Raw genomic sequence first — 72,089 nt, 5'->3', positions numbered from 1 at the left:
CACATTATCTTTCTCAGTCATGTGAGAATGAAGTCTGACATTCTCAGTAAAACATGTACATCCAACAAGGGCAGAGACTGTCAGTTGATTCCTTTGTGTTCTACTGCAGCTTCCCAGAGTGTTCCAAAGAACAACTAGAGCGCTAACAGTCCTACTTATGATAAACGTATGGCACACCTGAAGCCATCTTGCTTGGATTAAAGTGGTAAGTCTTAAAACATTTAATTTAAAAAGGAACAAAATGAGGGGGTTCATTTTTCCATAACAAGTATGATTAGTGCTGCAGAAAGAAAAACTCGGGCACATTTTGACTTCTGAAATTCTCTTTTATTTCATTAAAAAATTCTGACATGCAGACTGAAACATGCACTTTCAATACCAGCAGCAGTTTTCCCTGGTGAGCAGTAGCTTTACTACAGTGATCTAATGAGCAAAAAGAGTGATAACATTCTGAATTTATGGCAAATGTGTGACACATCTGAATGCCTTCTTGATGGAATCAAAGTGAAAAACTGAAAGTATTTCCTACTGAGGAGACTGCAGTACATGAGGAAACTTCATAACAAATAAATCTCCCAAGATGGTCACCCGAGACAAAAGAGCCCAAATGTAGCCCAAAATCCCCCAGATGTAGCCCAAATATAGCCCAATGACAGAAGTGTACAAAACACTTATTATTTTGTGTTTTTGCAGTGTTATATAGTGCAGACTTGTCAGGTATTGGAGTGCTTTACATGAGCATTGGTTACATCACACAAGAACAAATTCATTTTGGTTGTAGACATGGGGAGACTAAGTGATTTTACCAGAATCACAGAATGTCGAGCTGAAGCAGAAACTCCAACCTGGTTCCCCAGTTGCAAAGTCTGCAGTTCTGGAAGTAACACCACATCCTCTCCCCTAAGTGCAACATTTAATCAAGTGGTCAACTGGATAAAAAAACATAAAGATAACAAATAATTGTTGTGCTTTGTCGCTATTTGAAAACTCAGAAAATATGTCCCTATTTTAGTCTTTTAGAGCACTAACCATAATTTTGATGCCAATAAGACCCTCTCATATCTATAATTTCTAAAGGAAATGCTCTAGGTATTACAGTTTTGATTACATCAAGATGACGTCAGGCGTTCCACACTTTTGTAATAAATATAGAATGTTAGCAATCTAGTTGTTCATTAGGATACTGTTGAGAGGCAGAGGCCAGGGGCACGGACTCTGAAAATTGAAGGCAGGTAGGAGGGTGCAAAGGCAACAATTTAACCACACTGAGCAGGCAGTAAGGGCCGTGGCAGCACAACAGACTATGGAGGGCAGTGGAAAGGGGGGCAGGTGCAACAAACCAACAATACAGGACTTGCAAGAGAGGCTGTGGCAATGTAATTGACCATTGTGGGCAGAAGGAAGAGGCAATGGTAGTACAACCATACATGCCAACAGACCCGATTCAGCCAGGAAACGTCCAATGTTTTTAAGCTCAAATGGGCTTTATTTGATCTGTCTCCTGTCTACAATCTCCTCTTTTTCAATGTAACTCAAAGGGGAAAATCAATACCCCAGTTTTTTTTTCAAAATCTCCCTCTTACCAAGTTCAAAATGTTCGCAAGTATGGTACATTGGATCATGGAAGGAAATGGGGTAGGGACATGGACTTGGGAAACAGAGGACAGAAGGGACATGGAGAGGTGCACCAAACTGACCCTGCAGGGCAGGCATCAGGGTTTGCAGCAGCACAATACACCACACAGGGCATGCGGGACGGGAGTGCAGCACAACAATCCATAGAAAGCAAGAGGGAGGGGACAGGACCATGCACATGGACAACAGAGAACAGAGGGGCAAGAGGCAATGGTAGCTAGCTGACCATAATGGACAGACAGGAGAGAAAGCTGCAGCATAACAGACCATAAAGGGCAGGAGGGACGGATCAGGGGCATTACAATGGAACAGACAAGCCAGGAGGGAGGGAGTAGGGGTCTGCACATGTAAACAGAGGGCTGGGGGCAAGGGGGCAGGGCAGAAGCAGCAAGATAGCCATGGAGGTCAGGCAGGATGGGCACTAGAAGCAAGACACACCATGAAGAGCAAAAGTGAGACTGTGATGGCATACACACAGACCATGCAGGGAAGGTGGGAGGGGGTCAGGAGTAGGCCTGGGCGGTAAATTCCGTTCCGCTCGCAGAATTTGCGTAATTTCGGTAATTTCGCGTAAAGCGGATAACGCGAAATTGCCCAAAATTCTGCTTTCCGGAGCTTCGCGAAATTTTTTCTTGTTCGCGTTCTCATAATGCGTGTTCGCAAGATATTTCTCCCCGAGCACGCAAACAGCAACTGTGAACAGTAAAAAAGCATCGCGAACAAGCAATTCCGCGTGTTTGCGGAATTTCTGCATGTATGCGGAGATTTTTACCGTTTCGCGGAGATTTGCGTAACGAGATTACGCCTTTCCGCTCACCCCTAGTCAGGGGCAGCTAACTGACCACACAGGGAAGGTGGGAGGGGCCATGGCAGCAAAGAAGACCATGCATGGCATGGGAGGGTTAGTGGCAGCACAATGGCTATGATGGGCAAGAAGGAGGGTGCAGGGGCATGCACAAAGGACGATGAAGGATAGAAGGGAGGGTCAGGACCTGTGCACAGACAAGAAAGTTCAGGGGAAGGGGCCTCACAACAGACCGCATGGGGCAGGCAGGAGGAGCAGTTGCAGCACAACAGACCAGGGAGGGCAGAAGGGTGTGGCAGTACAATGGACCATGTAGGACAGGAGGAAGAGGATAGGGGCATGGCATGTGGACAGGCAGGGTGGAGGTGGCAGGGACAGGTTACAGTCATCTGACAATGCTAAGCAGGTGGGAGGGGAGTGGCAGCTCAACAGAACACTCAGAGTAGATAGGAGTGGCAAGTCCATGGAACATGGTGGGCAAAAAGGATGGAGCAGGGGCATGCACAAAGACATCGGAGGGCAGGGGGAAGGAGAATAGGGGCAGCAAGCTAAGCACAGAGTTTAAGCAGGAGGTCAATGATGGGGCATAGAATTGGGCAATGGAGGGCAGGAGGAGGGGACTGTTACATCATACTAAATTGAGGGCAGTGGCAGCACATCAGACCATGCATGGCAGGAGGGAGGAGGCTAGTCCATGGATTCACACAACAGAGGATAGGGAGGAGGGGGATGGGGCAGCAAGCTAACTGTTCAGAGAAGGTGGGTATTAGGAACATTATTGTTTTTAAAACGTGTGTCTGTGCGAACTACTTAAAATATGAACAAGTATGCAGCATAATCTCACTTTTATTCAGGAAGAAGAGGACGTTTGTGACTGTGACTCCGGGCTCACTTGGCAGAAACACCCCCTGACCCTCGACCCCCTATCGCAAAATGTAATGACGGTGAAAAGGGTAGGTGAACACAGTGTTATATAGAATATAGTCCTGAGAGCACGATTGAAAATGAAAACTAGATATAGTGTATGGTATAAACTATGCACCAAAAAGTGCGATATAAGATGAACCGGGGGTGAAATATAATATGCAATACATTGTGCGCAATGACAGATTCATTGGAGAGCGCGAGATAGCACAGGCACTAGCGCGTGCTATGCGATGTGCGCCTTGGAGTGTAATATGCACAGGGCAGTGTTGTGTAACATAACTAGTCTCTAAAGTTGTAATATAAAATATGTGCTGGGGAGTGTAACGTTGCATATGCACTGTGACAAAGATATGGATCCCAGATTGTAATATGTATGGCATAGCACTGTGCGTTATAACATAGGCATCGAGGAAGGCACACTAGATGGTGCAATATAACCCGTGCGAAGACAAGTGTGGCATGACATATTCACGGGGTGGTGTTACAGTGCACATGGGCTAGAGAGTGTCATAGCTTATGCACTAGCTGGTGGAATACAACACAGAGATGTGTGGCACTCGGCAGGCAATGGTGGGTGTAACACAGCATTGGGCTCTGCCAGGAGCGCGCTGTGACTCTCAAGTGATGTTCGTCCCCTTTCCAGAGAGTAAAATAAAATGTATTACACATGTGGATGTGTGTTTTATTAACCGTGAGGGGGGTTTCTTACATAGTTTTGGTCGAATTTTTGTCGAATCTCCTTTGAATGGCTTGGTGTGCATGTGTATTAAATGTGCCCGTCAATAGCTACCCATGTTTGTATAAATAAACGACAAGGGTGTCTACCTGGATTAGGCACGGTAGGGCATCAGACATGTCAGAGCTTCACTAGTGGTGTAAATACATTCCACGTGGATTCATTGTATGCATAGTCGCCTTTTAATGAATATCACTCAAATCGTCATGGTGATAGGTACGTACGGTTTGTCCAGCATGTCCTAGGTGTGTCTATAAATATATTTTTTTAAAAAATAATTAAAAAACAGTGGCCGGCCCTGGGGATTGGGGTCAAAAAAATATAATTAGGAGACAGGCCCTGGGGGATGGGGTCATCAGGGCCAATAAATTAGAATAAGAAGGGGAACCACACAGCCCCCCTTCTTAAAAAGTTAAAATAAATAAAAGACTGGAATCGTGCCGGAGGCCACGCCCCCTCCTTGCAGCACTCTGCAAAGGCGCCCCCTGGCGAGTTGTAAGTTGGGGAATTAATTCCTCTTCAATACTGAGGGTCCCTGAGGGCCAACTAGCCTAACAGGCATCTCCAGTATGCACCAGGGAGCTGCGCTGCAGAGAGGTGTTCTGAGGCCAAGTCCCTTTTTACACCTCTCTGCAACGCAGCTCTGTGGTGCTTACTGGAGGTACCTAGTGGTCTAGTTTGACCCTAGGGACCCTTAGGATTCAAGGGGATTTAATCTCTCAACTTAGAACAGCCACAGGGCGTGTTTACACAGTGGTGAAGGGAGGGGACGGGGCCTGAGGTGACGTGTGCAAACACGCACTATGGCACGTTATAAATTGGGGATATAGTTTTCCTTCAATACTGAGGGCCCCTGGGGGCTAACTAGCCCACCAAGTGGTTCCAGTAAGCGCCACTGAGCTGCATTGCAGAGAGGTGGTCCAGTCTGTGCCACTTTTTACACCTCTCTGCAATGCAGCTCTGTGGCACTTACTGGAGGTACCTAGTGGGCTAGTTGGACCCTAGGGACCCTCAGGATTCAAATGAACTTAATCTCCCAACTAAAAACGGACACAGGGCCTGTTTACACAGTGGTGAAGGGAGGGGACGGGGCCTGAGTTAACGTGTGCAAAAACGCCCTGTGGCCTGTTTTAAGAGGTAGTTTTAATCCCCCTGCCCTATTATATACTAGGGGCTTACAGAGGAGGTCATGCTAATCACAGGGGGGCCCCAACGCATAATGTTCCCTAGTGTATGTAGGTGTTTTCACTGTATTCTAAGTGTCTTTTAACATAGCACTGGCTCTAGGACTGGTTAGTCAGACTCAGTTACCACCAGTATCCGTCTGAAAAATTTGAGGGTACAGGATGATTTTGCAACAAGGATTCTTTCTGCTCTTCTTTTTGTTCTTTCTGCACGTTATCCTTCTTCCTGCACTTTTCTTCGTCTTTGAGGACTTCTGTTGCTTCTTTCTGCACTTCTTTTTTTTCTTTCCGTGCATTTTTTCTTCTTTCTTCACATGTCCTATCTCTGTAGGCATAGTTAGAAATTAGCATTTAAAAAACCTTTGAAATTCACAGAAAAAACCATAGGTTTCAGGCACGCTATAGTTAGGAGTTAGCATTTAAAAAACCTCAGAAATTCACTGAAAAAACCATGGGCCCGATTCACAGAACAAACTTAAGACAAAATCCTAAACTTAGTACCATTTTGGTATTCACAGAATGCACTTACTACTTCTGGTATTCACAGAATGAACTTACTACTTTTGCGATTCACAGAATAAACTTACTACTTTTGCTATTCACAGAATGGATTTACGACTCCTAACTTTACGTCCGCACTCGGGCCGGAAATTCCGGCCCGGAGGCGGGGCTTCCGGGCCGGAGGCGGACCTTCCGGGCCGGAGGCGGAGCTTCCGGCCAGGTGCGGAGATTTAGCCATGGCCAAAATCTCCACCTCTGGGCCGGAAGCTCCGCCTCCGGCCCAGAAGCCCCGCCTCCGGGCCGGAAGCTCCGCCTCCAGGCCGGAATTTCCGGCCAGAGTGCGGACGTAAAGTTAGGAGTCGTAAATCCATTCTGTGAATAGCAAAAGTAGTAAGTTTATTCTGTGAATCGCAAAAGTAGTAAGTTCATTCTGTGAATACCAGAAGTAGTAAGTGCATTCTGTGAATACCAAAATGGTACTACGTTTAGGATTTTGTCTTAAGTTTGTTCTGTGAATCGGGCCCCATAGGTTTCAGGGGTGTTATAGTAAGCTGGACTTTTCACTTGTACAAAACCATTGAAATTCCCCGGTTATAGTTAGTTCAGCTAACTATAACTCACGCGCCCGCAATGCACTGCTGATGACGTCACATATTACATCACTCATGACATGGTCAGTGACATCACTCATGACATCACTGATGACATCTCAAATGACATCACTCATGACATCACTGATGACATCATCCTTGTGATAGAGTGGCAGACCTCCTCTCACCCTAATATAACCTTTGATACACACATTCATAAATAGAGACTAAAATTTTCAAAACAATGGACATACCAATACCAGTTACAACAACCTCTTCAGTAATTCTAAGATTCACATACACATCCACTCATTCACCAACAGTCCTATACAGTCACTCATACATGTACTCACTCATCATATGTACTCATACACCTATACATCCTGTTACACAATGCCACTCATCCATAGAGTTACTCACACACATAGTCACTCATGCTAATAAAGAATCAAACATACATTTACTTGCATATACAGTTATACACACACCACCACACTTACTTCTACGGAAACTTACACATAATTAGTCTTTTAAACAATCACTTATAGAAACACATACTTATTCATACAAGAACTCTTTCAATCTCTCACTCTCACATATACTCACTTATATACACCAATAGTCACATATACTAGTTTACAACATATGTAGTTACTCATAAAGACACTATTGAGACAGTCATTCACTCACTAACACACCCATACACACACTCATCCACCCATACAGTCCTGCACACATGCTGTCTTCAACACATACAAACAGTGAGTCACTCATTCATGCACCTAAACACTACGTAATACCCCCCACCGAACCATGCAGACATTCAGACTGATACTCAAAAAACAACTAATAACCTATATAGACACCCATGTAGCTACTCACCAACCCATGCAGCCACGTATACACATTGTTAGAAACTGATACAGATATTTACATATTTAAACATTACTCACTAAGCCATGTATTCACTATGATACACTTAATCAGTCAGTTACACAATCAATTTTTCAAAAACAAATCATCCATTTAGACACTTATATACCCATTTATTCTTCTATCGACCTTGAGATATACATATATAAAACATATTTAATTTTCAGAAAAACAGACATTCACTGAATGATGTCATCAGTGATGTCATCAGTGATGTCATTTGAGATGTCATGAGTGATGTCATGAGTGATGTCACTGACCATGTCATGAGTGATGTAATATGTGACGTCATCAGCAGTGCATTGCGGGCGCGCGAGTTATAGTTAGCTGAACTAACTATAACGGGGGAATTTCAATGGTTTTGTACAACTGAAAAGTCCAGCTAACTATAACACCCCTGAAACCTATGGCTTTTTCAGTGAATATATATATACACACACACACACATACATATTTATATATATGTATTCACTGAAAAAACCATGGGTTTCACACACGTTATAGTTAGGAATTAGCATTTAAAAAACCTTAGAAATTCAGTGAAAAAACCATAGGTTTCACACACGTTATAGTTAGGAATTAGCATTTAAAAAACCTTAGAAATTCAGTGAAAAAACCATAGGTTTCACACATGTTATAGTTAGCTGGACATTTTACTCGTAAAAAACCAATGAAATTGCCCCGTTATAGTTAGTTCAGCTAACTATAACTCGCGCGCCCGCAATGCACTGCTGATGACGTCACATATTACATCACTCATGACATGGTCAGTGACATCACTCATGACATCACTGATGACATCTCAAATGACATCACTGATGACATCACTGATGACATCATCCTTGTGATAGAGTGGCAGACCTCCTCTTCCCCTAATATAACCTTAGACACACACATTCAAAAATAGAGACTAAAATTTACAAAACAATGGACATACCAATAACAGTTACAACAACCTCTTCAGTAATTCTAAGATCCACATACACATCCACTCATTCACCAACAGTCCAATACAGTCACTCATACATGTACTCACTCATCATATGTACTCATACACCTATACATCCTGTTACACAATGCCACTCATCCATAGAGCAACTCACACACATAGTCACTCATGCTAATAAAGAATCAAACATACATTTACTTGCATATACAGTTATACACACACCACCACACTTACTTCTACGGAAACTTACACATACTTAGTCTTTTAAACAATCACTTATAGAAACACATACTTATTCATACAGGAATTCTTTCAATCTCTCACATATAATCACATATATACACCAATAGTCACATATACTAGTTTTAAACATATGTAGTTACTCATAAAGACACTATTGAGACAGTCATTCACTCACTAACACACCCATACACACACTCATCCACCCATGCAGTCCTGCACACATGCTCTGTTCAACACATACATGCACCTATGCACTACGTAATACCCCCCACCGAACCATGCAGACACTCAGACTGATACTCAAAAAACCAACTAATAACCTATATAGACACCCATGTAGCTACTGACCAACCCATGCAGCCACTTATACACAAAGTGAGAGACTGATACAGATATTTACATATTTAAACATAACTCACTAAGCCATGTATTCACTAAGATACACTTAATCAGTCAGTTATACAATCAATTTTTCAAAAAAAAATCATCCATTTAGACACTTATATACCCATTTATTCTTCCATCGTCCTTGAGATATACATATATAAAACATATTTAATTTTCAGAAAAATACACATTCACTGGATGATGTCATCAGTGATGTCATTTGAGATGTCATCAGTGATGTCATGAGTGATGTCACTGACCATGTCATGAGTGATGTAATATGTGATGTCATCAGCAGTGCATTGCGGGCGCGCGAGTTATAGTTAGCTGAACTAACTATAACGGGGCAATTTCATTGGTTTTTTACGAGTAAAATGTCCAGCTAACTATAACATGTGTGAAACCTATGGTTTTTTCACTGAATTTCTAAGGTTTTTTAAATGCTAATTCCTAACTATAACGTGTGTGAAACCTATGGTTTTTTCACTGAATTTCTAAGGTTTTTTAAATGCTAATTCCTAACTATAACGTGTGTGAAACCCATGGTTTTTTCAGTGAATTTGCAAGGTTTTTTAAATGCTAATTCCTAACTATAACGTGTGTGAAACCTATGGTTTTTTCAGTTTATTTTTTTCGTTTTTTTAAATGCTAAGTTACTTTACGCCATTCGTGGCGTGCGCGCCCACTTAACGCCACCAAAAGCACAGGGGGTGGGGTCAATGTGGATAGTGGTTTTTTATTTCGATTTTATATTTTTATTATAATTTAATGCAATTTTTTTTTATTTCATTTTTTGTAAGCCTTTTTTTAATAATTTATGTACTATATCCTGCATTATCGAAAGGTTTTTTTTAATGCATTTTTTTCCGTGCGCGTACGGTAAGCTGACGCTACGCGCTTGTAAAATACGCGTACGGTAAGCTGACGCTACGCGCTCTGGACGTAATTATTGCAGCGCGCCTACGTGATACGTGCGTGCCGTACGCGTATACCCGGAAGCAACGTCGCGGTTACGCAGGGGCGTGTAATGCGCATGCGCGATACGTGATACGTGCGTGCCGTACGCGTACACCCGGAAGCAACGTCGCGGTTACGCAGGGGCGTGTAATGCGCATGCGCGAAAGTGACGTAAGCGCTGCGTAAGCGCACCGTAAGCGTCACGTGCGCGCACGGTAGGCCATGTGACTTACAAAGAACACTTTTTATTGGTTGAAATTACTTTCACTTCCAGAAACTTCCCACACCACACCCATTACCCTCTTTACTGCTTGAAAGAACACTTTTCATTGGTTGATACTACTTTCAGTTCCAGATTCTTCCCACACCACACCCATTCCCCTCATTTCTGCTTGTGATTCTCTAGGAGCAGGAGCTGGATTGACATTGGGATACAATGGCAGAACAGCAGAGCTCTTCTGAGAGTGAGGCCAGCAGCACCACCATGATCCAGAGAAGGAGGAAACAAAAGACTTCTTTTGTATGGGAGTATTTCACTTTTCCAGAGGGGGAGAAAAAGGTCAATGCTCCAAAGGTCACTTGCATACTTTGTGATCGTGTTTTATCAAGAGGAAATCCAAGTAGGAAATATTCCTTTGGAAATCACTCTATGATGAGACACCTTCAGGACAGACACCCAAGGACCTTTGCTCGACATACTGGAGAAAACTCTTCAGTAAGTCACCAGAGCCCAGCCTCAGATGCTCAGCCGAGTACATCATCGGCAGCTCAGCTGAGCCCTTCCTCTGTTGTTGGAGCATCACCTTCTTCTTTTCCTTTGGACATCAACCCTCGATTTGCGAGTGTTGAAATGAGGTGTACAAAATGTGGTGGTCTTATTGCTTTTGGGGAGGTCAGTCTTCCCCTTATTAACAATAAGATAGACCAGCATGTTTGTAGACGCTCATAATACTCCCATTCTTTCTTTCCTCCATCCCTGTATGAACCCAACGGCTCTTATAGGAGCCAACCTTACCTCACAATTTTTTTTATTTTTTTTTAAGCTTCCCTTTTCGCAAAATTTTTTTTTCCGTGCGTGCACGGTACGCGTAATTCCGCAGGTCGCCGTGCGCGTACGCTACGCGCATACGGCGATTTTTCGAAAAATAATTTTTTTTTATTTTTGCCCTTGAGGGTCCTTCTGGGACCCCCTGACCAAGGCTAGGGGGTCAGGAACTGTCGAGCCTGCCCCCTTTTCACATTATCCACCTTTTTTTTTCACCCCCCTGACAGTTCGAGAGAGAAAATGGCGGCCGCCGCTTCCTGGTTTCGACCGATTCGAATGTTTACTAAGATCTAACAGCCAATCAGAATCGCGCTCGCGCACGCCACCGTACGCGTACCGTAAGCTTACCGTAAGCTTACCGTAAGCGCACGGTAAGCGCACCGTAAGCTTCCACAGATATATATATTGATTTAAAGGCTATTTTCTCAGGATCTACTGAACAGATTTACACCAAACCTACAAAAGGCACTTCCTTGACCTGAGGACTACCTCTCTGCCAAATTTCTAGTAATTCTGTTCAGCCGTTCGGGCTGTAGGTCGTTCTAAAGGTCCTATGGAAAAATGCATGGGAAAAACGCGTTTTGGGACCCCCCTTTTATCTCAGCCCCCGCTTGACGAACCCCCCCGAGACTTTCAGGGTAGGAGCGGAGCGTAGCGCCCCACCTATTTTGAGAAATTCGCGAGGATTCGTCGACCGGCGCCAAAGTTATTCAAAATAGAATGTTGAGGTTTTCCTATGGAAACGTGGTCCTAACTATAACTACCTACTGGCGACCGCCAGTAGGTAATATACATTTTTTTTCACAAAAAAGCAGTGGTTTCAGCGACGTTATAGTTAGGATTTAGCATTTAGTTTAGCATTCAGTTAATTTCTAAGGTTTTTTAAATTATTATTATTATTATTATTATTATTTGGAGTTGTATACCGCGCACGGTTACCCTTGGGCATCCCAGCGCTGTCAATAGATCGGAGCAGCGCCCAGCGCATATCATCTCAAACCGGGAACAGGTGGGTTTTTAAAAGTTTACGGAAACGCAGAGTATTGGTTTCTGCCCGGAGTCTGAGTGGCAGGGAATTCCAGGCGGAGGCCGTATTCACTGAGAACCGTCTCCCACCAGTGCGGGCTCGTCTTACTCTCCTAAGACGAGCCCGCACTGGTGGGAGACGGTTCTCAGTGAATACGGCCTCCGCCTGGAATTCCCTGCCACTCAGACTCCGGGCAGAAACCAATACTCTGCGTTTCCGTAAACTTTTAAAAACCCACCTGTTCCCGGTTTGAGATGATATGCGCTGGGCACTGCTCCGATCTATTGACAGCGCTGGGATGCCCAAGGGTAACCGTGCGCGGTATACAACTCCAAATAATACAGGTTTCAGGGACATTATAGTTAAGCTGACATTTCACTCATACAAAACCTGAGAAATTCAGCAGTTATAGTTAGCTGAGCTAACTATAACTTGAGACCCCACAATGCACTGCTGCTGATGTCAAATATTACATCACTCATGACATAGTCAGTAACATCACTATTGACATCTCAAATGACATCACTGATGACACCACTGATGAGATCATCCTGTGACTGAGTGTTTCTAAAAAGTTTAAGAATGTTATATATACACGCCAAGGTATATTGAAGAATGAGTGGGTGTATAGATGTCTGAATGGATAATTTAGTGGGTGCATTACTGACTGTATAGTTGAGTGATTAAACGTGTCTTAGTGAATGCATGGGTGAATGACTAAGCTGTGTGAATGTCTATATCAGTCTGTCAGTTGTTGTGTAAGTGGCTGTATGGGTTGGTGAGTAGGTACATGAGTGTCTATATGGGTTTTTGATTAGTTGCCTGAGTACCTGTACGAGTGCCTTAGTGTCTGTGTGGGTGGGTGAGGGTATGTTTGACTCCCTGCATGCATGTGTGAGTGGGTGAATCCCTGGGTGTATGAGTTCATAAGTGCATTTGCGAGACACTGTATGGGTGAGTGAGTGTGCGTATGGCTATGTTGGTGAGTGAATGGATGACTCAGTGGTATATATGTGAGTAGCTACATATATGAAAGGCAGTATATGTGAGCTTTGTAGTATATCAGTGACTATATGTGAGAGTGAGTCATTTTGAGAGTGGCTGTATGGATGAGTGTGTGCTTGTGTCAGTGATTGTAGAAGAGAGTAAGTATGTATTAGTATCTGTATGAATAAGTGAGGTGGTGTGTCCATAACTGTATCGGTGAGTTAATGGCAGTGTTATCGATTCTTTGGGTTACTGACCAGGTGTGTGAGTAATGGGTAGGTGGCGGTGTGTGAGTGTCTGTATAGGTGTATGAGTGCATATATCAGTGGCTGTAATGATGAGTGACTGCATGTATGAGTGACTGTATGCGTTAATGAGTGGATGTGTGTGTAGACCTATGAATCAGTGAGTGGGTATATACTAACTGGTATTGGTGTGTCTATGGTTTCGATAATGGTAGTCTGTATTTTAGACTGGGTGTATGAAAGGCTATATTAGGGTGTGAGGAGGTACATCAGAAATTAAGGGGATGATGTCATGAGTGATGTCATTTGAGATGTCATCAGTGAAGTCATCAGTGATGTCACTGACCATGTCATGAGTGATGTAATTTGTGACAGTAGCAGCAGTACATTGCGGGGCACGAGTTATAGTTAGCTCAGCTAACTTTAACGGCTGAATTTCTCTGTTTTTTTACGAGTGAAATCTCAGCCTAACTATCATGTCCATGAAACCTGTGGTTTTTTCAGTGAATTTCTAAGGTTTTTTTAAATGCTAATTCCTAACTATAACATCCCTGAAAGTGCTGTTTTTTTCAGTGAAATTCTAAGGTTTTTTAAATGCTAATTTCTAACTATGCCTACATAGGTAGTACATGTGCAGAAAGAAGAAGAAAGGCACAGAAAGAAGCAAGAGAAGTGCAGAAAGACAAAAGAGAGGTGTGGTAAAAGGAAGAAAAGTGCAGAAAAAGCCAACAGTGGTGCAGAAAGAGGCCTACTTCGACTGTACCTTTCCACAGACTCATACAAATTAGCCTACTCACTAATCCTTCTCCCAAGATGTCTTAAACCACACTTTTCTCTTGAAGGTTCACTATTCATCGACTGCTCAGAATGTTAGCCCCACCAAATGTAAAACAACAGTCCTAACCAACTCACTGTTGTAAGTCACACCAAGTTTGTGAAGGTGTGCATCCATGTGTCTGTGCTTTTACCTAGTGTGGTAAATATTTCTCCTTTACCGGGACTGAATTTGATACAGGAACATAATAAAATAGCTCAATGAAATGAGAGGCAGAATCCGTGATATTAGAGTTTCAGAATGGGCTTTATTCCAATAAGCGATTATAATCGGATGCTTCAAGTTCCATCACCACGGGAGTTCAGGAAGTGAAGTACATACTTTATTGACAAGCAGTAACTTTTATAATACATACATCATAATGAAGTGAATACAGTAGGCGTAACAATTGATAAGGACATTGACGTTTTGGTGTGCGTAGCCGAAAATGGGTGTAATAATGAGTAAAAAGGAACATGATTGGCTATGATGTAATACATAGGTGGATCTATAAGATAATACTTGGCATTGATGCGCGCGCAGCAGTCTGACGTATAATTGACGTATAACTAGGGGGTGACGAGGACTTGACATTTAGCTCTACGTGTGGAGACAAGAAGTCTGGGGGGTCAAGTCAACCTAATCCCAAATCATATCTACATCCTATGTTTAAAGAACTATGTTATCCACAAAAGAAGGACTCTCGGACAGAATCTATTCTATACTGACTGTGCGTGCGTGTACAAGCGTCTAGGTGTCTACACTGAATGCGAGGGGGTAGGAATATTCCATGGTAACAGGGCTATGAATTACTTGCATGAGGACAGAGAAGATGGGCCTTTTTGCTTGGTAACTGGAAGAATGTTTACTTAAGCTACTAGGCAGGAATGCATCGGCTGAGGGGGAAGCAGATAATTCGAAGGTGAAATACAGTTCTTGGCAGAGAATAGGCTGATGTCAGGCTTCGTGAGCCGCGCAGAGAATGAGACAAAGTTCATGGTCACGGATGCAGGCTTGAACTGGAGCTTTCAGAGACAGAAGGCAAAAGGAGTTCGATGACAGAATCAGGGCCTTTTTGCCTGAACTGTAAAATGGCATAAGTGAACCATATAAAGCCGGTAGCCTTTCATATTTAGGAATGGAATATCCAGCCCATTTATGGCGGATCTGACAGAGGACATGTTGACGATGGACGCACATGTGTTTGCGTCATTATTACTGGAACTGGAGGGAGCATACATGTACTTGCGACATGCACATAGAACCGTTGGGGTCCAAGATAGGGGACATAACTGACCAGAAAAATCCATATTTCCACATTCCCTCCTTGTCCCCTTCTTGCCCTTCACGAGATATCAATCTTCATCAATCCATTTATCTGTTCATATAGCATCATTTGTTCTTCTTTCTTCTTCCGGGATCTTGAATGAAAATCTTGATGTGGAATGCACGATGTGGCACACAGACCACAAATTGCTGGTCCACATTGCAGACATAGACAGCAACTGAATAGTATGAGAAGGCTTATACCTAGGAAGGATAGAACTCTCCATCCCCAGGCTGATACCGTATTCCAAAACCAACTGGACCAAGTCCAAGTGCCTGGGTTCTGGTGTATCTGGCTTACTATCTTATGAAGGCGAGTGATGGCTTTATATACGGATGGCGAATTTTCTGGTATGAATACGCAGCAACTTGATCCGATGACCCTACAAGCTCCGCCCCTATCAGCCAGGATGACGTCAAGGACAAGACGATTTTGAAGCACAACAATCCGCATAGCAGACTGTTCTTCTGTTAAATTGCCTAAGGCGGAAATAGTTTCATTCACTACTGCTTCAAGGGTTCTAGTTAATCTACGTATTAGCTTACTATTAGTAACAGTACCTATATAGGGAAAGATGCCTTTATTGAAATCTACATACTTGTCCCATGCCGTCTCAGTGTAATCGACAATGGGGAGATCTCTCCGTTCTCTATTGTGTACTAAATGAATATTTCTGTAATAATCAGGAGGAGCTAGGAAAACAGGTGGCAAAAGGAATGCTATGTAGCAGGTACCATCCCAATCTAGAGGTAGACGCATATATGCAGTCTGACCACATATAAAGTAGGAGTGGCGAGAAGTTCTGAATGAAGATTTGCCTTGATCACTGAATTCTACTGTAGTAGTGCATTTACTATGGCCCATATGTATAGAACCAACCTTTCTTACACACAATTCACCCTTTGCTGGGAATACTGACATGGTGGGTAAGACTAGCTCAACTTCGGATACGACATTTAGAATCATGAGATTAGGTGTAAAATTACCTAATCCATATACTTCATTTTCTAGATCAGTTCCTGTTCTTTTGGGGCGACCCTCCTTGTCAGGGTAGCAGACTTTGAGTAAAACTAGGTTCAGGTTTCCCCATATCCAATGGTCTTGGTAAACTGCTGTGTCTGAGTCTATGGAATTAATTAAACTGAACCATGCTCCACAGGAGCCATTATGTGTAAATGGGTGCGGAAAGAATGGCAGGACTCCTTCATAATTCTGATAGGGAGGGAGTCGGCCACACACCCAACAATTGGTGGCGTTACTAGTCTGATGGGAATGGTGTAACATACTAATGAAAGTGTTATTGCGCAGCGCAAGTCTATAAGACAATTCATGCGGAGGTAAGTCACTAAAAGAATGTTCAGCAGCAACATTATAAACATGTCTAGAAATAGGGTAATATATGTGCAACAACATACTTGTAATAGTTATTAAAAGACTCAATAAAAACAAGATTAATAATGTCACTATGCAGTGGCTACGCAGTGATTTACAATACGCCTGTCGTTTCAACATTTTTCCGGTATTTCCTCTACTTAGGTCCAGGGGATACATGTCAGAGACAATTCAACCGCTTCACCTTGGAGAGGACTTAAACAATCAAATTGCTCGACTTGGTGGGCCTAAGCTTTAGTTTGTAAAGTTCGTTTTCCGTTTTTTCCACCAAAGGAAGTTTTGAATCAGTCTGTGAGGGAGTGCAGGGCACAGTGTCTATATCTGAAGGTAGTCCATGAAATTTTTTTATGTGACTTGAATGAATCCAACCCTTGCGGCCCTCGATCTTCACGGCTGTTCTTGTGGTCAACAGGACCAACTTGGGTGCTTTCCACCTGGGCTCCAGTTGATTTTTTCTGTCGAAATTTCTCACAAAGACAAGATTACCCGGAACAACGTCATGGGGTTTCGCCTCAGTGTTGTCGGGAAAGGCTGCAGCTACCTGTGAACGAGAAGATTGTAGTGCAGACATCAAGGAAGCCAAGTAATCTGCCAGCATATTACAGTCAATATCAGTTATTTTGCGTGGTATAGGCGTCCCCCACATATTCGGTGGTCTACCGAAGATCACCTCATACGGGGATAGCCCTGTTCTAGAGTGTGCTACCATTCTCATGTAAAAGAGTGCAACTGGTAATGCTACTATCCAGTCGACACCTTTCTCTCTGCATATTTTGGACAGTCTGATTTTCAGTGTCTGGTTATGTCTTTCTACGAGACCTGCTGCCTCGGGATGTCGGACACAGTGGAATTTCCACTGATAACCTAACAGAAGTGAAACGTGTTTCATTAATTCGGATGAGAACGGCTGGCCGTTATCTGAGTAGACAACACGTGGTAAACCGTATCGTGGGAAGAATTCTCGAACCAACTGTTTGGCAGTAGTCGGGGCAGTGTAATCTGAAACTGGGTACGCCTCTGTCCAACGGGACAGAGCGCAGACAACCACGAGAACATATTTGAATCCTCAACATCGTTCCATCTGGATATAATCCATCTGTAGGACTTCAAAAGGGTGATCAGGAGGCTGAAATCCACCCTGTTCTACGGGAACACTTTTTCCCGGGTTGAACTGGCAACAGATCATACAGGTACGGACCTTTTGTTTGGCTGCTGCTCGTAAATGCTTATTAAACCAAATGTGTTGAATGCTATCTAGCATAGCTTTTTCTCCTAGATGTGCTGGACTATGTATAGTGTTGATTACGACTTGGACCATTGAATCAGGGAGGAACCACACAGACCTTTCCTTCATCATCCATCCCTGGTCCGTTTGGATCCCTCCTAATTCAGTCCATTTCTTTATTTCGTCTGGTGTAGCATGTGTCTGTATGTCAATTACGTCAAGAGTAGGATCTTTAACTGTCATACAATGTGTCGGTGTCGGGACTATTGTCTTTGTCATATCGGGGGTTTGAATTTGAGCAGTCAGTTTAGCTGTTCTGTCGGCTAGATCATTGCCTTGGGAAATGGTATCAGTAACTTTTGTATGGGCTTTACATTTCATAATTGATATTGCAGTGGGTAGATGTATTGCATCTAATAATGCATGAATGAGGGGTCCGTGCTGAATGTGGGCACCGTGGGAAGTTAAATAACCTCTCTCTCGCCACAGCACGCCGAAGTCATGTACAACTCCGAATGCATAACGTGAATCAGTGTATATGTTGACTTTTTTATTCGTGGCTTGAATACAGGCTTGTGTCAGAGCGATGAGCTCTGCGGCTTGAGCTGACAAAGTATTTATACGATTAGTTTCAATAACTTCAGTATCGGTTGTGACTGCATAAGCGGCTACTAACTCTCCTGTACTTGTTCTCATGCATGAACCATCGACATAAAATGTTAAGTCTGGTTCTGACAATGGAACATCGGTCAAGTCTTGTCTGGGTTTTGTCGTTACAGTAATGACTTCAATACAGTCATGGATTAGTGGGTCTGTTCCGATTACTGGCAAAAGTGTGGCAGGATTCAATGTGTTACAGCGTCTTATTTCTATATGCGGCTGAAACAGTGTCAGTTCATACCCTGTAAGTCGTGCTACGGTCAAGTGTTGTGTTTGTGTTCTATTTACAAGAACCTCTACTGCGTGTGGTACTTGAACTGTCAATGGATGTCCTAACACTATGGCATCGCTTTGTCTGATTGCTAAAGCTGTCGCTGCTACTGATTTCAGGCACGCAGGCAAAGCCTGAGCTACTGGATCTAATGTACTAGAAAAATAAGCACATGGTTTGTGTGCTCTTGCTTGTTCCTGTGTGAGTACTGACAAGGCAGTACCTTCGCGTTCTGTAACAAAGAGTGTAAACTGTTTTCTGTAACATGGTGTTGCTAAAACTGGTGCTTGACATAAAGCTTTCTTTAGGCTTTCAAAAGCTTGTGTATGTTCCTGAGTCCAAGGGAGAATAGTCGATGTGGCTGCCTCCTGGGTTGTCAACTGAATGAGTGGTTTTGCTAGGAATGCATATTGCGGGATCCACTGTCTACAATATGAAGTGAGGCCTATGAAAGCCCGCACCTCCTTTTGTGTCTTAGGTGTTGGCATGTTAACTATCAACTGAATGCGGTCGGGTGTAAGCTGCCTTCCCTCCTTGTCCAGCGAGTGTCCAAGATAAACAACTCGCTGGACACAGAATTGCAGCTTAGAAGGGGAAACCCTGTGTCCTTTTTCGGCTAGAAATTGTAAAACTGTCAGTGACGCTTTTTCACATTCAGCTTCGCTTCTTGCGGTGATCAGCAGATCATCGACGTATTGAAACAGAGCCGTGTTAACTGGCATGTGGATACTGTCAAGTTCTCGTTTCAATGCTTGGCTATAGATGCTGGGGCTTTCTGTAAATCCTTGAGGTGCGCGTGAGAATTTAAAGCTACGTCCATTTAAACTAAATCCGAACAAATATTGGCTTTCCGGATCTATTGGGACGCTGAAAAAGGCATTCTTGAGATCGATTACAGTGAAGAATGTCGCTTCGGAATCAATAGCTGTCAGTAATGACGAGATATCTGGGACCACAGGGAATTGTGGCACAATACATTTGTTTAACTCGCGCAGGTCAATAACCAATCGATATACTGGCGGGGCCTTCGGATCTGTTCGTTTAAGAATCGGTATTATCGGTGAATTACATATATTGGAGTCTGTTTCCACAACTACTCCTTGGGCAATGAGCTCGTCAATGATTTGTAGTAAAGCCACTACAGCATCTGGTGGTAACTTGTATTGTCGCATTCGTGGTAGCACCACTCCTGCCTTTAGTGTGACTCGATATGGTGTAATATTCATGCAACCAACATCAGTAGGGCCTTGTGCCCATAGACGTGTAGGTAAAGTCTGTAGTCGGGGATCCATGTCTCTAGATACATAGTGACCTTTAAAATCACGTAAAAACAATCTTACTCCTTCCGGAGAACAACATATTATAGCTCCTAGGGCTTTTAACGTTTTTATTCCTAATAGATTTTCTGGACATGATTTAGTAAGCAGTAAATCTGTAGTTCGGGTCAGAGGTCCTATCGTGAGTGGCAGAGGCTGTGACACTTCATTAACAATAGGTTTGCCTGAAAAACCAAGGGAAATATTTTGTGAGCCTGAGAGGGGTGCCCCTGGAACTTCACTACGTTTTATAGTTGTTCGACTTGCCCCTGTATCGAGTAAAAATTTTCTATCTTGACCTAATAATTTACTATGTACATAAGGTCCTTCTTGATCCACAGGAATCTCGATAAGGGGTAAGTCAACTTCCCTCTCTAGGCTAGTTCATGCGTAACGCTGATACTCGGGATATTCATACTGTGCGGTCTGATACATTTGTCGTGTTGTTGTTTGTGTGGCAGCAACAGGTAATGGGGGTGCAGCTGGTACAAACTGTATTGGCTGTTGTGCGGCTGGCATTGCCTGGACATGCTGTATAGCTCCTTGTTCATTCTGGTCTTGTCTTAGTGGCCGTGATCTTTCTTGTGTTTTACCTATGGCGATATTATGTTTTAGAACTGGACAATCGTGTACGTAATGGCCTGGCTTTTTACAATAATTGCATGTCCCTTTTACAGGTCCTGCTGAATCGGAATGTGTCATACCCTTTTTATGTCCTTCGGCTGGGACCGTCTGGGAAACTAGCATTTTCATTTTTGTGTCTTTCATGCGTCTGTGTTCATGTTCTTGTTCCTCTTTAATTCTATTGTGGTGGTACTGTAACATTTGTAACATTTGTGTTGGAGTGTTACCTTGCCAGGTACTCTCGAATTTTAATACTCTATTCTTTACTGGAGGCAGAGCATTTTCTACTAATTTTGTTACAAACAGATGTGGGTATGATTCGCTACTTGCTTTTATGCCACTATTTATACCAAAACATTTTTCGAAACGGGCATAGTAATCACTAGTGTCTTCATCTTGCTTCTGTTTACAGGCTGAAATTGTACCCCAATCTTCCTTTTTCGTAGTTAATAATCGTGGCAGTACCTGTACTAGTAGTCCTGGTAATGCCTTAGTTTTGTCCCCAAGCCCCGAACCTGGACCTCGGGCCCTTTCTTCTGCTTCTAATGCTGACCATTCTATCTTTTGATCACCTACCTCCCACTCTTTTTCTTTGAGTTTCTCATAAATGCCAGCAGGCATCAACACCTTTAATATTGTCATAATGTCGGGGTAGGTATACTCTCCCATGAGTAACATGTCTTTAATTTCTCGGTGAAACCCCGCTGGGTCCTTGTCATGACTGGGTACTACTTTCTTCATTTCTAATAATTCTATTTTCGATATAGGCGTATATACAAATACGCGTTTAAACTCATTGTCCTCACCCTTTATTGGGTGCACTTCTCGTAAGGGATTCTGTCTATCTATGTGGTACGTAGTTCTTTCCTTGGCGGACAATGGAACATGTTCTGAACACACGAAAAGAATATACTGCTTTCTTGATTCTAGAATTTCTTTAATTAATTCAGTACCTGGACCTCTCCATTTATTCATAAGTAATTCAGTCAGTATGTCAGGCAAGGGACCAGGGTCCGAGTGCTGACTCCGATACAGTATAATGAGTTGTTGGATCATATAAATCCCAGCTAACCTTTGTTCATCTGGGGTAAGATTCAAAAATGCGCGTACTACTGTATCATCACTATATTTTCCGGGACTGTCCACCCAATGGACAGCTGCCCTGGCTAAATCTTGTTCATCCATAGAATCGAGGAAATGATAACCCCTTCGTTCTTGGAGTAGTTTGTCGGCGGTTTGGAACGAATGCTCGTTAGACCTTATATTAATCATAGGTATTTGAAAATTCCTGCTATTATCTGGACACGTCGGATGCATTGAGTCAGTATGATATCTGGTCTGATTCCTATTACCAGATCTTCCTCTACCTACATAGGCTATGGTGTCTGACTGTCCTGTGAGCAGTCCTGGCCCTTCTTCCTCGTTTTGTTCGAACTCGTCTGTCTCTAATCTCTCTTCGTGTAGGCGTTCTATTTCTTTACGGATCTTTCGGCACATGGCTATTATACAATTTTGTTTATCATGTCTCCCTTCTGATATATTCTGGCTCCATCTTGTAAGAATTCTCATGGCTTCCGGGTCTACCCCCGGTCGGTCTTGATTTCTGATCACACAGTTTATGAGGAAACGTAACAGTTCCCCCTGTATCTCTACTTTCTGGTATTCCATAGCTCTGTAAATACATTCTGGATCTCGCCCTGTTTGGACAAAATGATATAGATTATCTAGATGCGCAGTCATTCCTGGTAACTTTGCTAAATACACTGCGGCTCGTCTGATACGCAATGATGCTAGGGTCATTTCGTCCTCTTTTCCAGGCACCGGGTCATATCTACAATCTATAAGAAGTTCTTTAAGCGCACGGTCACTAAGGAGTTTGGATGTACGTGAATGCGCTGACTCTTGAAAAGTAAGCTTATTTATTCTGGGTGGTGTAGAAAAGACATTGGCAGCTCCTCCCGCGGCTCCATCTGGGGCGTCGGGTGTAAAAGGATTCGTTGAACGCGACACAGCAACTACAGGTGTGGACACAGCCATAGAAGTAGCTGTAGGAACGGATACAGAAACAGATGTGCTTGCCGAAACTTGTGACTCGATTTGTTGCCGTAGGGATATGGGTACTGGATCTTGGCGTTGAACCTCCCTGGTAGGTGGTCTACGTGGGGCGGAATTGGCATACTCGGGAGCTGCGTCATCTAAATAAGAGGAAAGAAAAACATCTTCTGCGGTTCTAGGATGCCCCTTAGGATGCACCTTTATTGGGAACAATGGGGTTGGCAAGTCTTTTGGCGTTTCCGGAGTAGCCTTAGGTAATCCTTCGGCCAGAAGGGGATACATACCATTCATAAGGGCATTTCTTTGTCTGTCTACTTGTTCTGATTTTACTCGGATACCTTCCTCAATTAATAGATTTTCTCGAACTTTTAGTGGAATTCTCTTTACTCTTTTCTTCCTGTCTACGTGCTTTTTCTGTTCGTCTATGTGATTCTTTACGCCATAATTCAACGGCGTCTTTCTGTGACTGTCTGACTTTCCTTTTCCATAACTCTTCCTCGACTTTCATGATGCACTCTGCATCCCAGGTCCCCGCTGTGGGCCACCTCTGACTTTCTGGTAATCCCTTGGTATAGTCTACCCATAGATCAAGAAATAATATGGCGTCTAATCCATGTTTATGATACATAAAATGCCCTGGGGTGTCCCTAGGAGGGATAGGGACGGCTTCTTCGAGAACCCCTTTTCTGGTAGTGATCTGTCTTAATTTCGAAAAGAGCGGCATATTGAGAACTGACCTGATACTTGATTTTGACCTGATACTTGAATTTGAACAGACTTAATACAATAAACACGATAATGAACAGTCATTCATACCACGATATACTTAAACACTTCAAACATTTAACATTAAACCTTTAACTGGAACAACAATGATGATCGTCTGCATGACTAATCACCAAGCTTAATTCTCGACAATAACTAGACAATAACTAGACACTTCGGAATACTTGATATACTGCTAAACAGTACAGATACACTGCTAAAACAGTGCAGACCGGATTTGTGTACCCAAACCCGTCTTGACCGGCACAACCTATGTGCACGTCAGAAAATGCCTCCCCAGTAATGGTACTCACCGGGTAGCTTCGGAAACGGAAGGCCTCAGTAACTTGAACTTGACTCGGATTTGGACTGGACTCAACTCGATTCGTCGGACACTGGGCTTGACGTCGTACTGGTGGGTCTCTGTATACCTCGGATCTTGCTCTCTCAGCTAGGCTCTGGTCGGGATACTTCGCACTTCTCACCGCCTCGTCTGGGTGTTGATTGCAGTCTCAGTCGCCCCCGCTTGACCGGAGGGAGATACAGGAAATCCTGCTGGTACGCGTTATTGTCCGTCCAGCTGTGGCAGGAGACCGGGCCTGCAACGCACCGCCGGCGCGTGAGATGAGAAAGTGTCCCTATTCGGGCGCCATCATGTGGTAAATATTTCTCCTTTACCGGGACTGAATTTGATACAGGAACATAATAAAATAGCTCAATGAAATGAGAGGCAGAATCCGTGATATTAGAGTTTCAGAATGGGCTTTATTCCAATAAGCGATTATAATCGGATGCTTCAAGTTCCATCACCACGGGAGTTCAGGAAGTGAAGTACATACTTTATTGACAAGCAGTAACTTTTATAATACATACATCATAATGAAGTGAATACAGTAGGCGTAACAATTGATAAGGACATTGACGTTTTGGTGTGCGTAGCCGAAAATGGGTGTAATAATGAGTAAAAAGGAACATGATTGGCTATGATGTAATACATAGGTGGATCTATAAGATAATACTTGGCATTGATGCGCGCGCAGCAGTCTGACGTATAATTGACGTATAACTAGGGGGTGACGAGGACTTGACATTTAGCTCTACGTGTGGAGACAAGAAGTCTGGGGGGTCAAGTCAACCTAATCCCAAATCATATCTACATCCTATGTTTAAAGAACTATGTTATCCACAAAAGAAGGACTCTCGGACAGAATCTATTCTATACTGACTGTGCGTGCGTGTACAAGCGTCTAGGTGTCTACACTGAATGCGAGGGGGTAGGAATATTCCATGGTAACAGGGCTATGAATTACTTGCATGAGGACAGAGAAGATGGGCCTTTTTGCTTGGTAACTGGAAGAATGTTTACTTAAGCTACTAGGCAGGAATGCATCGGCTGAGGGGGAAGCAGATAATTCGAAGGTGAAATACAGTTCTTGGCAGAGAATAGGCTGATGTCAGGCTTCGTGAGCCGCGCAGAGAATGAGACAAAGTTCATGGTCACGGATGCAGGCTTGAACTGGAGCTTTCAGAGACAGAAGGCAAAAGGAGTTCGATGACAGAATCAGGGCCTTTTTGCCTGAACTGTAAAATGGCATAAGTGAACCATATAAAGCCGGTAGCCTTTCATATTTAGGAATGGAATATCCAGCCCATTTATGGCGGATCTGACAGAGGACATGTTGACGATGGACGCACATGTGTTTGCGTCATTATTACTGGAACTGGAGGGAGCATACATGTACTTGCGACATGCACATAGAACCGTTGGGGTCCAAGATAGGGGACATAACTGACCAGAAAAATCCATATTTCCACACTAGTGACATGTTACATAAAAAAATAAACATACAAATACTTGAATATCTGTGTTTCAAACAGCATACTCAGGGCACATGGGTATTCAATAGTATATTTTAGGGGCTCTATAACACCTATGTATATAAGACATGCCTTCCTGTGCAATCGAATGAGAGAGCAGAACCAAGAAGATTTGACCACTTTTAGGAGAAGCTACACAATTTTTAGCTACCATTTTCAGATGAAAAACACATGTGGAAATATATGTACAAGTAGACATATACATCAGTCATGAGAGCACGCAGACCTTTAAACTTGACAGCCTGTACTTCCCATTTGAGAACAGAAAAAAGGCTAGAGAAGTGCAGAAAGCAGCAACAGAGGTGTAGAAGGAGGCAAGAGAAGTGCAGAAAGAAGCAAGAGAGATGCAGAAAGAAGCAATAGAGGTGCAGAAAGAGGCAAGAGAGGTGCAGAAGAGACCCAAGAGTTGTGCAGAAAGAGGCAAGGTATGTGCAGAAAAAGAGCAACAGAGATGCAGAAAGAGGCAAGAAAAGTGCAGTAAGAGGGAGGAGAGGTGCAGAAACAGGCAAGAGAGGTACAGAAAGAGGTAACAGGGGTGGAGAAAAAGGTACGAGAGGTGCAAAAAGAAGAAAGTGGGGTGCAGAAAGAGGCAGGAGGGGTGCTGAAAGAACCAACAGAGGTTCAGAAAGAGGCAGGAGGGGTACAGAAAGAGGCAACCGAAGGGCAGAAAGAAGCAACAAAGTTGCTAAAAGAGTCAGGAGAACTACAGAAAGAGGCAAGAGATGTGCAGAAAGAGGCAAGAGAAGTGCAGAAAGAGGGAAGAGGGGTGCACAGAGAGGTAAGAGGTGTGCAGAAAGAAGCACAAGAGGTACAGAAAGAAACAAGAAAAGTACACAAAGAAGCAACAGAGGTACAGAAAGAGTCAAGAGGGGTACAGAAAGAGGAAAGAGAAGTGCAAAAAGAAGCAACAGAAATGTAGAAAGAGGCAAGAGACGTGCAGAAAGAATCAACAGAAATGTAGAAAGAGGCAAGAGACGTGCAGAAAGAAGCAACAGAAATGCAGAAAGAGACATGAAAAGTGCAGAAAGAAGCAACTGAGGTGCAGAAAGAGGCATACGAAGTTCAGAAAGGGGGAAGAGAGGTGCAGATCCAGGCAAGACAGGTGTAGAAAGATGCAACGGGGGTGCAGAAAAAGGCAAGAGAGGTGCAGAAAGAGGAAAGAGGGGTGCAGAACGATGCAAGGTGGGTGCAGAAAGAAGCAAGTGATGAGCCGAAGGAGTCAACAGAGTTGCAGAAAGAGGCAAGAAGGGTGCAGAAACAGGCAATAGAAGTACAGAAAGAGGCAAAAGAAGTGCTGAAAGAAGCAACAGAGGTGCAGAAGGAGGTAAGAGAACTGCAGAAAGTGGCAAGAAAGGTACAGAAAGAGGCTAGAGAAGTGCAGAAAGAGGGTAGAGGGGGGCTGAAATAGGCAATAGGGGTTCATAAAGAAGCAAGAGAGGTGCAGAAAGAAGCAAGATGAGTGCAGGAAGAAGCAACAGAGGTAGAGAAAGTGGCACGAAAAGTGCAGAAAGAGGCAAGAGAGGTACAGAAACAGGCAAGAGAGTTGCAAAAAGAGGAAACAGAGGTATAGAAAATGGCAAGAGAGGGGCAGAAAGAGGCAAGAGAGGGGTACATAAAGAGGCAAGAGAAGTAGAGACAGAAGCAACAGAGGTGCAGAAAGAGGCAGGAGAACTGCAGAAAGAGGCAAGAGAGCTGCAGAAAGAGGGAAGAGGGGAGCAGAAAGAGGCAAGAGGGGTGCAAAAAGAAGCAAGAGAGGTGCAGTAAGAAGCAACATAAGTGCAGAAAGAAGCAACAGAGGTGCATAAACAGGCAAAAGAGGTGCAGAAAGAGGCAGCAGAGGTGCAGAAGAGGCAAGAAATATAAAGAAACAGGCAAGAGAAGTACAGAAAGAGGCAAGAGAAGTGCTGAAAGAAGCAACAGAGGTGTAGAAGGAGACAAGAAAACCACAGAAAGAGGCAGGAAAGGTACAGAATGAATCAAGAGAAGTGCAGAAAGAGGGAAGAGGGGTGGAGAGAGAGGCAAGAGGGGTAAAGAAATAAAAGAGATATGCAGATAGAAGAAAGAAAACTGCAGAAAGAAGCAACAGAGGTGCAGAAAGAGGCAAGAGGGGTGCAGAGAGAGGCGATGGAAGTGCAGAAAAAAGCAAGAGAAATGTTCATAGAGACAAGACGAGTAGAAAGAAGTAACAGAGGTGCAGAAAGAGGCAAGAAAAGTACAGAGAGAGGCAAGATAGGTACAGAAACAGGCAGGAGAGGTGCAAAAAGAGGGAACAGGGATTCAGAAAAAGGCAAGACAGGTGCAGAAAGAGGGAAGAGAAGTGCATAAACAAGCAGGAGGGGTGTAGAAAGAGGCAAAATGGGTGCATAAAGAGGCAAGAGAAGTGAAGAAAGAAGCAATAGAGGTGCAGAATGAGGCAAGAGAACTGCAGAAAGAAGTAGGAGAGGTACAAAAAGAGGAAAAAGGGGTTCAGAAAAAGGCAAGACAAGTGCAGGAAGAGGTAAGAGGAGTGCATAATAAGGCAGGAGGGGTGCAGAAAGAGGCAGGAGGGGTGCAGAAAGAGGCAAGAGAAGTGCAGAAAGAAGCAACAGAGGTACAGAAAGAGGCAAGAGAAGTGCAGAAAGAAGCAAGAGAGATGCAGAAAGAGTCAAGAGAGGTACAGACAAGAAGCAAGAGAAGTGCAAGAAAAAAACAACAGAGGTGCAGAAAGAGGCAACAGGGGTGCAGAAAGAGGCTAGAGAAGTGCAGAAAGAAGCAACATAAATGTGGAAAGAGGCAAGAGAAGTGCAGAAAGAAGGAACAGAAATACAGAGATATGCTAGAGAAGAGCAGAAAGAAGGAACAGACCTGCAGGAAGAGGCAAGACAACTGCAGAAAGAGGCAGGAAAAGTGCAGAACAAGAGAAGAGGGGTGGAGAGAGAGGCTAGAGGGGTGCAGAAATAAGCAAGAGAGGTGTAGAAAGAAGAAACAGAAGTGCAGAAAGAAGCAACAGAGGTGTAGAAAGAGGCAAGAGGGGTGCATAAAGAGGCAATGGAAGTACAGAAAGAAGCAAGAGAGATGTAGATAGAGACAAGACATGGAGAAAGAAGCAACAGAGGTGCAGAAAGAGGAAAGAGGGGTGCAGAAAGATGCAAGAGGGGTGAAGAAAGAAGCAAGTGACATGCCAAAGTGTAGTGTAGTTCCTATTTCTCTTATAGGCTCTGCGCATTGGAATAATACACACTATAGTTTTTGCATAGGACTTAGGTCAGTATGCTCCTGTTGAGTACATTAAACTTAATTACTTGTGTGTGCCAGCTAACTCAGAGGTCACTAGAAACTTCTCGAATGAACAAGAAGGGATTAGTTTCTGACAACAGCATAAACATGCCAACTTTGTTTCCCTTAGAATTGGAACACGTCTCAGAATTATGGAAACAATAGATAACAGTTTCACTCAGTCAATCGTACATGCTTAGTTTCTCCAGAGATACACAGACATAGAAAGACGGGTGTTTCAATAAAAGGGTTTATTGAACAGCCTTGTTTCTCGTGTAAGACTGCAATAGCATTGTCTTTTAGCTATGACATATATTCATATATACATACATAAATAACATAGGCTATAATGTGAATACTCGTCTGATGCTTCTATATAGTCCTAACCCGCTGTACCTAACCTAAGTGTAGTGCGAGGTAAAAATAGGTGCGGTTTTCTATAGTATGGAATATACTAAGTTTAGTATGCCAAGAGTCCCTCTAGGTTCTAGTCGGCTCCATACCTTTAGAATGAGCGAGGTGGGAATCTGTAGCCGGGTCTCAAACTCTAACACCCCGCGAAGGGAGTCAGAACACTGGAAGCTGGATTCTCTGCGAGCAGGGATGACAGTGTCTGATCAGTGCGTCAGGCCGGGATCTAGTCTCTTCCGAACTTGCCATGTACAGAAAGAAGCAAGAGAAATATAGATAGAGCCAAGACGTGTAGAAAGAAGCAACAGAGGTACAGAACGAGGCAAGAAAGTACAGAAAGAGTCAAGAAAGGTAAAGAAACAGGCAAGAGAGGTGCAAAAAGATGGAACAGGGGTTCAGAAAAAGGCAAGACAGGTGCATAAAGAGGGAAGAGGAGTGCATTAAGAAGGAACAGAGGTGTAGAAACAGGCAAGCGAACTGCAGAAAGAAGTAAGAGAGGTGCAAAAGGAGGGAACAGGGGTTCAGAAAAAAGCAAGACAGGTGCAGAAAGAGGGAGAAGGAGTGAATACAGACACAAGAGAAGTGCATAAAGAAGCAACTGAGGTACAGAAAGAGGCAAGTGAACTACAGAAAGAAGTAACAGAGGTGCAGAAAGAGGCAAGACAAGTACAGAAAGAGGCAAGATAGGTGCAGAAACAGGCAAGAGAGGTGCAAAAAGAGGGAACAGGGGTTCAGAAAAAGGCAAGACAGGTGCAGAAAGAGGGAAGAGAAGTGCATAAACAAGCCGGAGGTGTGTAGAAAGATGCAAGATGGGTGCATAAAGAGGCAAGAGAAGTGAAGAAAGAAGCAACAGAGGTGCAGAAAGAGGCAAGAGAACTGCAGAAAGAAGTAGGAGAGGTACAAGAAGAGGAAAAAGGGGTTCAGAAAAAGGCAAGACAAGTGCAGAAAGAGGTAAGAGGAGTACATAATAAGGCAGGAGGGGTGCAGAAAGAGGCAGGAGGGGTGCAGAAAGAGGCAAGAGAAGTACAGAGAGAAGCAACAGAGGTGCAGAAAGAAGCAAGAGAGGTGCAGAAAGGGTCAAGATAGATACAGACAAGAAGCAAGAGAAGTGCACGAAAAAAACAACAGAGGTGCAGAAAGAGGCAACAGGGGTGCAGAAAGAGGCTAGAGACGTGCAGAAAGAAGCAACAGAAATGTGGAAAGAGGCAAGAGAAGTGCAGAAAGAAGGAACAGAAATACAGAGATATGCTAGAGAAGAGCAGAAAGAAGCAACAGACCTGCAGGAAGAGGCAAGAAAACTGCAGAAAGAGGCAGGAAAACTGCAGAACAAGAGAAGAGGGGTGGAGAGAGAGGCTAGAGGGGTGCAGAAATAAGCAAGAGAGGTGCGGAAAGAAGAAACAGAAGTGCAGAAAGAAGCAACAGAGGTGTAGAAAGAGGCAAGAGGGGTGCATAAAGAGGCAATGGAAGTATAGAAAGAAGCAAGAGAAATGTAGATAGAGACAAGACATGTAGAAAGAAGCAACAGAGGTGCAGAATGAGGAAAGAGGGGTGCAGAAAGATGCAAGAGGGGTGCAGAAAGAAGCAAGTGACATGCCAAAGTGTAGTGTAGTTCCTATTTCTCTTATAGGCTCTGCGCATTGGAATAATACACAATATAGTTTTTGCATAGGACTTAGGCCAGTATGCTCCTATTGAGTACATTAAACTTAATTACTTGTGTGTGCCAGCTAACTCAGAGGTCACTAGAAACTTCTCGAATGAACAAGAAGGGATTAGTTTCTGACAACCGCATAAACATGCCAACTTTGTTTCCCTTAGAATTGGAACACGTCTCAGAATCGTGGAAACAATAGATAACAGTTTTACTCAGTCAATCGTGCATGCTTAGTTTCTCCAGAGGTACACAGACATAGAAAGACGGGCGTTTCAATAAAAGGGTTTATTGAACAGTCTTGTTTCTCGTGTAAGACTGCAATAGCATTGTCTTTTAGCTATGACATATATTCATATATACATACATAAATAACATAGGCTAAAATGTGAATACTCGTCTGATGCTTCTATATAGTCCTAACCCGCTGTACCTAACCTAAGTGTAGTGCGAGGTAAAAATAGGTGCGGTTTTCTATAGTATGGAATATACTAAGTTTAGTATGCCAAGAGTCCCTCTAGGTTCTAGTCGGCTCCATACCTTTAGAATGAGCGAGGTGGGAATCTGTAGCCGGGTCTCAAACTCTAACACCCCGCGAAGGGAGTCAGAACACTGGAAGCTGGATTCTCTGCGAGCAGGGATGACAGTGTCTGATCAGTGCGTCAGGCCGGGATCTAGTCTCTTCCGAACTTGCCATGTACAGAAAGAAGCAAGAGAAATATAGATAGAGCCAAGACGTGTAGAAAGAAGCAACAGAGGTACAGAACGAGGCAAGAAAGTACAGAAAGAGTCAAGAAAGGTAAAGAAACAGGCAAGAGAGGTGCAAAAAGATGGAACAGGGGTTCAGAAAAAGGCAAGACAGGTGCATAAAGAGGGAAGAGGAGTGCATTAAGAAGGAACAGAGGTGTAGAAACAGGCAAGCGAACTGCAGAAAGAAGTAAGAGAGGTGCAAAAGGAGGGAACAGGGGTTCAGAAAAAAGCAAGACAGGTGCAGAAAGAGGGAGAAGGAGTGAATACAGAGACAAGAGAAGTGCATAAAGAAGCAACTGAGGTACAGAAAGAGGCAAGTGAACTACAGAAAGATGTAACAGAGGTGCAGAAAGAGGCAAGACAAGTACAGAAAGAGGCAAGATAGGTGCAGAAACAGGCAAGAGAGGTGCAAAAAGAGGGAACAGGGGTTCAGAAAAAGGCAAGACAGGTGCAGAAAGAGGGAAGAGAAGTGCATAAACAAGCAGGAGGTGTGTAGAAAGATGCAAGATGGGTGCATAAAGAGGCAAGAGAAGTGAAGAAAGAAGCAACAGAGGTGCAGAAAGAGGCAAGAGAACTGCAGAAAGAAGTAGGAGAGGTACAAGAAGAGGAAAAAGGGGTTCAGAAAAAGGCAAGACAAGTGCAGAAAGAGGTAAGAGGAGTACATAATAAGGCAGGAGGGGTGCAGAAAGAGGCAGGAGGGGTGCAGAAAGAGGCAATAGAAGTACAGAGAGAAGCAACAGAGGTGCAGAAAGAAGCAAGAGAGGTGCAGAAAGGGTCAAGATAGATACAGACAAGAAGCAAGAGAAGTGCACGAAAAAAACAACAGAGGTGCAGAAAGAGGCAACAGGGGTGCAGAAAGAGGCTAGAGACGTGCAGAAAGAAGCAACAGAAATGTGGAAAGAGGCAAGAGAAGTGCAGAAAGAAGGAACAGAAATACAGAGATATGCTAGAGAAGAGCAGAAAGAAGCAACAGACCTGCAGGAAGAGGCAAGAAAACTGCAGAAAGAGGCAGGAAAACTGCAGAACAAGAGAAGAGGGGTGGAGAGAGAGGCTAGAGGGGTGCAGAAATAAGCAAGAGAGGTGTGGAAAGAAGAAACAGAAGTGCAGAAAGAAGCAACAGAGGTGTAGAAAGAGGCAAGAGGGGTGCATAAAGAGGCAATGGAAGTATAGAAAGAAGCAAGAGAAATGTAGATAGAGACAAGACATGTAGAAAGAAGCAACAGAGGTGCAGAATGAGGAAAGAGGGGTGCAGAAAGATGCAAGAGGGGTGCAGAAAGAAGCAAGTGACATGCCAAAGTGTAGTGTAGTTCCTATTTCTCTTATAGGCTCTGCGCATTGGAATAATACACAATATAGTTTTTGCATAGGACTTAGGCCAGTATGCTCCTATTGAGTACATTAAACTTAATTACTTGTGTGTGCCAGCTAACTCAGAGGTCACTAGAAACTTCTCGAATGAACAAGAAGGGATTAGTTTCTGACAACCGCATAAACATGCCAACTTTGTTTCCCTTAGAATTGGAACACGTCTCAGAATCGTGGAAACAATAGATAACAGTTTTACTCAGTCAATCGTGCATGCTTAGTTTCTCCAGAGGTACACAGACATAGAAAGACGGGCGTTTCAATAAAAGGGTTTATTGAACAGTCTTGTTTCTTGTGTAAGACTGCAATAGCATTGTCTTTTAGCTATGACATATATTCATATTACATACATAAATAACATAGGCTAAAATGTGAATACTCGTCTGATGCTTCTAAATAGTCCTAACCTGCTGTACCTAACCTAAGTGTAGTGCGAGGTAAAAATAGGTGCTGTTTTCTACAGTATGGAATATACCAAGTTTAGTATGCCAAGAGTCCTTCTAGGTTCTAGTCGGCTCCATACCTTTAGAATGAGCGAGGTGGGAATCTGTAGCCGGGTCTCAAACTCTAACACCCCGCAAAGGGAGTCAGAGCACTGGAAGCTGGATTCTCTGCGAGCAGGGATGACAGCGTCTGATCAGTGCGTCAGGCCAAGATCTAGTCTCTTCCGAACTTGCCATGGACAGAAAGAAGCAAGAGAAATATAGATAGAGACAAGACGTGTAGAAAGAAGCAACAGAGGTACAGAACGAGGCAAGAAAGTACAGAAAGAGTCAAGAAAGGTAAAGAAACAGGCAAGAGAGGTGCAAAAAGATGGAACAGGGGTTCAGAAAAAGGCAAGACAGGTGCATAAAGAGGGAAGAGGAGTGCATAAAGAAGGAACAGAGGTGTAGAAACAGGCAAGTGAACTGCAGAAAGAAGTAAGAGAGGTGCAAAAGGAGGGAACAGGGGTTCAGAAAAAAACAAGACAGGTGCAGAAAGAGGGAAGAGGAGTGAATACAGAGGCAAGAGAAGTGCAGAAAGAAGCAACAGAGGTACAGAAAGAGGCAAGAGAACTACAGAAAGAAGTAACAGAGGTGCAGAAAGAGGCAAGAAAAGTACAGAAAGAGGCAAGAGAGGTGCAGAAACAGGCAAGAGAGGTGTAAAAAGAGGGAACAGGGGTTCAGAAAAAGGTAAGACAGGTGCAGAAAGAGGGAAGAGAAGTGCATAAACAAGCAGGAGGGGTGTAGAAAGAGGCAAGATGGGTGCATAAAGAGGCAAGAGAAGTGAAGAAAGAAGCAACAGAGGTGCAGAAAGAAGCAGGAGAACTGCAGAAAGAAGTAGGAGAGGTACAAAAAGAGGGAAAAGGGGTTCAGAAAAAGGCAAGACAAGTGCAGAAAGAAGTAAGTAGGAGTGCATAAAGAGGCAGGAGGGGTACAGAAAGAGGCAGGAGGGGTGCAGAAAGAGGCAAGAGAAGTGCAGAAAGAAGCAACAGAGGTACAGAAAGAGGCAAGAGAAGTGCAGAAAGAAGCGAGAGGGGCAGAAAGAGTCAAGAGAGGTACAGACAAGAAGCAAGAGAAGTACAGGAAAAAAACAACAGAGGTGCAGAAAGAGGCAACAGGGGTGCAGAAAGAGGCTAGAGAAGTGCAGAAAGAAGCAACAGAAATGTGGAAAGAGGCAAGAGAAGTGCAGAAAGAAGGAACAGAAATACAGAGATATGCTAGAGAAGAGCAGAAAGAAGCAACATACCTGCAGGAAGAGGCAAGAAAACTGCAGAAGGAGGCAGGGAAAGTGCAGAATGAGAGAAGAGGGGTGGAGAGAGAGGCTAGAGGGGTGCAGAAATAAGCAAGAGAGGTGCAGAAAGAAGAAACAGAAGTGCAGAAAGAAGCAACAGAGGTGTAGAAAGAGGCAAGAGGGGTGCATAAAGAGGCAATGGAAGTACAGAAAGAAGCAAGAGAAATGTAGATAGAGACAAGACGTGTAGAAAGAAGCAACAGAGGTGCAGAAAGAGGAAAGAGGGGTGCAGAAAGATGCAAGTGGGTTGCAGAAAGAAGCAAGTGACATGCCAAAGTGTAGTGTAGTTCCTATTTCTCTTATAGGCTCTGCGCATTGGAATAATACACACTATAGTTTTTGCATAGGACTTAGGTCAGTATGCTCCTATTGAGTACATTGAACTTAATTACTTGTGTGTGCCAGCTAACTCAGAGGTCACTAGAAACTTCTTGAATGAACAAGAAGGGATTAGTTTCTGACAACCACATAAACATGCCAACTTTGTTTCCCTTAGAATTGGAACGCGTCTCAGAATCGTGGAAACAATAGATAACAGTTTCACTCAGTCAATCGTTCATGCTTAGTTTCTCCAGTGGTACACAGACATAGAAAGATGGGTGTTTCAATAAAAGGGTTTATTGAACAGCCTTGTTTCTCGTGTAAGACTGCAATAGCATTGTCTTTTAGCTATGACATATATTCATATATACATACATAAATAACATTGGCTAAAATGTGAATACTCGTCTCATGCTTCTAAATAGTCCTACCCCGCTGTACCTAACCTAAGTGTAGTGCGAGGTAAAAATAGGTGCTGTTTTCTATAGTATGGAATATACTATGTTTAGTATGCCAAGAGTCCCTCTAGGTTCTAGTCGGCTCCATACCTTTAGAATGAGCGAGGTGGGAATCTCTAGCCGGATCTCAAACTCTAACACCCCGCGAAGGGAGTCAGAACACTGGAAGCTGGATTCTCTGCGAGCCGGGATGACAGCGTCTGATCAGTGCGTCAGGCGAGGATCTAGTCTCTTACGAACTTGCCATGTACAGAAAGAAGCAAGAGAAATATAGATAGAGACAAGACGTGTAGAAAGAAGCAACAGAGGTACAGAACAAGGCAAGAAAGTACAGAAAGAGTCAAGAAAGGTAAAGAAACAGGCAAGAGAGGTGCAAAGAGATGGAACAGGGGTTCAGAAAAAGGCAAGACAGGTGCATAAAGAGGGAAGAGGAGTACATAAAGAAGGAACAGAGGTGTAGAAACAGGCAAGCGAACTGCAGAAAGAGAGGTACAAAAGGAGGGAACAGGGGTTCAGAAAAAAGCAAGACTGGTGCAGAAAGAGGGAAGAGGAGTGAATAAAGAGGCAAGAAAAGTGCAGAAAGAAGCAACAGAGGTACAGAAAGAGGCAAGAGAACTACAGAAAGAAGTAACAGAGGTGCAGAAAGAGGCAAGAAAAGTACAGAAAGAGGCAAGATAGGTGCAGAAACAGGCAAGAGAGGTGCAACAAGAGGGAACAGGGGTTCAGAAAAAGGCAAGACAGGTGCAGAAAGAGGGAAGAGAGATGCATAAACAAGCAGGAGGGGTGTAGAAAGAGGCAAGATGGGTGCATAAAGAGGCAAGAGAAGTGAAGAAAGAAGCAACAGAGGTGCAGAAAGAGGCACAAGAACTGCAGAAAGAAGTAGGAGAGGTACAAAAAGAGGAAAAAGGGGTTCAGAAAAAGGCAAGACAAGTGCAGAAAGAGGTAAGAGGAGTGCATAAAGAGGCAGGATGGGTGCAGAAAGAGGCAAGAGAAGTGCAGAAAGAAGCAAGAGAGGTGCAGAAAGAGTCAAGAGAGGTATAGACAAGAAGCAAGAGAAGTGCAGGAAAAAAACAACAGAGGTGCAGAAAGAGGCAACAGGGGTGCAGAAAGAGGCTAGAGAAGTGCAGAAAGAAGCAACAGAAATGTGGAAAGAGGCAAGAGAAGTGCAGAAAGAAGGAACAGAAATACAGAGATATGCTAAAGAAGAGCAGAAAGAAGCAACAGTCCTGCAGGAAGAGGCTAGAGAAGTGCAGAAAGAAGCATCAGAGGTACAGAAACAGGCAAAAGAGGTGCAGGAAGAGGTAGCAGAGGTGTAGAAAAGGTGTAGTAACAGGCAAGAAAAGTACAGGAAGAGGCAAGGGAAGTGCTAAAAGAAGCAACAGAGGTGCAGAAGGAGGCAAGAAAACTGCAGAAAGAGGCAGGGAAAGTGCAGAACGAGAGAAGAGGGGTGGAGAGAGAGGCTAGAGGGGTGCAGAAATATCCAAGAGAGGTGCAGAAAGAAGCAACAGAGGTGTACAAAGAGGCAAGAGGGGTGCATAAAGAGGCAATGGAAGTACAGAAAGAAGCAAGAGAAATGTAGATAGAGACAAGACGTGTAGAAAGAAGCAACAGAGGTGCAGAAAGAGGAAAGAGGGGTGCAGAAAGATGCAAGAGGGGTGCAGAAAGAAGCAAGTGACATGCCAAAGTGTAGTGCAGTTCCTATTTCTCTTATAGGCTCTGCACATTGGAATAATACACACTATAGTTTTTGCATAGGACTTAGGTCAGTATGCTCCTATTGAGTACATTAAACTTAATTATTTGTGTGTGCCAGCTAACTCAGAGGTCACTAGAAACTTCTCGAATGAACAAGAAGGGATTAGTTTCTGACAACCGCATAAACATGCCAACATTGTTTCTCTTAGAATTGGAACGCGTCTCAGAATTGTGGAAACAATAAATAACAGTTTCACTCAGTCAATCGTGCATGCTTAGTTTCTCCAGAGTTACACAGACATAGAAAGATGGGCGTTTCAATAAAAGGGTTTATTGAACAGTCTTGTTTCTCGTGTAAGACTGCAATAGCATTGTCTTGTAGCTATGACATATATTCATATATACACACATAAATAACATAGGCTAAAATGTGAATACTCGTCTGATGCTTCTAAATAGTCCTACCCCACTGTACCTAACCTAAGTGTAGTGCGAGGTAAAATTAGGTACTGTTTTCTATAGTATGGAATATACTAAGTTTAGTATGCCAAGAGTCCCTCTAGGTTCTAGTCGGCTCCATACCTTTAGAATGAGCGAGGTGGGAATCTCTAGCCGGGTCTCAAACTCTAACACCCCGCGAAGGGAGTAAGAACACTGGAAGCTGGATTCTCAGCGAGCAGGGATGACAGCATCTGGTCCGTGCGTCAGGCCGGGATCTAGTCTCTTCCAAACTTGCCATGTACAGAAAGAAGCAAGAGAAATATAGATAGAGACAAGACGTGTAGAAAGAAGCAACAGGGGTACAGAACGAGGCAAGAAAAGTACAGAAAGATTCAAGAAAGGTAAAGAAACAGGCAAGAGAGGTGCAAAAAGATAGAACAGGGGTTCAGAAAAAGGCAAGACAGGTGCAGAAAGAGGGAAGAGGAGTGCATAAAGAGGCAAGAGAAGTGGAGAAAGAAGCAAGATAGGTGCAGAAAGAAGCAAGAGAAGTGCAGAAAAAAACAACAGAGGTGCAGAAAGAGGCAAAAAGGGTACAGAAAGAGGCTAGAGAAATGCAGAAAGAAGCAACAGAAATGTGGAAAGAGGCAAGAGAAGTGCAGAAAGAAGGAACAGAAATGCAGAAAGAGGCTAAAGAAGTGCAGAAAGAAGCAACAGAAATGCAAAAATAGGTAAGGGATGTGCAGAAAGAGGCTAGAGAAGTGCAGAAAGAAGCAACAGAAATACAGAAAGAGGCAAGAATAGTGCAGAAAAAAGCATGAGAGGTGCAGAAACAGGCAAGAGGGGTGCAGAAAGAGAGAAGAGGAGTGCATAAAGAGGCAGGAGGGGTGCAGAAAGAAGCAAGAGAGGTGCAGAAAAAATGAAGAGGAGTGCAGAAAGAAGCAACAGAGGTACAGAAAGAGGCAACAGAAATGCAGAGAGAAGCAATAGAGGCGCATAAAAAGTTAAGAGAGGTGCAGAATGAAAACTGCAGAAAAAGACAGCAGAGGTGCAGAAAGAGGCAAAAGGGGTGCAGAAAGAAGGAACAGAAATACAGAAAGAGGCTAGAGAAGTGCAGAAGAAGCAACAGACATGCAGCAAGAGGCAAGAGAAGTGCAGAAAGAAGCAACAGAGGTACAGAAAGAGGCAAGAGAACTACAGAAAGAAGTAACAGAGGTGCAGAAAGAGGCAAGAAAAGTACAGAAAGAGGCAAGAGAGGTGCAGAAACAGGCAAGAGAGGTGTAAAAAGAGGGAACAGGGGTTCAGAAAAAGGTAAGACAGGTGCAGAAAGAGGGAAGAGAAGTGCATAAACAAGCAGGAGGGGTGTAGAAAGAGGCAAGATGGGTGCATAAAGAGGCAAGAGAAGTGAAGAAAGAAGCAACAGAGGTGCAGAAAGAAGCAAGAGAACTGCAGAAAGAAGTAGGAGAGGTACAAAAAGAGGGAAAAGGGGTTCAGAAAAAGGCAAGACAAGTGCAGAAAGAAGTAAGTAGGAGTGCATAAAGAGGCAGGAGGGGTACAGAAAGAGGCAGGAGGGGTGCAGAAAGAGGCAAGAGAAGTGCAGAAAGAAGCAACAGAGGTACAGAAAGAGGCAAGAGAAGTGCAGAAAGAAGCGAGAGGGGCAGAAAGAGTCAAGAGAGGTACAGACAAGAAGCAAGAGAAGTACAGGAAAAAAACAACAGAGGTGCAGAAAGAGGCAACAGGGGTGCAGAAAGAGGCTAGAGAAGTGCAGAAAGAAGCAACAGAAATGTGGAAAGAGGCAAGAGAAGTGCAGAAAGAAGGAACAGAAATACAGAGATATGCTAGAGAAGAGCAGAAAGAAGCAACATACCTGCAGGAAGAGGCAAGAAAACTGCAGAAGGAGGCAGGGAAAGTGCAGAACGAGAGAAGAGGGGTGGAGAGAGAGGCTAGAGGGGTGCAGAAATAAGCAAGAGAGGTGCAGAAAGAAGAAACAGAAGTGCAGAAAGAAGCAACAGAGGTGTAGAAAGAGGCAAGAGGGGTGCATAAAGAGGCAATGGAAGTACAGAAAGAAGCAAGAGAAATGTAGATAGAGACAAGACTTGTAGAAAGAAGCAACAGAGGTGCAGAAAGAGGAAAGAGGGGTGCAGAAAGATGCAAGTGGGTTGCAGAAAGAAGCAAGTGACATGCCAAAGTGTAGTGTAGTTCCTATTTCTCTTATAGGCTCTGCGCAATGGAATAATACACACTATAGTTTTTGCATAGGACTTAGGTCAGTATGCTCCTATTGAGTACATTGAACTTAATTACTTGTGTGTGCCAGCTAACTCAGAGGTCACTAGAAACTTCTTGAATGAACAAGAAGGGATTAGTTTCTGACAACCACATAAACATGCCAACTTTGTTTCCCTTAGAATTGGAACGCGTCTCAGAATCGTGGATACAATAGATAACAGTTTCACTCAGTCAATCGTTCATGCTTAGTTTCTCCAGTGGTACACAGACATAGAAAGATGGGTGTTTCAATAAAAGGGTTTATTGAACAGCCTTGTTTCTCGTGTAAGACTGCAATAGCATTGTCTTTTAGCTATGACATATATTCATATATACATACATAAATAACATTGGCTAAAATGTGAATACTCGTCTCATGCTTCTAAATAGTCCTACCCCGCTGTACCTAACCTAAGTGTAGTGCGAGGTAAAAATAGGTGCTGTTTTCTATAGTATGGAATATACTATGTTTAGTATGCCAAGAGTCCCTCTAGGTTCTAGTCGGCTCCATACCTTTAGAATGAGCGAGGTGGGAATCTCTAGCCGGATCTCAAACTCTAACACCCCGCGAAGGGAGTCAGAACACTGGAAGCTGGATTCTCTGCGAGCCGGGATGACAGCGTCTGATCAGTGCGTCAGGCCAGGATCTAGTCTCTTACGAACTTGCCATGTACAGAAAGAAGCAAGAGAAATATAGATAGAGACAAGACGTGTAGAAAGAAGCAACAGAGGTACAGAACAAGGCAAGAAAGTACAGAAAGAGTCAAGAAAGGTAAAGAAACAGGCAAGAGAGGTGCAAAAAGATGGAACAGGGGTTCAAAAAAAGGCAAGACAGGTGCATAAAGAGGGAAGAGGAGTACATAAAGAAGGAACAGAGGTGTAGAAACAGGCAAGCGAACTGCAGAAAGAGAGGTACAAAAGGAGGGAACAGGGGTTCAGAAAAAAACAAGACTGGTGCAGAAAGAGGGAAGAGGAGTGAATAAAGAGGCAAGAAAAGTGCAGAAAGAAGCAACAGAGGTACAGAAAGAGGCAAGAGAACTACAGAAAGAAGTAACAGAGGTGCAGAAAGAGGCAAGAAAAGTACAGAAAGAGGCAAGATAGGTGCAGAAACAGGCAAGAGAGGTGCAACAAGAGGGAATAGGGGTTCAGAAAAAGGCAAGACAGGTGCAGAAAGAGGGAAGAGAGATGCATAAACAAGCAGGAGGGGTGTAGAAAGAGGCAAGATGGGTGCATAAAGAGGCAAGAGAAGTGAAGAAAGAAGCAACAGAGGTGCAGAAAGAGGCACAAGAACTGCAGAAAGAAGTAGGAGAGGTACAAAAAGAAGAAAAAGGGGTTCAGAAAAAGGCAAGACAAGTGCAGAAAGAGGTAAGAGGAGTGCATAAAGAGGCAGGATGGGTGCAGAAAGAGGCAAGAGAAGTGCAGAAAGAAGCAAGAGAGGTGCAGAAAGAGTCAAGAGAGGTATAGACAAGAAGCAAGAGAAGTGCAGGAAAAAAAACAACAGAGGTGCAGAAAGAGGCAACAGGGGTGCAGAAAGAGGCTAGAGAAGTGCAGAAAGAAGCAACAGAAATGTGGAAAGAGGCAAGAGAAGTGCAGAAAGAAGGAACAGAAATACAGAGATATGCTAAAGAAGAGCAGAAAGAAGCAACAGTCCTGCAGGAAGAGGCTAGAGAAGTGCAGAAAGAAGCATCAGAGGTACAGAAACAGGCAAAAGAGGTGCAGGAAGAGGTAGCAGAGGTGTAGAAAAGGTGTAGTAACAGGCAAGAAAAGTACAGGAAGAGGCAAGGGAAGTGCTAAAAGAAGCAACAGAGGTGCAGAAGGAGGCAAGAAAACTGCAGAAAGAGGCAGGGAAAGTGCAGAACGAGAGAAGAGGGGTGGAGAGAGAGGCTAGAGGGGTGCAGAAATATCCAAGAGAGGTGCAGAAAGAAGCAACAGAGGTGTACAAAGAGGCAAGAGGGGTGCATAAAGAGGCAATGGAAGTACAGAAAGAAGCAAGAGAAATGTAGATAGAGACAAGACGTGTAGAAAGAAGCAACAGAGGTGCAGAAAGAGGAAAGAGGGGTGCAGAAAGATGCAAGAGGGGTGCAGAAAGAAGCAAGTGACATGCCAAAGTGTAGTGTAGTTCCTATTTCTCTTATAGGCTCTGCACATTGGAATAATACACACTATAGTTTTTGCATAGGACTTAGGTCAGTATGCTCCTATTGAGTACATTAAACTTAATTATTTGTGTGTGCCAGCTAACTCAGAGGTCACTAGAAACTTCTCGAATGAACAAGAAGGGATTAGTTTCTGACAACCGCATAAACATGCCAACATTGTTTCTCTTAGAATTGGAACGCGTCTCAGAATTGTGGAAACAATAGATAACAGTTTCACTCAGTCAATCGTGCATGCTTAGTTTCTCCAGAGTTACACAGACATAGAAAGATGGGCGTTTCAATAAAAGGGTTTATTGAACAGTCTTGTTTCTCGTGTAAGACTGCAATAGCATTGTCTTGTAGCTATGACATATATTCATATATACACACATAAATAACATAGGCTAAAATGTGAATACTCGTCTGATGCTTCTAAATAGTCCTACCCCACTGTACCTAACCTAAGTGTAGTGCGAGGTAAAATTAGGTGCTGTTTTCTATAGTATGGAATATACTAAGTTTAGTATGCCAAGAGTCCCTCTAGGTTCTAGTCGGCTCCATACCTTTAGAATGAGCGAGGTGGGAATCTCTAGCCGGGTCTCAAACTCTAACACCCCGCGAAGGGAGTAAGAACACTGGAAGCTGGATTCTCAGCGAGCAGGGATGACAGCGTCTGGTCCGTGCGTCAGGCCGGGATCTAGTCTCTTCCAAACTTGCCATGTACAGAAAGAAGCAAGAGAAATATAGATAGAGACAAGACGTGTAGAAAGAAGCAACAGGGGTACAGAACGAGGCAAGAAAAGTACAGAAAGATTCAAGAAAGGTAAAGAAACAGGCAAGAGAGGTGCAAAAAGATAGAACAGGGGTTCAGAAAAAGGCAAGTCAGGTGCAGAAAGAGGGAAGAGGAGTGCATAAAGAGGCAAGAGAAGTGGAGAAAGAAGCAAGATAGGTGCAGAAAGAAGCAAGAGAAGTGCAGAAAAAAACAACAGAGGTGCAGAAAGAGGCAAAAAGGGTACAGAAAGAGGCTAGAGAAATGCAGAAAGAAGCAACAGAAATGTGGAAAGAGGCAAGAGAAGTGCAGAAAGAAGGAACAGAAATGCAGAAAGAGGCTAAAGAAGTGCAGAAAGAAGCAACAGAAATGCAAAAATAGGTAAGGGATGTGCAGAAAGAGGCTAGAGAAGTGCAGAAAGAAGCAACAGAAATACAGAAAGAGGCAAGAATAGTGCAGAAAAAAGCATGAGAGGTGCAGAAACAGGCAAGAGGGGTGCAGAAAGAGAGAAGAGGAGTGCATAAAGAGGCAGGAGGGGTGCAGAAAGAAGCAAGAGAGGTGCAGAAAAAATGAAGAGGAGTGCAGAAAGAAGCAACAGAGGTACAGAAAGAGGCAACAGAAATGCAGAGAGAAGCAATAGAGGCGCATAAAAAGTTAAGAGAGGTGCAGAAAGAAAACTGCAGAAAAAGACAGCAGAGGTGCAGAAAGAGGCAAAAGGGGTGCAGAAAGAAGGAACAGAAATACAGAAAGAGGCTAGAGAAGTGCAGAAGAAGCAACAGACATGCAGCAAGAGGCAAGAGAAGTGCAGAAAGAGGTATGAGAGGTGCAGAAACAGGTAAGAGCGGTACAGAAAGAGGGAACAGGGGTGCAGAAAGAGGCAAGAGATGTGCAGAAAGAAGGAAGAGGGGTACAGAATGAGGTAAGAGGGGTGCAGAAAGAAGCAAGAGAGGTGCAGAAAGAGGCAACAGTGGTGCAGAAAGAGGCAAGAGGTGCAGAAACAGGCAGGAGAAGTGCAGAACGAGGCAAGAGAAGTGCTGAAAGAAGCAACAGAGGTGCAGAGAGAAGCAAGAGAAGCGATGAAAGAGCATTGCAGTAAGAAACAAGAGAGATGCAGAAAGAAGCAAGAGAGGCGCAGAAAGAAGTTACAGTCATTAGTGCACCATTAGTACCAATTTAACACTCACATTTAGCAATAAGTAACAGTTGACCATTCCAGCTTTGCAAAGGGCCTTCCACCTCCCTGTAACACTTGTTGCTGCATTTTTGGTAACGTTTGAGCTGTTTGAGCTAGAAACAAGTTTTTTTTGTTGAAATCTCCAGATTATGCAGATGATGGATTATGTGGCAAATGAGGAAAGCCTATAATTAGGCTAAAATTGGTGAAGCAGTCGCATGATTCCAGTGGCCCTGCTCATACCTCCGACTATGTCCAGAAGTGCTCCTCAGTATTTGCTTCGTTTTTTGGTCTCAATGAGTTTATAGTTTAGCTTCTATGGAAATGAGGAACATTGAACCTGAAGTTAGCACTCCACAACACAGACTACCATACCACATAATTACTCTCCATAACACATAATCACATTCTACATAATTCCTATACACTAAATACAACATACTTTCTATCCACATAATTTCACTGCACAACATACCACATAATTCCACTACACACAACGTACATCCACTCCACTCCAAAACACATTAGTAAAAAACGTTTACTTTTACAATGCCGATAACTCTAACTTTCGCAAATGCGAGACCAATTACATTGCAAATGCTTCTATAACTAGCAGTCACATTTGCAAAGTGGTAGAGAAAGGGGGCTGGGCCTCTGACCAGTGCTCAGGAATTCCACTGCGTAAAACTTACCAGGAGTGCTTCTTGGCCCCCAAAGTCCCTCTGGAGTGAAATGGACTTCATCTCTCAACCAGTAGTGTGCCAGGAGGTGCATTTGCAGAGTGGTGAAGAAAGGGGTCAATGGCCTCCGAAGACCTCTTAGCAATCCCACTGTGTGGGACTTACTGGGGGTAACAGGAGGTGTAGTGGGCCCCCAAGAACATCCTTGAGGGCCAACTACCCCTCCTATTACCTCCAGTAAGTCACACACAGCAGGATTGCTAAGTTCTCATAGCAGGACACGCCCCTCTGCCCACCACTCTTCAAACACGCTCCCTGGCACGCTCTTGGATGGGTATTGAAGTCCCCTTCGACTGCTGGGAGTCCTTAGGTGCCAACTAACCTACCTGTTACCTCCAGTAAGCCCCACAAAGTGGGACTACTGAGAGATGGACACAGGCCATACCCTCTTTCTCTACCACTCTGCAAACACATCTCCTGAAATGCTTTGGGTTGGGGAATGAAGTTGACTTGCCTCAAGAGGGACCTTGGTGCTAAGTAGCCCTCCTGTTACCTCCAGTAAGCCCCTTACAGCTTGATTGCTGAGAGTTGTTAGAGGCCACGCCCCCTTCTTTTTACACCACTCTGCAAACACACCTCCTGGTGCCATGCTGTTTGGGGGATGAAATCCACTTTAGTCCTGAAGTTCTCAGGACACAAGGGGACCTCATCACCCCACCAGCAGAGTGCCAAGAGGCACGTTTGCAGAGTGTTGTAAAAAGGGGCGTAGCCTCGGACCACCTCTTAGCAATCCCACTATGTGGGGCTTACTGTTTGTTACTATACAACAGTTTCCATCCATGCCACCTCCGTGATAACCTCCCCTACAGACAATTTGTCCGACTCCAGAGGAATTGTACGGAGTTGAAAGATTACAAATAACAGGCCTCCGATTTGAAAAATAAATGTGAGAATCGCAATTACCCTACTAAGGTCATCGACAAAGCCATGAAAAGTGCCCAAAATAACAACAGGGAAGCACTCCTGGAAGATAGGGTACAAAAAGAGCAAGCTGAGAGGCCTATATGTGTCACTACATTCAACACCCACTCAAACCAGATATCCAAAATTGTGAACAAACACTGCAGGATTCTGAACTATGGAAATCTGAATCTACAAAGACTAATGTTTGCACATAACGGGGAAGAAATCTGAAAGACATGCTTGTCCACACAAGACCACGTACAGGACTACCGGCTACCACGAGGAACCCATTCCTCCCTCCAGTACAGGGGCACTACCTGTGAGGAAATTGCAGCATGTGCCACCTCACAAAGAGAAGTAGACACATCCGATTCAGGAACGGAAGTGAGTGGGAACAGAGAAAATTCACAAATTGCAATAGTAGGACTGTTGTATACATGATCAAATGCCCGTGTGGGTTAGAGTACATTAGTATGACATCAAGACCAATCAAAATCCGGATTGGAGAACATAAGAGTAATGTCTGGTGTAAAAGGAGTACCACCAAGATGGTTACACACTCTCTCACGACAGCACACACTGTGAAGGATCTACTAAGGACAGTCATTGAACAAGTACAAGGCGAAAGTGGCCTATTGGAGAAGGAGCAACGATGGGTGTTCCTTTTGGGCACCCACATAGAGGGTCTAAACGATGATATACCCTGGAGTCAATTCCCCTGAACCAAGCAGATATGAAACACATCCTTCGAGGGAGCCTATTCTCAGCCATTTATAACATTTTGCAACTTCCTGGATACAGTTTCTCTAAGACAACCATATGTAAATAACCCCGCTAATCAGAACATTGCATCTATAAACTGCTGAAGGAGATCACTCCTATGGGCCATAATGTAATCTAACCAAATATCATTCCTTATTTTTATTTATATTTTACATTTTGTCTTTTATTTCACTTAACCATTTTATATTCAATATCACTGCAGGCAACATCCTTTGGTAATACGACTGTAATTTCAAGGTTCGGCAACCTGATTAATTACAATGTGCCCCTTACCAAGCAATTGGAGAACGTAATCTACCTCGCCCGCATCTGAATTGCAGACTTTTGGAAGTACCTACTGCTAAGGGTATGTCACGCGTCCTAAACACAAGGTTTCAGCAGCACATATGATCAGAGAGCACCATTACCTTTCTGACAACAGAGGAAGTTACTAAATAAGGGGTGCACCACCAAATAAGCGCAATGTTCAAGATAAGCATCGGACAGTCTAGCCGATAGTAGTGAATGGCATTATGAACAGGGACAGCTTTTATTGTCTTTATTGCCCCACTTTTTTTCTGTTTGTTTTTTATTCTTTTCACAGTTGTAGATGTTAAACACAGGATTCGATACCAGAGCTGAAGCAACCGGAAGCACTCACAGGCATTTATACTTCCAAGGCACTAGGAGCAGTTCAGTCACTGCGGACTGACTACCCCTTTTGGCGGCAATAGGACCAGTTAAGTGCACTATTTAAGGAAGCCTCCCCGGTCTCCGTGTATCGACGGAGCTACGGGGATGTGACATTCGTGCAAGGCAGTGTCCTGGTTCATGTAAGTATGGCACAGCCGATACAGAGGTACAAGAGGCCATGGATTTTGAGGCGATCAGGACCTAATCTCACCTTTTCCATCCACAGAGTGCGACTACAGGCACCCTTTCCCCCGTTCTATGCCTCATGGGGCATTGTCCTTTTAGAAAACAAGTATGTATCTAAAACCCTCTCATATTATCTGAATCTGATATGTTTTATCCGTCTTGCAGCTCTTCATCCTTGCAGAGTCACCCCTGGAACTCACCATATAGAGAGTGTGTTTCTTGTTATATGTTTGTGTGTTATATATTGTCCTTTTATTTATAGGGCACGGCACTAGTGTAATACCTCACGGTTGTGGCCAAGAAGAATGATATGCACTATAGATGTCACTTTTTTACAGGTCACCACCATTGAACTTGGCATGCAACGCATACCTTACGTTTTTAATGTTGTGTTTCTCTTACAGATTGCCTTTTAGAAATACCTATTGGGTATTTTATATTGTGCATGACTAATTTGTCATTTCTTTACGTAGTATCAACTACCTGTACATATATTACTTTCGTAACTTAACCCCTTCGCTGCTAGGCCTTTTCCCCCCCTGTGCTAAGCCTTTTTTGGGCTATTTGGGGTAGTGCGCGCTTAGGCCCCTGTACTTTTTGACCACAAAAGGTATCCACGCCAAATTTGAGTCCTTTTCTTCTAACATCATGGGGATTCTAAAGGTACCCAGGGTTTGTGGATTCCCCTGGAGGGGTCCCAGAAATTAGCCAAAATACAGCATTTTTTTTTTTGGGGGGGGGAATGGGGAAAACGGCCTGCAAATGAAAGCGTCTGGGTTTTTCTCTGCAAATGGTATCAAAAAAGGGTTTGTGGGGCTGAAATCACCATTTCCCCAGGTTTTAGGGAATGACAGACTTTTGTCAGAAAACCAACATTTTTTACACAGTTTTGGCATTTTTCTGGGACACAGCCTTTTTTTGCTATTTTTTGTGCTTTCAATCTCCTTCCAGTTAATGGTAGAAATGGGTGTGAAAGCAATAATGGATCCTGAAAAGTTATACATTTTAGAACAGTAGATAAAATTCTGAATTCAGCAAGGGGTCATTTGTGTACATCCATCAAGGTTTCTTTATAGAAACTAACAGTTAAATAAAGGAAAAATTGAAAATTAGTTGAAAAAAAACAGTCTTTTGTGTCAACCTTTTTACCTGTAACTTCTTCTAATTATGACAGCTCTTTGAAAGTAATATACCGTTACATCCGCTAGTATTTCCTGGTTGTGGGGATATATTGGACTTGTAGGTTCACAAAGAACCCGGCGAACCCAGAGTCAAAAACTGAGCAGCAATTTGCATGCAATGATTTTTTATTATTTTCCAGGTATATAGTAATTATTGTGGATAAATGTATACATGGAAAAATCGGTATGAAAGACACCTATGTATTTCTGAAATGGGAACAAATTATAGAGTTTAGAAAAAGTACATATTTGCACATTTTCGAAATTGGAAATACTCATATTAGCATGAAAATTATCGGTCATTTTTCAAAATGACTTCTTTTTTACACAATGTCTTTCATTTGGAAGGCAGAAATGCATAAGAAATCAATAGGTAATAACAGTTGCTTTACAAATCTGAATTACCTTAAGTCTTCCGATAAAAATGGTACCTCACTTGTGTGGGGAGGCATAGTGCCCACAACAGGAAATGGCTCAAAACCCAACGTGAACACACCACATTTTCACAATGAAAATTTACCCTATTTTTGCGAAGTGTCTAGCTATAGTTTTTGAACACTAGCTCTGCCAGCACGTAGGGAAACGTAGCAAACCTATACATTTTTTAAAACTAGACACCCAGGGAAATCCAGGATGGGGTGACTTGACTGCCTCTCACCAGATTCTGTTACCCAGAATCCCTTGCAAACCCAAACAATTGCCAGAAAAAAACTGATTTTCCCCACATTTCTGTGGTCGAAAGTTCTGGAATCTGTGTGGATCCACAAATTTCCACCCACCCCGTGTTCCCCAAAGTCTTCCAAGAAAAATGGTACCTCACTTGTGTGGGTCGGCCTAGTGCCTGCGACATCCAGGGGAATCCAGGATGTGGTGACCTGACTGCCTCCCACCAGGTTCTGTTACCCAGAATCCCTTGCAAACCTAACAAATTGACAAAAAAAACACATTTTCCCCAAATTTCTGTGGTGGAAAGTTCTGGAATCTATGTGGAGCTACAAATTTCCAACCCCCCCGCGTTCCCCAAAGTCTTACGAGAAAAATGGTACCTCACTCGTGTGAGTCGGCCTAGTGCCCGCAACAGGAAACAGTGCAAAACGCAACGTGTTCACATCTCAATTTCGTAGTGAAAAATGACCCTTTTTTGGCAAAGTGCCTAGCTGTCGTTTTTGAACAATAGGTCTGCCGGGACCTAGGGAAACCTAGCAAATCTATACATTTTTGAAAAGTAGACACCCAGGAGAATCCAGGATGGGGTGACTTAGCGGCCTCCCACCAGGTTATGTTACCCAGAATCCCTTGCAAACCTAACAAAGTGTCCAAAAAACCACATTTTCCCCACATTTCTGTGGTGGAAAGTTTTGGAATCTGCGTGGATCCACAAATTCCCACCCACCCTGCGTTCCCCAAAGTCTTACGAAAAAAATGGTACCTCACTTGTGTGGGTCAATCTAGTGCCCGCAACAGGAAACAATGCAAAACGCAACGTGTTCACATCTCAATATCGCAGTGAAAAATGACCCTTTTTTGGCAAAGTGTCTAGCTGTAGTTTTTTAACCTTAGCTCTGCCGGCACCTATGGAAACCTAGCAAACCTATACATTTTTGAAAACAAGACACCCAGGGAAATCCAGGATGGGGAGACTTGACTGCCTCCCACCAGGTTCTGTTACCCAGAATCCCTTGCAAACCTAACAAATTGACAAAAAAAACACATTTTCCCCAAATTTCTGTGGTGGAAAGTTCTGGAATCTATGTGGAGCCACAAATTTCCAACCACCCCGCGTTCCCCAAAGTCTTACGAGAAAAATGGTACCTCACTCGTGTGAGTCGGCCTAGTGCCCGCGACAGGAAACAGTGCAAAACGCAACGTGTTCACATCTCAATTTCGTAGTGAAAAATGACCCTTTTTTGGCAAAGTGCCTAGCTGTCGTTTTTTAACAATAGGTCTGCCGGGACCTAGGGAAACCTAGCAAATCTATACATGTTTGAAAACTAGACACCCAGGAGAATCCAGGATGGGGTGACTTAGCTGCCTCCCACCAGGTTCTGTTACCCAGAATCCCTTGCAAACCTAACAAAGTGTCCAAAAAACCACATTTTCCCCACATTTCTGTGGTGGAAAGTTCTGGAATCTGCGTGGATCCACAAATTTCCACCCACCCTGCGTCCCCCAAAGTCTTACGAGAAAGATGGTACCTCACTTGTGTGGGTCGATCTAGTGCCCGCAACAGGAAACGGTGCAAAATGCAACGTGTTCACATCTCAATATCGCAGTGAAAAATTACCCTTTTTTGGCAAAGTGTCTAGCTGTAGTTTTTTAACCTTAGCTCTGCCGGCACCTATGGAAACCTAGCAAACCTATACATTTTTGAAAACAAGACACCCAGAAAAATCCAGGATGGGGAGACTTGACTGCCTCCCACCAGGTTTGGTTACCCAGAATCCCTTGCAAACCTAAAGAATTGTCAAAAAAACCACATTTTCCCCACATTTTTGTGGTGGAAAGTTCTGGAATCTGCGTGGATCCACAATTTTCCACCCACCCTGCGTTCCCCAAAGTCTTCCGAGAAAAAAGGCACCTCACTTGTGTGGGTCGGCCTAGTGTCCGCGACAGGAAACGGCGCAAAACGCAACATGGTCACACCTCAATTTCGCACTGAAAAATGACCCTTTTTTGGCAAAGTGCCTAGCTGTAGTTTTTTAACCCTAGCTCTGCCGGCATCTAGGGAAACCTACCAAACCTATACATTTTTGAAAACTAGACACGCAAGGGAATGTTACCCAGATTCCCTCGCAAGACTAAAAAATTGTCCAAAAAATCCCAATTTCCCCACATTTCTGTGGTGGAAAGTTCTGGAATCTGCGTGGATCCACATATTTCCACCCCCCCTGCATTCCCCAAACTCTTACGAGAAAAATGGTACCTCACTTGTGTGGGTCGGCCCAGTGCCCGCGACAGGAAACGGCGCAAAACGCAACGTGGTCACACCTCAATTTCGCGGTCAAAAATGATCCTTTTTTTGGCAAAGTGCCTAGCTGTAGTTTTTGAACCCTAGCTCTGCGGGCACCTTGGGAAACCTAGCAAACCTATACATTTTTAAAAACTAGACACCCAGGGGAATCCAGGATGGGGTAACTTGACTGCCTCTCACCAGGGTCTGTTACCCAGAATCCCTTGCAAACCTAAAACATGTCAAAAAAACAAATTTTCCCCATATTTCTGTGGTGGAAAGTTCTGGAATCTGCGTGGATCCACAAATTTCCACCCACCCCCCGTTCCCCAAAGTCTTCCGAGAAAAATGGTACCTCACTTGTGTGTGTCGGCCTAGTGCCCATGACAGGAAATGGCTCAAAACCCAACGTGAACACACCACATTTTCACAATGAAAATGTACCCTTTTTTTGCGAAGTGTCTAGCTGCAGTTTTTGAACACTAGCTCTGCCGGCACCTAAAGAAACGTAGCAAACCTATACATTTTTGAAAACTAGACACCCAGGGGAATCCAGGATGGGGTGACTTGACTGCCTCCCACCAGGTTCTGTTTCCCAGAATCCCTTGCAAACCTAAAAAGTTATCATAAAAAACACATTTTCCCCACATTTCTGTGGTGGAAAGTTCTGGAATCTGCGTGGATCCACAAATTTCCACCCATCCCGCGTTCTCCAAAGTCTCCCGAGAAAAAAGGTACCTCACTTGTGTGGGTTGGCCTAGTGCCCACAACAGGAAACGGCGCAAAACGCAACGTGGACACACCTCAATTTTACAGAGAAAAATGACCCTTTTTTGGCAAAGTGCTTAGCTGTAGTTTGTGAACCCTAGCTCTGTTACCCAGAATCCCTTGCACACCTAACAAATTGACAAAAAAAAACTCTTTACCCACATTTCTGTGGTGGAAAGTTCTGGAATCTGAGTGGATCCACAAATTTCCACCCACCCCGCGTTCCCCAAAGTCTTACGAGAAAAATGATACCTCACTTGTGGGGGTCGGCCTAGTGCCCGCGACAGGAAACGGCGCATAGCGCAACGTGGTCATACCTCAGTTTTGCAGTGAAAAATGACCCCTTTTCGGCAAAGTGCCTAGCTGTCGTTTTTGAACTCTAGCTCTGCCGGCACCTAGGGAAGCCTAGCAAACCTATACATTTTAGAAAATTAGACACCCAGGGAAATCCAGGATCGGGTGACTTGACTGACTCCCACCAGGTTCTGTTACCCAGAATCCCTTGCAAACCTAAAAAATTGTCCAAAAAAACACATTTTACCCACATTTCTGTAGTGGAAAGTTCCGGAATCTGCGTGGATCCACAAATTTCTACCCACCCCGCGTTCCCCAAAGTCTTACGAGAAAAATGGTACCTCGCTTGTGTGGGTCCACCTAGTGCCCACGACAGGAAACGGCGCAAAACGCAACGTGGTCACACCTCAATTTCGCAGTGAAAAATTACCCTTTTATGGCAAAGTGCCTAGCAGTAGTTTGTGAACACTAGCTCTGCCGGCACCTAGGGAAATCTACCAAACTCACACATTTCTGAAAACTAGACACCTGGGGGCTTCCAGGGAGGTATGGCTTTCGTGGATCCCCCAACATTTCCTTACCCAGAATCCCCTGCAAACCGCAGTTTTAGCTGAAAAAACCCACTTTTTTCAAATATTTTTTTGTGGGAACCTTGTGGCATCACCGGGCTCTCACAAATTTCCCACCACCCAGCATTCCCCCAGGTCTTCCGGTAAAAATGGTGCCTCACTTGTGTGGGAGGCCCAAGTACCTGCGACAGGCAAGGGCCCAAAACATAGTGAGGCGACATCAAAATTGCCTATCTCAAAACCACCTGGATTTGCAAGGGGGGTCACCTGGATTTTTGGCCCGGTGGTTGGCGGCCATCTAGGGAAACCTACCAAACCCACACATTTCTGAAAACTAGACACCCTGGGGCTTCCAGGGAGGTATGGCTTGCGTGGATCCCCCAACGTTTCCTTACCCAGAATCCCCTGCAAACCTCAGTTTTAGCTGAATAAAATCACTTTTTTCACACATTTTTGTGTGGGAAAGTTGTGGCATCACCAGGCTCACACAAATTTCCCACCACCCAGCATTCCCCCAGGTCTCCCGGTAAAAATGGTTTCTCATTTGTATGGGAGGCCCAAGTACCCACGACAGGCAAGTGCCCAAAACGTAGTGAGGCAACATCAAAATTGCCTATCTCAAAACCACATGGTTTTGCAAGTGGGGGTCACCTGGGTTTTGGCCCGGTGCTCGGCGCCCATCTAGGGAAACCTACCAAACCCACACATTTCAGAAAACTAGACACCTGGGGGCTTCCAGGGAGGTATGGCTTGCGTGGATCCCTCAAAGTTTCCTTAACCAGAATCCCCTGCAAACCTCAATGTTGGCTGAAGAAATCAATTTTTTCACACAATTTTGTGTGGGAAAGTTGTGGCATCACCGGCATCACACAAATTTCCCACCTCCCAGCGTTCCCCCAGGTCTCCCGGTGAAAATGGTGCCTCACTTGTATGGGAGGCCCAAGTACCCGTGACAGGCAAGGGCCAAAAACGTAGTGAGGTGACATCAACATTGCCTATCAAAAAAATGTTTGGGCCCTTGCCTGTCGCGGGTACTTGGGCCTCCCACACAAGTGAGGCACCATTTTTACTGGGAGACCTGGTGGAATGTTGGGTGGTGGGAAATTTGTGTGAGCCCGGTGATGCCACAACTTTCCCACACAAAAATGTGTGAAAAAAGTGATTTTTTCAGCTAAAAAATAGGTTTGCAGTGGATTTTGGGTAAGGAAATGTTGGGGGATCCACGCAAGCCATACCTCCCTGGAAGTTCCCACGTGTCTAGCTTTCAGAAATGTGTGGGTTTGGTAGGTTTCCCTAGATGACCGCCGAGCACGGGGCCAAAAACCCAGGTGACCCCCCTTGCAAAACCAGGTGGTTTTGAGATAGGCAAATTTGTTGTCACCTCACTACGTTTTGGGCACTTGCCTGTCGCGGGTACTTGGGCCTCCCACACAAGTGAGACACTATTTGCACCGGGAGACCTGGGGGAACGCTGGGTGGTGGGAAATTTTTGTGAGCCCGGTGATGCCACAACTTTCCCACACAAAAATGTTTGAAAAAAGTGATTTTTTTCAGCTAAAAATGAGGTTTGCAGGGGATTCTGGGTAAGGAAACGTTGGGGGATCCACGCAAGCCATACCTCCATGGAAGTCCCCGGTGTCTACTTTTCAAAAATGTGTGGGATTGGTAGGTTTCCCTAGATGGCCACTGAGCACGGGGCCAAAAACATAGGTGACCCCCCTTGCAAAACCAGATCGTTTTGACATAATTAGTTGTTTGTTTCTACAGTGTGAGAATTTCGGCACAATATTGCAAGGAAAAGGTGACATACATTTTGAGGTTTGCAGGACATTGTGGATAAAATAACGTTTTGGAATTCACAAGAGAGACATCACCAATAACTCCCATGGGTTTACGACAATATCTACAGTTGGTAGGTTATTCTTAGATGGAATGTACACCTTGGCAGAGAATCTAAAAAGACTAAGATTCCTGCACAGCCATCTATTCCTCAAACACACACACATACTGGTTGGATTTGGCACGAGGGCGAGTGATGGTTCAGTATATAAGATTTTATTAACAAGAGATTTAACAAAAAATATTAAATGGACAAAAAAACGAACCAGTGACTCGCAGCTCGTGAGCTGTAAAGCCACGGCAAGGCACCAACCGCTTTACAGGCCATTCACACACCTTTCATACGTGATACACACAAGACCATTCACACCACCAGGCACAAAAACAACACATTACAACATTCACAAAAAGGGTCAAGGTAGACCCTGCTTCAGAAAGACAAATATTACTGCACAGCCATCTAATCCTCAAGCACACACACATACTGATTGGATTTGGCACGAGGGTGAGTGATGGTTTAGTATATACAATTGTATTAGCAAGTGATGTCACAAAAATGAAATGCAGTGTTAATAATTGAAAGGGCGAGAAACCGAACCATTGACTCAGCTCGTGAGCTGTAAAGCCACGACAAGGCACCAACATCTTTACAGGTCATTCATATCCCTTTCATACGTGTGACACATACAAAACCATTCACACCACCAGCTGCGGGCCCATCACATTACAACACTCACACCAGCAGACAGCTCCATTCAAGGGCCCATCACTTTCACACACCCACATTCCTGACACAGCAATCACACAAGCTGATGGATTGCGCAAGTGGCACTCAGCTAGCAGTGTGTGTAGTGACCAGCAGCAAGTCACTACTCACACACCGCCAGCCGAGCGCCAGTCCACGCACACCACTAGCCAAACACCAGTCCACGCTCACTGCCAGCCAAGCACCAATCCACACACACAGCCAGCCAAGCACCAATCCACGCACACTGCCAGCAGAGCGCCAGTCCACGCACACCACCAGCCAAGCGCCAGTCCACACACACCACCAGTCAAGCACCAGTCCAGGCACACCACCAGTCAAGCACCAGTCCAGGCACACCGCCAGCCAAGCACCAGTCCACGCACAACGCCAGCCAAGCACCAGTCCACGCTCACCGTCAGCCAAGCTCCAGTCCGCGCACACCACTATCACATTTAGGATTTTTTTTAGACAAAAATAAAAACACAAACAAATTGCAAATAGATACAAATCTACTAACACAAAATCTGAAACTAAATACATTGCACTAATGCCAACCTTGAAACAGAATCAAATTTGTTAAAGTATACAGACCAGGCAGTTCACTTTACCACTCATGGATGCTCCCAAAAATTATTTTGCGTGTGGTACGCTCTAAAACAAGCAGGGACACACAGCCCAGGGTTAGAAGGACACTCCGGGCAGTACATACGAGTCTCCTTCCGCGTAGCTCTTCGCCAACAGACTCTACATCTCCTAGTTGGAAAGTCTTTTGAGGATGTGGGAGGAATGAAATCAGGAAAGTGGCGATCTTTCAATCGAGCCACATCCTCCACCATTCCAACTCTAGGAACACTTGCCTGTTACACAACAACAAGGCTGCCTATCACAGATTGCTGAAACTGAACAAAAGTCAACTTTGATGCAGGAGAACACTCCTTGAACACAGCAAAAGCATTGAACGTTGCTAAATTAAAGAGATGGATGGCCAACTTCTTATACCAAACGTAAGCCTTAAGAATAGCAGAGTAAGGTTCCAACCTCTGATCTACTCTATCAACACCACCCATGTGCTTATTGTAGTCTAAAATGCACACAGGTTTGCGCACTTCAGAAATCTGACCCCAAACAGCCACAGGTGAAGTACTCTCATCATGGATGGTAGTCAGCATGTACACATCCCTCCTGTCCACAAATTTCACAGCTAGTAGTTCATAACTACGCAAGGAACTGCACTGTCCCCTCTGAGGTTTTCTGCAAACAAGCTCTTTTGGATAACCTTTCCGGTTAGAGCGGATTGTGCCACAAGCAAAAGGGTCCACTTTGAACAATTCCTTAAACAATTGCACAGCAGTGTAGAAGTTATCAAGGTACGGATCACTGACGAACTATCGAGAAGAAGAATATCGAATTGCCAAAATATCGAAGGAAAAATAAAGAATGCCAAAATATCGAAGTCCTATCTCCAAACAGGTAAGTACAAAAATATAGAATCCTAAATATTGTTGTAAAAAATATAGTTAGTCACAATATCGATTTTTTTTAATGTCTTAAAATTAATGTAAAATTAATTAAATAAAACATAGAATTAACTGAAACATACTTAAACATACTTAAATTAGTTTCAAATTAATACAATATTATTGTAAGTAAAAAAATAATAATAATACATATATATTAACGTAATATTTATTAAAAAAATGCTATATTTCTTGCGTAGGATAGCGTGCGGGTAAAATTTACTATTACCACTCCAGTAAGTGCAATAGTAGGGAAAACGCTCGATAGAGGTAGGGTAAAAATTACTATTCCCACTCCAGAGAGTGCAACATTAGGGAAAGCGTTGGATAGCGGGAGGGTAAAAATTAGTATTCCCACTCCAGACAGTGTAATATTAGGAAAAGCATTGGATAGCGTAGGGGTAAAAATTAATATTCACACTCCAGGGAGTGCAACAGTAGGGAAAGCGTTGGATAGCGGGAGGGTAAAATTTACTATTCCCACTCCAGTGAGTTCAACAATAGGGAAAGCATTGGATAGCGTAGGGGTAAAAATTACTATTCCCACTTCAGAGAGTGCAACAGTAGGGAAAGCGTTGGATAGCGGGAGGGCAAAATTTACTATTCCCACTCCAGTGACTGCAACAGTAGGGAAAACGTCAGATGGCGTAGGGGTAAAAATTACTATTCCCACTCCAAAGAGTGCAACAGTAGAGAAAGCTTTGGATAGCGTAGGGGTAAAAATTACTATTCCCACTCCAGAGAGTGCAACAGTAGGGAAAGCGTTGGATATCGTAGGGGTAAAAATTACTATTCCCACTCCAAGAGTGCAACAGTAGGGAAAGCGTTGGATAGCGTAGGGGTAAAAATTACTATTCCCTCTCCAGAGAGTGCAACTGTAGGGTAAGCGTTGGATAGCGTAAGAGTAAAAATTACTATTCCCACTCCAGAGAGTGCAATAGTAGGGAAAGCGTTGGATAGCGGGAGGGTAAACACTGTGGTAAATAATTTAATTACCGGGACTTAATTTGATACAGAAACATAATAAAAATAGCTCAGTAAATAAGAGGCAGAATCCGTGGTATTAGAGGTTCTAAATGGGCTTTATTCCAATGGTCGATTATAATCGGTTGCTCCAGGTTCCATCACCACGAAGGTTCAGGAAGTGAAGTACATACGTTATTGACAATCAATTACTTTTATACAATAGGCATTACAGTGAGGCCAATACAAGAGGCGTAACAATTGATAGTGGTGATAATATATTCATACGTAGCAAAAATAGGCGTAACTGGGAGTGATGAAAGAACGTCATCAGATGTGATGTCATAAGAGGGTGGTTACGTGAAAGAATTTCGCAATGTCAGCAGAAATACTTGGCAGATATGCGCGCGCAGCAGTATGACGTGTGATTGACGTGCAACTAGGGGGTGAAGGGGACTTGACATTTAGCTCTACATGTGGCGACAGAAGTCTGGAGGGTCAAGTCAACCTAATCCCAAATCATATCTAACATCCTATGTTTAAAGAACTATGTTATCCAAAAGAGAGGTCTCTTAGAGTAGAATCTTATTCTATACTGACTATACTGACTGTTAGTGCGTGTACAAGCGTCTAAGTGTCTACACTAGATGCGAGGGCAGGATCTTCCATAGTAACAGGGCTATGAATTACTTGTATGAAGACAGAGAAGTCGGGCCTTTGCTTGGTAGCTGGAAGAATGTTTACTTAAGCTACTAGACAGGAATGCATTGGGCAGGGAGCGGAGCAGATAATTTTCGAAGGTGAAATACACTTCTTGGCAAGCAGCAAGCTGATGTCAGGCTTCGTGAGCCGCGCAGAGAATGAGACAAAGTTCATGGTCACAGATGCAGGCTCGGACTGGAGCTTTCAGAGGCAGAAGGCAGGAAAAGGCTTGATGACAGAATCAGGGCCTACTTGCCTGGACTGTAAAATGGCATAAGTGAACCATATAAAGGCGGTGGCCTTTCGTACTTAGGAATGGAATATCCGGCCCATTCATGGCGGATCAACAGAGGACATGTTAACGGTGGACGCACATGTATTTGCGTCTTCATAACTGGAACTGGAGGGAACATACATGTACTTGTAACATGCACATAGAACCGTTGGGGTCCAAGATAGGGGACATAACTGACCAGAAAAATCCATATTTCCACATTCCCTCCTTGTCCCCTACTTGCCCGTCAAGAGATATCAATCTTCATTAATCCATTGATCTGTTCATATAGCATCATTTGTTCTTCTTTCTTCTTCCGGGATCTTGAATGAAAATCTTGATGTGGAATGCACGATGTGGCACACAGACCACAAATCGCTGGTCCACATTGCAGGCATAAGCAGCAACTGAATAATATGAGAAGGCCAATACCTAGGAAGGATAGAACTCTCCATCCCCAGGCTGATAACACGCTCCAAAACCAACCGGACCAAGTCCAGGTGCCTGGATTCTGGTGTATCTGGCTTACAATCTTATGAAGGCGGGTTATGGCTTTATATACAGATGGCGAATTTTCTGGTATGAATATGCAACAGCTTGATCCGATGACCCTACAAGCTCCGCCCCTATCGGCCAGGATGACGTCAAGGACAAGACGATTTTGAAGCACAACAATCCGCATAGCAGACTGCTCTTCTGTTAAATTGCCTAAGGCGGAAATAGTTTCGTTCACTACTGCTTCAAGGGTTCTAGTCAATCTACGTATCAGCTTACTATTAGTAACGGTACCTATATAGGGAAAGAGACCTTTATTGAAATCTGTGTATTTTTCCCATGCCGTTTCAGTGTAATCGACTATTGGGAGATCTCTCCTTTCTCTATTGTGTACTAAATGAGTATTTCTGTGATAATCAGGAGGAGCTAGGAAAACAGGTGGCAAAAGGAATCCAATGTAGCAGGTACCATCCCAATCTAGAGGCAAACGTACATATGCCGTCTGACCACATATAAAATAGGAATGGCGGGAAGCTCTAAATGTAGACTTGCCTTGATCACTAAATTCTACTACAGTGGTGCATCTACTATGGCCCATATGTATGGAACCATTCTTTCTTATACATAATTCACCTTTTACTGGAAATATTGACATAGCGGGCAAAATTGGAGTAGCTTCGGATTCGACATTTAGGATCATAAGATTAAGCGTAAAATTACCTAATCCATATACTTCATTTTCTAGATCAGTTCCTGTTCTTTTGGGAAGTCCCTCCTTGTTAGGATAGCAGACCTTAAGTAAAACTAAATTCAAATTTCCCCATACCCAGTTATCTTGATAAACTGCAGAATTCGAATCCAGAGAATTAATTAAGCTAAACCATGCTCCACAGGAGCCGTTGTGTGTGAACGGGTATGGAAAAAGAGGTAGAATTCCTTTATAGTTCTGATAGGGAGGGAGTCGGCCACATATCCAACAATTTGTAGCATTGCTAACCTGATGGGAATGATGTAACATACTAATAAAAGTGTTATTGCGCAGCGCAAATCTGTATGACAATTCAAGCGGAGGTAATTCACTAAAAGAATGTTCAGCAGTAACATTATAAACATGTCTAGAAATAGGGTAATATATGTGCAACAATATACTTGCAGTAATTATTAAAAGACTTGAGAAAAACAAAATTAATAACGTCACTATGCAATGACTACGCAGTGATTTACAGTACGCCTGTCGTTTCAACATTTTTCGGGTGCTTTCTCTATTCAGGTCCAAGGGATACATGTCAGAGACAATTCAACCGCTTCACCTTGGAGAGGACTTAAACAATCAAATTGCTCGACTGATTGGGCCTGAGCTTTAATTTATAATGTTCGGAGTCACTTTTTTCCACAAAAGGAAGTTTTGAGTCAATGGGTGAAGACACACAAGGTGTGGTATTCACATCTGATTTCAGTCCATGAAATTTCTTGATATGACTTGAATGAATCCATCCTTTTCTGCCTTCGATCTTCACGGCTGTTCTTGTTGTGAGCAACACCAGCTGAGGTGACCTCCACCTAGGTTCCAGCTGAGTCTTTCGATCAAAGTTCCTCACGAGGACCAGGTCTCCCGGAACCACGTCATGGGGTTTCACCTCAGTGTTGTCAGGAAAAGCTGCAGCTACCTGTGAACGACAAGATTGTAGTGCAGACATCAAGGAAGCCAAGTAATCTGTCAGCATGTTACAGTCAATATCAGTTATTTTGCGTGGTATAGGCGTCCCCCACATATTTGGTGGTCTGCCGAAGATCACTTCATACGGGGATAGCCCTGTTCGAGAGTGTGCTACCATTCTTGTGTAAAAGAGTGCAACTGGTAATGCTACTACCCAGTCGACACCTTTCTCTCTGCATATTTTGGATAATCTTATTTTCAGAGTCTGATTATGTCTTTCTACGAGACCTGCTGCTTCGGGGTGTCGGACACAGTGGAATTTCCACTGATAGCCTAACAAAAGTGAAACGTGTTTCATTAATTCGGATGAGAACGGCTGGCCGTTATCTGAGTGAACAACACGTGGTAAACCGTATCGTGGGAAGAATTCTCGAACCAACTGTTTGGCAGTAGTCGGGGCAGTGTAATCTGAAACCGGGTATGCCTCCGTCCAACGGGAAAGAGCACACACAACTACGAGAACATATTTGAATCCTCTACATCGTTCCATCTGGATATAATCCATCTGGAGGACTTCAAAAGGGTGATCAGGAGGCTGAAATCCACCCTGTTCTACGGGAACGCTTTTTCCTGGGTTGAACTGGCAACAGATCAGACAGGTACGAACCTTTTGTTTGGCTGCAGCTCGTAAATGCTTGTTGAACCAAATATGTTGAATGCTGTCTAGCATAGCTTTCTCTCCTAGATGCGCTGGACTATGGATAGTGTTAATAATGACTTGGACCATTGAATCAGGAAGGAACCACACAGACTTTTCCTTCATCAACCATCCTTGATCCGTTTGGATCCCTCCTAATTCAGTCCATTTCTTTATTTCTTCTGGTGTAGCATGTGTCTGTATATCAATTACGTCAAGAGTAGGATCTTTAACCGTCATACAATGTGTTGGCGTCGGGACTATTGTCTTTGTCATGTCGGATGTTTGAGTTTGAGCAGTCTGTTTAGCTGTTCTATCAGCTAAATCATTGCCTTGAGAAATGATATCAGTAACTTTCGTATGTGCTTTGCATTTCATAATCGATATTGCAATGGGTAAATGTATTGCATCTAATAAGGCATGAATGAGGGGTCCGTGCTGAATGTGGGCACCGTGAGAAGTTAAATAACCTCTCTCTCGCCACAGCACGCCGAAGTCATGTACGACTCCGAATGCATAACGTGAATCAGTGTATATGTTGACTTTTTTATTTGTGGCTTGAATACAGGCTTGTGTCAGAGCGACGAGCTCTGCTGCTTGAGCGGACAAGGTATTTATGCAATTTGTTTCAATGATTTCAGTATCTGTTGTGACTACTAACTCTCCTGTACTTGTTCTCATACATGAACCATCTACATACAACGTCAGGTCTGGGTCTGACAATGGGACATCTGTCAAGTCTTGTCTGGGTTTCGTCGTGATTGTAATAACATCAATACAGTCATGGGCTAGTGGGTCTGTCCCATTTACAGGTAAAAGTGTGGCAGGATTCAGTGTGTTACAACGTCTGATTTCTATATGTGGCTGAAACAGTGTTAGTTCATACCCTGTAAGTCTTGCTATAGTCAAATGTTGTGTTTGCGTTCGATTCACAAGAACCTCCACTGCATGTGGTACTTGTACTGTCAATGGATGTCCTAACACTATGGCATCGCTTTGTCTGATTGCTAAAGCTGTCGCTGCCACTGATTTCAGACACGCAGGCAGAGCCTGAGCTACGGGATCTAATGTACTAGAAAAATAAGCACATGGTTTGTGTGCTCCTGCTTGTTCCTGTGTGAGTACTGACAAGGCAGTACCTTCGCGTTCTGTAATAAAGAGTGTAAACTGTTTACTGTAACATGGTGTTGCTAAAACAGGTGCTTGGCATAGAGCTTTATTTAAGCTTTCAAAAGCTTGTGTATGTTCCTGAGTCCAAGGGAGAACAGTCGATGTGGCTGCCTCCTGTGTTGTCAACTGAATGAGTGGTTTTGCTAGAAATGCATACTGAGGGATCCACTGTCTACAATATGAAGTGAGGCCTATGAAAGCCCGCACCTCCTTTTGTGTCTTGGGTATTGGCATGTTAGCTATTAACTGAATGCGGTCTGGTGTAAGCTGCCTTCCCTCCTTGGACAGCGAGTGACCAAGGTAAATAACTCGCTGGACACAGAATTGCAGCTTAGAAGGGGACACCTTGTGCCCCTTTTCGGCTAGAAATTGTAAAACTGTCAGTGATGCTTTTTCACATTCAGGTTCGCTTCGGGCGGTGATCAGCAGATCATCGACATATTGAAGCAAGGCAGTGTTAACTGGCATGTGGATACTGTCGAGTTTTCGTTTCAGTGCTTGGCTATAGATGCTGGGGCTTTCTGTAAATCCTTGAGGTGCGCGTGAGAATTTGAAGCTACGTCCATTTAAACTAAATCCGAACAAATATTGGCTTTCCGGATCTATTGGGACGCTGAAAAAGGCATTCTTGAGATCAATTACAGTAAAGAATGTTGCTTCGGAATCAATAGCTGTCAGTAATGATGAGATATCGGGGACCACAGGGAATTGTGGCACAATACACTTATTTAATTCGCGCAGATCAATAACCAATCGATATACTGGCGGGGCCTTCGGATCTGTTCGTTTGAGAATCGGAATTATCGGTGAATTACATACATTGGAGTCTGTTTCTACAACCACTCCTTGGGCAATGAGTTCGTCAATGATTTGCAGTAAAGCCACTACAGCATCTGGTGGTAACTTGTATTGTCGCATTCGTGGTAGTACCACTCCTGCCTTTAGTGTGACTCGATATGGTGTAATATTTATACAACCAACATCAGTAGGGCCTTGTGCCCATAGATATGTAGGTAAAGTCTGCAATCGGGGATCCATGTCTCTAGACACATAATGACCTTTAAAATCACGTAAAAACAATCTTACTCCTTCCGGAGAACAACATATTTTAGCTCCTAGAGCCTTCAGTGTTTTTATTCCTAACAGGTTTTCTGGACATGATTTAGTAAGCAATAAATCTGTAGTTCGGGTCAAAGGTCCTATCGTAAGTGGAAGAGGTTGTGACACTTCATTAACAATAGGTTTTCCTGAAAAACCAAGGGAAATATTCTGTGAGCCTGAGAGGGGTGCCCCTGGAACTTCACTACGTTTTATGGTTGTTCGACTTGCCCCTGTATCGAGTAAAAATTTCCTGTCTTGGCCTAATAATTCACTATGTACATAAGGTCCTTCTTGATCTACAGGGATCTCGATAAGGGGTAAGTCAACTTCCCTCTCTAGGCTGGTTCATGCATATCGTTGATAATCAGGATAGTCATACTGTGCGGTCTGGTACAGTTGTCGTGTCGTGGTTTGCGTGGCAGCAACAGGCAGCGCTGGTGCAGCCGGCACAAACTGTATAGTCTGTTGTGGAGCTGGCATGGACTGTGCATGCTGCAAGGCTCCTTGTTCATTCTGATCCTGTCTAAGTGGCCGTGGTCTTTCTTTTGTAATGCCCGTGGCGATATTACGCTTCAGGACTGGACAATCGTGTACATGATGACCTAGTTGTTTACAATAGTTGCATGTCCCTTTTACAGGTCCTGCTAAATCGCCAGAATGTGTCGTACCCTTTTTATGTCCTTCAACTGGAACTGTCTGGGAGACTAGCATTTTCATTTTCGTGTCTTTCATGCGTCTTTGTTCATGATCTTGTTCCTCTCTAATTCTATTGTGATGATACTGTAACATTTGTAACATTTGTGATGGAGTGTTACCTTGCCAGGTACTCTCGAATTTTAATACTCTGTTCTTCACTTGGGGCAAGGAATTTTCAACTAATTTTGTCACAAACAGATGTGGGTATGATTCGCTACTTGCTTTTATACCACTATTTATACCAAAACATTTTTCAAATTGTGCATAGAAATCACTAGTGTCTTCATCTTGCTTTTGTTTACAGGCTGAAATTGCACCCCAGTCTTCCTTTTTCGTGGTTAATAAACGTGGCAGTACCTGTACTAGTAGACCTGGTAGTGCTTTAGTTTTGTCCCCAAGCCCCGAACCTGGACCTCGGGCCTTTTCTTCTGCTTCTAATGCTGTCCAATCTATCTTTTGGTCTCCTACCTCCCACTCTTTTTCCTTGAGTTTTTCATAAATGCCAGCAGGCATCAATACCTTTAATATTGTCATAATGTCGGGATAGGTATACTCTCCCATGAGTAACATGTCTTTAATTTCTCGGTGGAAACCCGCTGGGTCTTTGTCATGACTGGGTACCACTTTCTTCATTTCCAACAATTCTATTTTCGATATGGGCGTATATACATATACACGTTTAAACTCATTGTCCTCGCCCTTTATTGGGTGCACTTCTCGTAAGGGATTCTGTCTGTCCATGTAATACGTGGTTCTTTCCTTGATGGGCAGTGAGACATGTTCTGGGCATATAAAAAGAATGTACTGCTTTCTTGATTCCAGTATTTCTTTAATTAGCTTAGTACCTGAACCTCTCCATCTATTCGTGAGTAATTCGGTCAATATATCAGGTAAGGGACCAGGATCTGAATGTTGGCTTTTATATAGTATAAGAAGTTGTTGAATCATATAAATCCCAGCTAAACGCTGTTCCTCTGGGGTGAGATTCAAAAATGTGTGTGCTACTGTATCATCACTATACTTCCCGGGACTGAAACCCAATGGACAGCTGACCTGGCTAATTCTTGTTCATCCATAGAATCGAGAAAATGATAACCCCTTCGTTCTCGGAGTAATTTATCTGCTGCTTGGAATGAATGCTCGTTAGACCTTATATTTATTATTGGTGTTTGAAAATTCCTGTTATTTTCTAGACATATCGGACGTATCGGATCAGTAAGACATCTAGTACTATTACAAGATCTTCCTCTACCTACATAGGCTATAGTTTCTGACTGTCCTGTGGGCAGTCCTGATGCTTCTTCCTCGCTTTGTTCGAACTGGTCTACCGCTAATCTTTCTTCGTGTAGGCGTTCTATTTCTTTACGGATCTTTCGGCACATGGCTATTATACAGTTTTGCTTATCATGTCTCCCTTCTGATATATTCTGGCTCCATCTGGTAAGAATCTGCATTGCTTCCGGGTCTACCCCCGGTCGGTCTTGATTTCTGATCACACAATTTATGAGGAAACGCAACAGTTCCCCCTGTATTTCCACTTTCTGGTATTCCATAGCTCTGTTAATACATTCAGAATCTCGCCCGGTTTGTACAAAATGGTATATATTATCTAGATGTGCAGTCATTCCTGGTAATTTCCCTAAATACACTGCGGCTCGTCTGATACGTAATGATGCTAGGGTCATTTCGTCCTCTTTTCCGGGCACAGGGTCATATCTACAATCTATAAGAAGTTCCTTAAGCGTACGGGCATTTATGAGTTTGGGGGTACGTGAATGTGCTGACTCTTGAAAAGTAAGTTTATTTATTCTAGGTGGCGTAGAAAAGATATTGGTAGCACCTCCGGTAGCCCCGTCTGGGGTATCGGGTGTGAAAGGATTCGTTGAACGTGATACAGCAACTATAGGCGTGGATACAGCTATAGAAGTAGCTGTAGGAACAGATGCAGAAACAGATGTGCTTGCCGGAACTTGTGTCAGAACTTGTTGCTGTAGGGATACGGGTACTGGATCTTGGCGTTGAACCTCCCTGGCAGGCGGTCTATGTGGGGCGGGATTAGCATACTCGGGAGCTGCGTCATCTAAATATGAGGAAAGAAAAACATCTTCTGCGGTTCTAGGATGCCCCTTAGGATGTACCTTTATTGGAAATAATGGGGTTGGCAAGTCTTTTGGTATCCCTGGAGTAGCCTTAGGTAATCCTTCGGCCAGAAGGGGATACATACCATTCATAAGGGCATTTCTTTGTCTGTCTACTTGTTCTGATTTCACTCGTGCACCTTCTTCAATTAATAGATTTTCTCGGACTTCATTGGAATTCTCTTTACTCTTCTCTTCCTGTCTACGTGCTTTTTCTGTACGTCTATATGATTCTTTACGCCATAATTCAATGGCGTCTTTCTGTGATTGTCTAGCTTTCTTTTTCCATAATTCTTCCTCTACTTTCACGATGCACTCTGCATCCCAGGTCCCCGCTACGGGCCACCTCTGACTTTCTGGTAATTCCTTAGTGTAGTCTACCCATAAATCAAGAAATAATATAGCGTCTAAGCCGTGTTTATGATACATGAAGTACCCTGGAGTGTCCCTAGGAGGAATAGGAACAGCTTCTTCGAGTACCCCTTTTCTAGTTGTGATCTGTCTTAATTTCGAAAAGAGCGGCATATTGAGAGCTGATCTGATACTTGATCTTAAACAAACTTAATACAGTAATCACAATAATGAACAGTCATTCATACCACAATATGCAGAACGTACTAAAAAACATTTAACATTTAACATTTAACTGAGCAACAATAATGATGACGATCTAAAGAAAACTTAATCACTAAACATAATACTCGACTTGAACTGAATTATTCTGAATTTATATACTTGATATACTAGATATACTGCTAAACAGTACAGATACACTGCTGAAACAGTGCAGACCGAGTTTGTGTACCCAAACCCGTCTGGACCGGCACAACTTATGTGCACGCCAGAACGCCTCCCCAGTAATGGTACTCACCGGGTAGCTCGGAAACGGAAGGCCTCAGAAACTGGACTGAACTTGAACCGGACTGGACTCGACTCGAACGCTTCGGACACTGGACTCGACTTGGGACTTCGGAAACTGGTGGGCCTCTGTATACCTCGGATCTTGCTCTCCCAGCTAGGCTCTGGTCGGGATACTTCGCACTTCTCACCGCCTCGTCTGGGTGTTGATCGCAGCCTCAGTCGCCCCCGCTTGACCGGAGGGAGATACAGGAAATCCTGCTGGTACGCGTTATTGTCCGTCCAGCTGTGGCAGGAGACCGGGCCTGCAACGCACCGCCGGCGCGTGAGATGAGAAAGTGTCCCTGTTCGGGCGCCATTCATGTGGTAAATAATTTAATTACCGGGACTTAATTTGATACAGAAACATAATAAAAATAGCTCAGTAAATAAGAGGCAGAATCCGTGGTATTAGAGGTTCTAAATGGGCTTTATTCCAATGGTCGATTATAATCGGTTGCTCCAGGTTCCATCACCACGAAGGTTCAGGAAGTGAAGTACATACGTTATTGACAATCAATTACTTTTATACAATAGGCATTACAGTGAGGCCAATACAAGAGGCGTAACAATTGATAGTGGTGATAATATATTCATACGTAGCAAAAATAGGCGTAACTGGGAGTGATGAAAGAACGTCATCAGATGTGATGTCATAAGAGGGTGGTTACGTGAAAGAATTTCGCAATGTCAGCAGAAATACTTGGCAGATATGCGCGCGCAGCAGTATGACGTGTGATTGACGTGCAACTAGGGGGTGAAGGGGACTTGACATTTAGCTCTACATGTGGCGACAGAAGTCTGGAGGGTCAAGTCAACCTAATCCCAAATCATATCTAACATCCTATGTTTAAAGAACTATGTTATCCAAAAGAGAGGTCTCTTAGAGTAGAATCTTATTCTATACTGACTATACTGACTGTTAGTGCGTGTACAAGCGTCTAAGTGTCTACACTAGATGCGAGGGCAGGATCTTCCATAGTAACAGGGCTATGAATTACTTGTATGAAGACAGAGAAGTCGGGCCTTTGCTTGGTAGCTGGAAGAATGTTTACTTAAGCTACTAGACAGGAATGCATTGGGCAGGGAGCAGGGCAGATAATTTTCGAAGGTGAAATACAGTTCTTGGCAAGCAGCAAGCTGATGTCAGGCTTCGTGAGCCGCGCAGAGAATGAGACAAAGTTCATGGTCACAGATGCAGGCTCGGACTGGAGCTTTCAGAGGCAGAAGGCAGGAAAAGGCTTGATGACAGAATCAGGGCCTACTTGCCTGGACTGTAAAATGGCATAAGTGAACCATATAAAGGCGGTGGCCTTTCGTACTTAGGAATGGAATATCCGGCCCATTCATGGCGGATCAACAGAGGACATGTTAACGGTGGACGCACATGTATTTGCGTCTTCATAACTGGAACTGGAGGGAACATACATGTACTTGTAACATGCACATAGAACCGTTGGGGTCCAAGATAGGGGACATAACTGACCAGAAAAATCCATATTTCCACAGAATTACTATTCCCACTTCAGAGAGTGCAACAGTAGGGAAAGCGTTGGATAGCGGGAGGGCAAAATTTACTATTCCCACTCCAGTGACTGCAACAGTAGGGAAAACGTCAGATGGCGTAGGGGTAAAAATTACTATTCCCACTCCAAAGAGTGCAACAGTAGAGAAAGCTTTGGATAGCGTAGGGGTAAAAATTACTATTCCCACTCCAGAGAGTGCAACAGTAGGGAAAGCGTTGGATATCGTAGGGGTAAAAATTACTATTCCCACTCCAAGAGTGCAACAGTAGGGAAAGCGTTGGATAGCGTAGGGGTAAAAATTACTATTCCCTCTCCAGAGAGTGCAACTGTAGGGTAAGCGTTGGATAGCGTAAGAGTAAAAATTACTATTCCCACTCCAGAGAGTGCAATAGTAGGGAAAGCGTTGGATAGCGGGAGGGTAAACACTACTATTCCCACTCCAAAGAGTGCAACAGTAGAGAAAGCGTTGGATAGCGTAGGGGTAAAAATTACTATTCCCACTCCAAAGAGTGCTACAGTAGGGAAAGTGTCGGATAGCGTAGGGGTAAAAATTACTATTCCCACTCCAGAGAGTGCAACAGTAGGGAAAGCGTTGGATAGCGGGAGGGTAAAATTTACTATTCCCACTCCAGTGAGTGCAACTCTAGGGTAAGCGTTGGATAGCGTAGGGGTAACAATTACTATTCCCACTCCATTGAGTGCAACAGTAGGGAAAACGTCAGATGGCATAGGTGTAAAAATTACTATTCCCACTTCAAAGAGTGCAACACTAGAGAAAGCGTTGGATTGCGTAGGGGTAAAAATTACTATTCCCACTCCAGAGAGTGCAACAGTAGGGAAAGCGTTGGATAGCGTAGGGGTAAAAATTACTATTCCCACTCCAAAGAGTGCAACAGTAGGGAAAGCGTTGGATAGCGTAGGGGTAACAATTACTATTCCCACTCCAGTGAGTGCAACTGTAGGGTGAGCGTTGGATAGCGTAGGGGTAAAAATTACTATTCCCACTCCAGAGAGTGCAACAGTAGGAAAAGCGTTGGATAGCGGGAGGGTAAAAATTACTATTCCCACTCCAAAGAGTGCAATAGGAGGGAAAGCGTTGGATTCCGTAGGGGTAAAAATTACTATTCCCACTCCAGTGAGTGCAATAGTAGGGAAAATAATCATTTAATATTTTATTGAAAATAAATAAATTATTAATACCAAAAAAAATATTAAAATTAATTACCAATCACACAATATTTAAAAATTAATTTATTATAAATACCAATGTTATTTTATTATTAACCTATTAATAATTAAATAACACCCAGTTAATTTTCAATACCAAAAATTAATAACATTAATACCAATTAATAATTAATTCAGAATAAATTAATTAGCAATATACAAAAATTATTTCAATAATTATTTATTTACAATTAAATTAATTCCCACCATATTCCCCTATAAACCCACAAACCGCTACAAATAATCAATTAATACAATTATCAATTAAACAATTAATACTAATTAATTACCAATTAATACAAATTATTTACCAATTAATATTTAATCAGCAACCAATTAATTTTCAATACCAATTAATAATTACCTAATAACAATTAAATTACTTCCCACCCTATTCCCCTATAAACCCACAACCCGCTACAGAAGTAAAACGCAAAATTAAATTAAAAATAATTAATAAATCCTAAAAATTATTATTTAATGTACTATAATAAATTACTTCCCACCCTAATCCCCTATAAACCCACAACCCGCTACGGAATTAAATTACACAAAAATTAAATAACATAAAATTAATTACTTTAAAAATATTCAAACATACATTCAAAAATGGATACTTACTTTTAACACATATACTAACACTTAAAACACTATTAAAAAAATCCTTGTTTTTAACAACTATATTATGACTTTCGATATTACTTACTTCTATATTATTTAAATCGATATTTCATTTCTTACCCGATTTTCGATATTCTTCACCACTATTTTGGCAATTCGATATTCTCTCGATTCTATATTAAAAACTCGATATTCTGTCCTCTCGATATTTTGAATTCGATATTATGTCTGTTTACCCAAGGTACAAATGGTTGCCGCTGTTAAACAGTCCTCTATCAAGATCCACACAATTTTCTCAGAAACTCCACAGGTGGATGGACAACCAGGGGGGTCAATAGTGGATCCCTACCAGTGTACACACAGAAATTAAAAACATATCCCGTCCTACTCTCAGACAACATATACAGCTTAATTCCATAGCATGCCCTCTTGCTAGGGATGTACTGCCTAAAAACCAAACGGCCCTTGAACAAGACCAAAGACTCATCAATAGATATTTCTTTCCCTGGAGTATAGATCTCTGAAAATCGATCTACAAAGTGATCAAGAACAGGCCGAATCTTAAAAAGACGGTCACATCCAGTGTGATCTTGTGGCAACGCTAAAGAATTATCAACAAAATGCAGCATCAGTAGCAAAAGTTAATACAGATCACGAGTCATAACTGCAGGAAATATGGCCGTTGCCATCAAGGGACTGGTAGACCAATATGAAGCCATGGACGGCTTCCTTATCAAACCCATCAAAAAACTTCTTCATCTATTCCAAATTTGTGGGAGTCCACCAGATAGCTCTAGATTGGGGCCTAAGTTTGTCACTGTTGTCCCTCAA

This window comes from Triturus cristatus, chromosome 8, assembly GCF_964204655.1.
Source record: "Triturus cristatus chromosome 8, aTriCri1.1, whole genome shotgun sequence".
NCBI classification, from domain to species: Eukaryota; Metazoa; Chordata; class Amphibia; order Caudata; family Salamandridae; genus Triturus; species Triturus cristatus.
Note: the sequence above shows the minus strand (reverse complement) of the source record.